Here is a 72,089-nt window from a genome sequence, read left to right on the forward strand (position 1 = left end):
GGTTTGATTCAGTTTAAAAAAATAGACAATAATGATAAGATAAAGATAAGCACTATATGAATGCACCATTTATACTACTACCTATCACGCTAGTATGTCTATATTACCATGCACTCAAGAGTGTATAATGTTAGATGTCAGGATTCAGGATTATTTTGTTGACTGTGCGCAACAGCTGAACAGAGATGTTGAGACAGGAGTCAAAGTTGGAATTCAAGTTGGTACTAACTAGCCAACGATGGGTTACTTCTGAAGCACACGTGGAGACAATACAGGCGGCTGGACCCAGCCCGCGTGCCCGCGTGGAGCCTCCCGCAGGAGCGCGCCACCTCGGACCAAGGTGGCGATCAACAGAAATAGACATGGTTATATACGTTTGGGAATCCCATTTTTAGAGAGGATGACTCACTGGTTGATAGGGATGGGTACCTTTCACATTTGAACCGATACCGGTACCGGTACCTGTGAATCGATACCGGTACCCAACGGTACCTTTTTTCGGTACTTTAGTCTCAAGAAATTTAATTTACCTACCTCAGTCGTAAAAAAAAATCCAAACTTCAAATAACTACAATTTCGACAGTTTTCGGCTCGTCATTGCTCCGACTGCTTTGTTGTTGAATCATGTCAAATCCTAGGTACGCATATATTGTGCGAGTGAACGTTGACATGAAAAGAAAAAAGTAAAAAAAGTAAAAAAAAAATATATATATATATATATATTTTTTTTTTACATTTTTTTTTCGGTTTCTCACTTGATTCGATACTCGGTAGTACCGACGTGTTTCGGTTCGGTACCTCAAAAGTACCGAATTCGGTACCCATCCCTACTGGTTGATGACTGATGGTAAACAGGCTTGTTTCCTAATATGGTCATATGTGAGCCATATGATTATCCACATGTCATCACATGCTCATATCATCAGTCCTTTGCTTTACTTCACTTGCGCGTGATATCAGGTGAGCTGACGTCATGCCTTGTTGTGCCATGCACATGAAGCTGTGCTTCTGATCGAGCGAGCCTTCAGTGACCGGTCTGTGACCTAGGGCCGAATAGGCACCAGGCACAGGGAGGTCGTTAGGTCAAGCGATATTCCGCTGACTCCAGATACATGTGTGTATGTTCGCTTACAGTGTGTCTGGCTGGCTCCAAGGGGAGAGGGAGAGATGGGAAGAGAGAGATGGTAGGGAGAGACAGAGAGAGAGACAGACATAGAGAGAGAGGGAGACAGAGAGAGAGAGATGGGGGACTTCACTTGCGCATGACACCACGTGAGCTGACGTCATGCCTTGTGCCATGCAGATGACATCATGCACACGTGATAGAGGTTCAGGAGCTGTGCTCCTGATTGAGAGAGCCTTCATTGACCGGTCTGTGACCTAGTGCCGACTAGGCACCAGGCACAGGGAGGTCGTTAGGTCAAGAGAGAGAGAGAGAGAGATGGGGGGGGACAGTGGAAGAGGGACAGAGATACTTTGGGCTTATGTGTGAGATATTAATGAAATATCCTTCAGTAACATTATGGTTGACACTATTTGACGAATAACGCCACTGACCCCTTAGCTGCCAGAGTTGTACCCTTCCTGTTGACTTGTTGTTTACAATCTGTAAATCGCTTTGGATAAAAGCGTCAGCTAAATGACTAAATATAAAATGTTAATTCAAATTCAATGTTCATTCGGTGGTGAAACCAGCAGGGTCAATAAGGCCACTAGTACCACATCGTTCCTACATCAAAACTCCCATCAAAGCTGGGTTTGAAACAGAAGCAGATTATTTTGAGCTCTGAGCATCTCATCCAAATAAAGACCTCCTTCTAGAAGATAAAACAAACAAAAACAAAGCGCTCCGGCCTCACAACACGATGCGTTTGTCATGTAAAGCCCTCCCACGTGTCCCGCGCCACACCATGTCCAGCTTTCTCAGAGGAACCAGATGCAGAGTCTGGGAGAAATCTCAAACCATATCCAACCTCTGGCCTGCTCCAGCAGCCGGCCGCCAACAACACCAACACAGCGGGCCGAGGAGCAGCCAGGAACACACTTAACGATTAAATCAGTGAGTCATCTGTGGATTCACTGAATTGTACACAACACGAATGCGTAAGAAAGTACATTTAGTGAGAGAGTTGCTCTGTTAAGAGTCACTGTTTGGCACGATGGTGTCAATCTAATTGAACACAGTTCAGGGAGACGCTGAATGGTGTCACGCTCGGGTGGGAGAACACAGGCTAAATACACAAGACGTCTGCCTATTAGAAGATTTGATTTGAAGTCTTTATTTCGAACATGCAATGAATACAACAAACAATAACAAAAAAGAAAAACAACTCAATCTGCATGTTCGAAAAGGAGTAGGAAGAAGTATACACTTATTTAATCCTACCCCTTTTCCACTACTCAAATGAGTGTACTATTTTAAACATAAAAAAGAAAAGAAAAGAAAAGAAAAAAAAAAAATATATATATATATATGCAAAACAAAAAAACAAAAACTATGTATAAAATAAAATAAAATAGAAACAAAATAAAAATGTAAACACCTGTGAATATCAAGTCCCTTCTTCATCCCTGTACCTTGTGAACATAATTTCCTTATACATCAGTTTGAATTGTCTCATGTTTGGACATTGCTTTAACACCACATTAAGACTGTTCCACAGTTTCACTCCACATATTGAGATGCAGTGTTTTCTCATGGTAGTGCGTACGTTTAGCACCTTTAAATTGTGTTCTCCCCTCAGATTATAACCCCCCTCCCTATCAAAGAACAATTCTTGAATGTTTCTTGGAAGTGCATGACTTTTTGCTTTATACATTAATTGTGCCGTTTTAAATTCCACAAGATCATTTAACTTCAATGTCTTTGACTCCAGAAACAATATGTTAGTGTGATCACGATAACCTGCAATGTGAACTATCCTTATGGCCCTTTTTTGGAGTATAAAAAGTGGTTGTAGTGTAGACTTATAATTGTTTCCCCAGACTTCAGCACAGTAATTTAAATATTAAGATGATAACAATCCTAACATACACCGGCGGCGCTGACCCCGGGGAACATGTGGAACTCGAGTCACGCTTGCCTCGATAACGTTGCAATCCTGCACGCCATCCATCTCTCGTTGACATTTCAAAAGAAAGAAACATCTGTAAAACATTTGTTCTTTCCGAATGACGGGGAGAAAAAAAAAACATTTCCTCATGATTCAACAAAGGCTGTGCTGCCCTTCCTGACGTGTAAAACACAAGTCTGTGTGTGTATCCACTATCCAGCCGCAGGCAACACTCTCAGCAACGCCGAGCGTTTGTGTGGTGTTGTACATCAAAACAATATTCCTCCCGTGGATTTAATACCTGGCAGGAAAAGTGCTTCTCTGAGGATTATGGAGACCAGACGGTTGTGTTTAACTCTGTGTGTTCTCCTGCTGGCACACTCTACCTCCCAGCAGAACCCCCCAAAGAAACGGGGTGGTAAGAAAGGTAGGATGCACGTTTTTAGATGCACTTTATAGACGAGAAATGATTGTTAGAACTTTGTGGAAAAGGTCTGAAAGCCCTCTTAAGTAATATAACCATTTGCTGTCTTCTCTCTGGTTGAATCATGGTTTCCATGTGGTTACTTTTAACTTTCAACAGATGCTGCAAACAACGCTGCCATAGAGGAGCTGAGGACACAGATTAAGGATATTGTACATGAGCTGAATTTATTGAAAGAGCAACAAGCCTTACAAACAGGTACTGTATACCAAGCAAATATACTGTATACCAAGCAAAGACATGTGGCTTAACTGCATTAGCACATTGTGTATGTATTTTCCCAGTTAGTAAGGGGTCAAGATTCATTCTTCTAAAAATAGAAGACAAAAAAAAGAAGGAATTATTAAAGGGGTATTCCACTGAAATTTACTTTCAGGTTGTAATTCTGCAACAGTAGACATTTTCCACCTAAATGTGTCAAGATTTTTTTTCCTGTTATTTTACAAGTCTGAGTCACATTGACATCATCAAGTTGCACTGCCTGAGATGGTCAAAAGAAAATATTATGGACGAATATGTTAACATACCAATATTAAACATTAAAATGATATTTAAATTCAAACACATGTTGATGTTTAATATAGGTATACCGGAAAATTACTGGTCATAAAATGTCTTTCAACTATCCCAGTCAATCCGATGATATCATAGGATTGCATTTCCTTCCCTTTAAGCACTCATAGCCTAAAACAAGAGAAAACTATCTTACCATTTGTTTTAGAGAAATGTCAAATGGTGTAGAATCACAACCTAAAAGTAAGTTTTTGTGGAATACTCCTTTAAGATTTGTGCAGTAATCCCACAATAGACAGTAATTCCACCGATGACTTGTACTGCACTACACAAACACTGTGCTGCGTGAGGGACGGAGAGCAGGCACGTGCACACATAGAGGCCAAGGGGTGCTTGAGCACCTGCCTTTTTGAGCCTCATCAAAAAAGTGCCCCCTTTTTTTTTTTTTTTTTTTTACCGTTACGCATATAGACTGCCCTTCCAACTGAAAAATGTCAGGATAGAATCAAAATATTAGGTAAAGAGAGAGAGATGCCCCATATTCCATTGCAGTTTGCACGGCCTCCTCAGCGTGCCTCTCCACGGACCTATATATTTTATGCATACTGTAGCGTGGGTGGTGATGATGATGATGATGATGATGATGATGATGATAGAAACCGCTGTGGCGCATACAGTTGAATGCTGGTATTACACTCATTGAGGGACATGAAGAAGTCAAGTCCGATGGGATTTGGGAATCTCAAATACAAATCGGGATTGGAATAAAAAATGCATTTATATTAAACAATACAGAATATACAGCACTTCTTGGGGTCTGTAGGGTAAGCACTTATTCCCTCCCCCCTGAACATTTATGGAGATGTATGGGCCTTTTAAAGGGGCTATGCGTTATAAATGTCATTTTTCAGTCTCTAGCATTGTATTATAGTAATAGGAGTTCGTATCAATGTGTTTTTGGGCCTAAATACTATATTGACGAATTCCTCAGCTACAGCCCATCCCCTGTTTGCCTCTAGTAAATCAGGTCATGTTGATTTGACGAGCTGGGCAACGTCACCGGGCGCTGTTTATAGCGCAAGGTGATGTGATTGGCTGTGTGGTTTTACCTAATGCCCGCCTCCATTCTTGGTACCTGGAGCCGATACAACCTGGAAACAGAAATTGCCGTCACTCGCCTCAATTTCACGATGAGCAGCAAACCCCGCAGATGTAATGTTCCTGGTTGTAGAGCTACCGATTTTCCGATGACTAATGACGAAATGCTGCCGGCGATCACATGGCCTGACGGTAGGATACTATTCCCCCAAATTACAGCTGGATTGGACATTGTTTTAAAACCTAACGTGATCGATCACTGACATTGGCTACCTGAACGCACACTGTATTGCTAATCAATAATACTAATCGGCGTTCCCCGCCGCCCCCATTTCATCCATAGATGCTCTGTAATAGTCCGGATGCTACGCAGTTTGTTTTATTTCATTTGTATATATACAGCAGAAATGGCGTTTGATATAACGGCGCCAACGTTTAGCCTATTATCTAGCTCCCGGGAAAAAAGACGAGACGAAAAGTGCGATAAACCATATATTCACGACGCTATAAAATGACAACCAACCGATGGATTTTTATTTTCTTTAAGCCATTATGAAGGCACGGTTTATGCACTCAAGTGACAATGAGAATGGACAGATAGCAATACTATAAATTATATATATAGCTCTTAGAAAGTACATCGGTTTGTAAACAAACCTCTGTCCTCTGGCCTATAAATCGGCGCAAGACTGGTCGCCAATGTTTTCGACGGGCCGCGCGCGACAGAAGTACACAACTATTATATAACAGTAAGTAACTAATAGTGCAATTAATCAACTTACCAATCGGAAACGATGTAACGTAAGCCTCGATCGCTGTTGTTTGGGGGTTAGTGTCAGTACAATCTAACGTTAGTGAGTGTGTGTTTTCGACGGGGCGCGCGCGACAGAAGTACACAACTATTATATAACAGTAAGTAACTAATAGTGCAATTAATCAACTTACCAATCGGAAACGATGTAATGTAAGCCTCGCTGTAGCAAATCGCCTTCTTCTTCTTCTTCGGGATCAAACTGTGGGTCGCTCTCTGGATCCCAAACATAATGTACATCCATGTTGTATTAGTTAGTAAAATCGGTATATGTTTTTGCGTGTCGAAATAAAAACCTGAAACCTAAGACCTCAGACCTCTACCTGGATGGAATGACGGGGAGATGGGCGGAGCTATTTGGTGGGTGGCTGTCACTCAAAGTGTTGGTGGAGCCAAGCCAATAATAGCCTGATTTCATGAGGCTGAAAAATGCTGGTTTTGAGTACAAGATTAGAAATATAAAACAATGATTATTTTTGGAATAAAAATTACACATGTGTTACATAGACTCACAGGAAGTGTGTAAAGTTGCCCAAATAGTGCTAGGAATAGCACTGCATGACACCTTTAAGTCAGTGATAAAAGTGTCTTTCAAGGATAAGTGAGCTCCTGCACTGATTATTATAGTTCAATATTCAATATTTGATCACCAAAACCCCCCAAAAAGCATAAAAAGGGGGCCCCCCGCCCGAAAAGGGCCCTTAAAAATCGCGCTTGCGCGCTATGCGTGCTCGGATAATATATACACACACGTATAGTGCCCTTTTCAGCCTTTGAGCACCTGCCCCTCTAAAGTCCTGTGCACGTCCCTGATGGGGAGGGACGGAGAGGGGTCCGACATGGTAAACATGACAACCATAAAGAGGAGGGGGACAGGACTACAGGGCACTGTGACACATCTTTGAGCACTGTGAAAAGAGCTATATAGATCAAATGTATTATTATTATTATTATTATTATTATTATTATTATTATTATTATTATTATTATTATTATTATTATTATTATTATTATTATTATTATTATTATGCATTGTCATTATACAGCAGAACTACAGTACAACAAAAATAAGTTTGGCACCCAACCAGAGTGCAGATGTAACAGTACAGTGCAATAGTAATATACAATGTACAGGTGATTAAACTGGGTTAGTTATGATTATTATGATTACAGTGTAGGGCAGTTGTAGACTGTGAAAGCAATAGGGAGGTATAAATTGAGTATAGACAAATAAAATAAAATGTATTTGTAAGGCCCGACAACACACGTTAATGTCCCCATGGGCCGGACACGTCTTCTCTAAAGTCAAGAAGAAACATCACAATAAATCAAGAACAAAACAAAAACACCATGAAGTCCAAACATTTTAAAATAAATAAATGCAACACTCCCAGACATACCCCACGCGAAGGTAAGGAAAAACTCACTAAAACCTAGCAATAGGAAAAAATGTGGAGGAGAGAAACCTTAGAAGGGCCGTTCAAGGGGGGGATCTCCCTTCTTAGATGTCGTGATAGTAGTGTTGCAATAAAACAGGCGAAACAGTTGGTAAGCATGTAGATACGTGTAATGAAAGTTTAGAAACACAGATAAGTGCATGCAATAGCAACTGAACATTTTGAAAGATTGAAGATGGCGGATCAGTTCAACATAGTTCAAAGTTCATACAGTATATATATAAATATACATATACAAATCTAATGTATTATTATTATTATCATTATTAATGATGGAGAGGTGGAAGGGACAGCATAACAGTGCAGTGTTTTCGTACTGTCCTGTCTGTCTTCTTTTGCACTTGCACTGCTGTTATGTGTAATGAATTGAAACAAGCTCTTTTAATTAAACCTGTATTGAAAACCAATTCCACCAATTCCAATTACTGTAGCCGTGTGCTAAGTAATTACAAACTAAACCTATAGTCGGAAGACAACATCGCCCAATGACTCCTCGTTCAATACCTTCCCCTCTAGTGTGCCTGAGAGGCACCAAGATCGTCGGCAAGTGTTTCCTGGCGGACCCGGTGAAGAAGACCTACCACGTGGCCAGCGACGACTGCATCGCCAAAGGGGGCACCCTGAGCACCCCTCTCACGGGGAGCGAGAACGACCAGCTCTACGCCTACGTGGGCCAGAGCATCGGCCCGGAGGAGCACATCTGGCTGGGCATCAACGACATGGTGACCGACGGGCTGTGGGTGGACCAATCGGGGGGCGGCGCGCGCTTCAAGAACTGGGAGACTGACATCACCCTGCAGCCCGACGGGGGGCGTGGCCAGAACTGTGCCGTCATGTCCACTACAGCCAATGGGAAATGGTTTGACGAGAGCTGCCGGGCTGAAAAGGCCTCTGTCTGTGAGTTCAACATTGTTTAAGGGGGGGGGGGCAACATAATCGCTATTTTTCATCATTACGTCCTTATCCTCCTGAGACCCAGCCCATTGAATTGTGTCCTCTACAGTTGACATTTTGTTCACATGTATCTCCCTTTAGTCTTTTGATCTACTCTACCAATTCCTGCTGTCCTATACAGAGGACATCCAGGGCTTTATGTTGGTGTATTGCATGATAGGGTGGCATGCTGGGAAGTTCCTCTTTTTTTTTCATCCAAAATGGCAGGAATAGGAAACAGCTCGTTTTATGGAAAGAGGATAATAGGTCAAATACTGTTTATTATTGTTGTATATCATATATATTCTTGTTTATTAATGTTAGGAATGATATTATTTCATTCTGAACGCAGTTAAATTATTTTAGTTTTTAGTAATAGCCCTTTTATGAATGTCAATTATAATGGACACCAAGACCATTATAATGGACACCAAGACCATCTGTATGTACTTAATGACCAACATTGTTGCATTCTTTACCAAATAATTGAGGGAGATTTGGAGTTGTCAGATGATGAGAGATGAGGACTTTGTACTTTGTGCATGACCAAACAGAGAAAAGGCTTCCAGGAGTATCACTGTTCAAATAGAAAATGCAAAAGAAGAATGAATAATTTATGTTAGCCAAATAACTAAATTAATATAATAGATATAGATCAAATATAATTGTTTTCATATTTGTTAAAGAAATTATTATTTATTTAATATTCTACAGCCATTTTTTACCTTAAGTGTGGTCATCTTTTTACACAAAGATGGTCTTGGTGTCCACTACAGTGGACAGACATGCTGTAAAATATTAACCCTAAATTGGTAGGAAATCACAAACAAATGTTATTTTCCCCAGGAGGTTATATTATTATTATTATTCCTCACAGATAATATGAATAATGAATGCTGCTTCCAAAAAATCTGAAATATAGAGCACTTATGTTATGTTATTGATTTTCATTGATTGGTTTTGTTATTGGGTACATAATATTCTACATGGAGTCATGCCATGTCATGATCGTAGACACGTCTAAAACATCATTTATGTAGTACTAATCTGTGGTTGGATTTTGAGAAAAACATTGAATGTCTTGTCTTTATTTGTTTATTTTCTAACAATGTTCTATCTAGCCTGACGTTTTGAAGCCTCTGTCGATCAGCTCAATAAAAGCTTTTTTTTTCCCCTACTGAGTAGCGATCATCATTTGTTTACTTTTTATATGTCTCTCTTTGTGACTGTTGTCTGTGTATACAAGTTATGCTGCTTGCAATATGAATTTGTCTGTCTACTTTCTTTTGTATTTTTATTTTCCAATTCTTCAATACAAAACAGATGAAAAGAAACAACTCTTTTAGTCTGAAACGAATAAATAAATATAGATAAATAAATAAAATTTTAAATAAAAAAAACTAAATAAATGAAAGTAACACGAAATAAAAAGGGGCATTTCACATTTTTCTCTCTCTCCGTATTTCAGATAAGAAGATGTAAATATAGGCAATAAATTAGATCTGAATATAGAAATATGAGAAAAATAAACAGTGTAAACAAAGGTGCAGATGAGGGTCTGTATGCCCTATCGGTTATATTTTATATTATATTTATATTATATTTCACACAGTCACACAAATTCTGGCCTCATGGGCCTCACTCATTTCCGTCATCTCCACTTTTCCTCAAACCTCTCCTTCTTCTGTCTCAGTTCCTACGTCAGTCTCTCCATCACATAGATCTCCTCTCCTCAAACCTCTCCCTCTGTCGTCTCAGTTCCTACGTCAGTCTCTCCATCACATAGATCTCCTCTCCTCAAACCTCTCCCTCTGTCGTCTCAGTTCCTACGTCAGTCTCTCCATCACATAGATCTCCTCTCCTCAAACCTCTCCCTCTGTCGTCTCAGTTCCTACGTCAGTCTTTCCATCACATAGATCTCTCTTCAAACCTCTCCTTCTGTCTCAGTTCCTACATCAGTCTTTCCATCACATAGTTCCATCACATAGTTCCATCACATAGATCTCCTGGATCATGTCCAACCGTTCTCCTTCTGTCTGCACCACCTGACTCATCCACTTCCTTGTGAGAGCCTTTCTGGCCACCCTTAAGATATACTTGTCATCAGCGTCTGGGTGGCGTAGCGGAGATTGCGCTCATCGCCAATGCAAGAGGCTGCGGTCTCGACTCCCGGAGTCAGCATTGCCTGCGGCTTGGGCCAGTCGTCATACTATCTAAATTGGCAGAGGTAGCAGGTGGAAAGTCGATGGGTGGGGATTGGAAGTTGTGGACAGCGACTCCTACAGGTCGGTTTGGTGACGTCTGTACAGCAGAGTCAGGAAGTATCAGGGGCAGCGTGAGCCTCCCACGCGTTACTCCTTGCCACTGAGAGTCCGCGCTGTCTGGTGAAAAGATGCGACAGGCTGCTGTTGTGGCTGATGGTTGTTTAACACAGCAGGAGACGATATTTCCAATTTTAACAAGTAGGTAATTTATTTAGGAAAAGAAGTTTTAACAGCAAAAGCTATGGCTCAGTAGACGGTCACCACAGTTGAAGGAAAACACTCTGACTCCCCAACCCCCCGTTCCCCCAGATAATACCTTCCCAGCCCTGCCCCGACATGACAGATATGATGACGTAACATATTATATCAGATATGACATGACGTACATTAAGATGACACATAGATTTAACATAGAAGAGAGAATAAAAACAGAAGATAAGTCTAAAGGTTTATCGTCCTGAGACAAAGCTGGAGTCTGGAGTCAAGATTAGTGAAAGAGAAAATGAGTGTGTGTGTGTGAGTGTGAAAGAGTATATGTGTGTGTGTGAATGTGAAAATGAGTGTGTGTGTGTGTGAATGTGAAAGAGTATATGTGTGTGTGTGAAAGAGAGAGTTCAGATTAGTGAGGTTTGTGTGTGTATGAAAGAGATAGAGATGAGATGTGTGCGTGTATATGTGTATGTATGAAAGAGAGAAAAGAACAAGATATGAAAGCGATATGATGTACGAGATTACAAGCACACAACGTGCCGTACTGAAATGTCCATCTGTCCAAGTTGTTTTAAGAACGTCAGCCAGACCGTCTTTCAGCACTGCTTAGTTGACCCATATTAAACTAGTTCACCTCATATACACATTTTCCCCAACATTCCCCCATTTGGGGCTATCCCTAGTCCCACCCAAATCATATAACCAAGAAAATGTGAACGTCTAACTAAACGAGAAACCTAATACATTTTAAATGTCTAACTAAACAAGAACGCTTACTTCATTCACTGGACCCCTAACGGACCAACAAAGGCTGACTACCGTTCTCACAATAAACACAAAACCGCTCAAAACAAGAGTAATAATAAAACATCAAAAAAAAAACACCCCAACTTATAATCCTAACCTGACAGACAAATCCCCCAACCTCCACCGCTTACCAAATGAGCCACAGTTCCGGCCGGAAACCGCGACTCTCATCAGGGAAAGGAGAAGTTGACCGTCAGAACTAAACATAGAACATCCCTCCCCCAAAAAAAAATGACATTGTCTCTTCCATAACATTGAGTCCTAGTGTCCATCGCTCAGCCCCCCTTCCATGCCCACGCCATAGTCTCCTCACCATATTGCCAAAAGTCACATTTTGCCAATACAGCAACCACCACGCCACACCTCCAGTCCCCGTAGAAGCATGTCCCCATGCCTGGACGGGAGGCGCTGGTACCGACCTCACCACGTGTCCCCCCATCTTCGACGGGAGGTGCCCATCTTGCCCACTGCGTTAGCCCCCCCCTTTGTCCCTTCAGTCCCCAGAACCGATCCCCAGAACACTTCTTCTCAATGCTTCCTCAGGCTCAGAACCGACACTCCGTACCATTCCATACCGATGCCCCTTCCCATTCCGGTTTGACCAGGACCATGAGTAAAATAAACAAAAATAATAAAAAAAATAAACCATCACTCAGACCATCCCCCGTCACTCTTAAAGGAAAGAACCAATACAAAATGTCTTCAAAAAACCTTTACATGTTTTTTTCCCTTTTTTTTTTTTCCTTTTTTTTTTTTTTTTTTTTTTTGAAGTAAAATGGATAAAACAAACAAAACTGAACCAAACAGAAAGAAAATGTCCCTTCCTCACCATACGCCTAGTTAAAGGAATAAAACAAACAAAACTGAACCAACAAAAAGAAAATGTCCCTACCTCACCATACCCCTAATCCTCTATCCCCTCGTCTCCCTCTAAGGCAGCATAAAGCTGAGGGCATGGCCCGATTTGTGGCTCAATCTCTTCCTGTCCCACCATCAGCATTCGGCTCGTTACGTGTGAAGTTACCAGCCTACCCAAGAGAGGCATACCACAACAGAAAAGGAGAACCAATATCAACCCTGCCACCCCAATGGATATCCCCGTCTGCATCACTATGCTTCCCCACTGTCCCAATCTTTCCAACACCCCACTCCCCCACCATTCTTCATTCCGGCCAGAATTCCCCCTCAACTCCTCCCTCAAATCCTTCAGCTTAGCCATGGCCTCGGAGAACTTTCCCCCTGGCCCCACATTCGTCGGAATGAATGTGCAGCAGTACTGTCCAAACATGGAACAGACTCCACCCTTCTCCGCCATTAACCAGTTCAGAGCCTGTCTATTCTGCCACGCCACCGTACTGGTCGCGTGCATCTGGTCCCCCATTGCATCCAACGCCTCCTCGGTGTAGTTGAGATACCGCTGCTGATTGTAAAACAAATAGTTGATCCACCCGGTGTTCTTATTGACCGATATCCATGGCAGAATAGACTCAAACCCTGCCGCAATCTCATTCTTAGCCATGAACTCGGCTGGAATGCCCCTTGGCTGTCCTATGCTGTCCAGATACACCCTTGGGTCTGCCTTGTAGCTACGCTTCGTTCGAGAGATAGGAGACTCAGAAGGTCCTTCCGTCACTGATAATGGTAGGACCACCATTGGCATGATCGCCTGAACCCGGGCACATCTACCTGACCAATCTAAAGGAAGTGTATTCCTCAACCTCCTACCGCCGCAGAGCCAGTATTGGTCCGCCAGTGCCATATCCTGGACATGAAAAGGGCAAGCTACAGGCCGTGGGTTGGTATCCACTCCCTTTAACACGACCCCGTGTCCACACTTTCCTTCTTTTGTGCAGTTAGTCGTGATGCTCCAAATAGTAGTGCACCGCCCCTCTGCCACCTCCCCTACGTCCCGGGTCCCCTCCTTTTGCAAGCACTCGAAATCCTTGGTCAGCCATAGTTTGACACCTCTGGGTATTGGCAACCCCGTCGCTACCCCCTGCACACGTACATCCAATTTCCTACAACGTTCCCGCATAGTGACATCCTTGAAATCCGTGACGTTTCCTGCCGCCTTAAAACGACTAGAGCCGAGAAACCCCAAACACTCTGCCTCGCACCAAGGGCGACTATTATGGGGCCCCTCCCATGCCTCTGCGTCCCTGTCACACTGAGCCCAACTGAACTTCGTGCCCTTCACCAGCAGCCTATCCGGACGTGCCTTGGAGCAGACATAACAATCCTCTATCTGATTCTGCGCGCTCGTGTACTGGACCCACTTAAACCACTCATTCCCTAAAGCCGCCCTATACATCGGGTCAGCCTCCGGGTCTTCCTCGTCATAGTCATAGTCGCCCCCATCTTGTTCCCCGGAAGGAAGCAAACCCCTCAACCTGGCCCAGAGTGAGCCCACTGAGTCCCTCAACGTTTCGGCTGTCCTCTGGAACATATCCTGTCCCCCCACCTCTTCCGACTCAGCGTCCTTGACCTCCCTTTTTCCCCTCACCCCTGTCCCCTGTGCCTGGTTCGGGACAGGCTCAACCCTCCTATCTACCCCCACAACCCGATCCTCGTTAGTATAATGGTAAGTATCCCCGCCTGTAACGGGGGAATGGTCAAAATCAAAAACATGCCCTTGCGGTCCTCCGGGAAACACCCCTTTTGGTTGTAGTCTTATCTTCTCCCCCCCTTCCTCGATGGGGGGCAGAGGGGGCGCCTGATTCTGAGCCTGGTCATGAAAGCCTGCCGGTACTTGAGCCTGAGCGGGACCCCGTGGGACTCCTACCCACTCAAACCCGTCATCCTCAAGGACGGGTCGACCGTGACGGTTCTCAATGACGTCGTTGCGCCCGGCCGACCGTCCGCACACTGCTGCCAACATCTGCGGGAGCATCAGCAGGCACTGCACCTTCCAGTTGCCGTCTCGGGCCCTCCATGTCGGGTTCTGCATAACTGCGATCGATTGTATCCCCCAAGAGATCGCCGCTGGCCTTTATGCAGTGATTGAAGTGGAACCAGGTCGTTGATCCTTTGACTTGGACTGCCGTTCCAGTCGATCGGATCACCTCGTATGGGCCCTCTCTCCGGGGTGATGACCACTTTCTCTTGTGGACCTTTACGAAGACCAGATCCCCAGGGATCAGCCTCGGTTTGGTGGCTTCCTTCTCCGCCTCCTTCACCCCCTTTTTCTCCTTTCTCTGCTCCTGTCGAAACACAGCTTCATGTATTTTAGTCACTTGCTGAAGATATTTTTTCAGATCTTGCTCAAAAATATCTAATGCCGGGCCCCTAGCCAGGTGTCTAAATGGCGGTGCTGGCATGCTGCGGCCTGTAAGCATTTCATGCGGTGTTAGCTGTGTTTGGCGGTTTACGCTGCTTCTAATAGCCATCAGAGCAAGTGGCAAAGCATCAATCCAGTTAAGCTTAGTTTGCATACAGATTTTCAACAGTTTGTTTTTAATGACCAGATTGGCCCTTTCCACCTTTCCCTGCGACCCGGGACTATAGACACAGGAAAGGCGCTGTTTTATACTTAATTTCTGCATCAGCCCTTTAACCACCTTGTCGATGAACTCGCGGCCATTATCGCTTTGTAATATCGTGGGAATTCCAAATCTCGGAATGACCTCGCGACACAGGAACTTGATCACTGTGTCCGCGTTCTTGTGTTTAGATGGAATGGCCTCAATCCAGCGACTAAAGCAGTCTTCTACTACCAGGAGGTATCGTTTGCCCTGCACTGGCGTTATCATATCTGTGTAGTCCATAATCAGATGTCTGAATGGTCCCTCAGGGAGGGGTGTGTAAGCCGCCACTGTCGGTACTCCTTTGCGCACATTGCCCTGTAAGCATGTTACCTGGCTAGTGTAACGTCAATTTGTGCCTGAAGCTTTGGGGACCAAAATCCCATTTTCGTGATTCGTTTCAGGGTCTCTGCTCTTCCACAGTGATCAACACCATGAGCCTCAGGTATCACCAAGGACAGAAGATCGATGGAGGCGACTATCAAACCGTTATGACTCCTCCACAGACCATCTGCCCCCCTTACAGCCCCCCTCTCCGTCCACGACTGTTTCTCGGCCTGCGTGGCTGAGTCCTGAAGATCACTCAAATTATCCTCAGTTACCTCAGTCGTCAGTTCGGCCGCAAACATCAGAACAGCCGTGGACGGCACCGCAGCCGCCGCCTTCGCGGCCTCGTCTGCCGCGTTGTTTCCCGTCGTCACAAAAGACAGGTCTTTTCTGTGTGCCTGGCACTTTACGATAGCAATGCTTTTGGGCAACTTTACAGCCTGAATAAGCGCCACAACCTGCTTGTGGTGAAGGATCGGTGAGCCGTCCGATTTCTTAAAGCCTCTTGCCTTCCAAATGGCCGCGAATAGGTGGCATACGCCATGCGCATAAGCAGAGTCTGTAAAGATGGTAACCGTGCGATCTTTAGCTATTATGCATGCTTCTGTTAGTGCTATTAGTTCTGCAAGCTGGGCCGAACATGGTTGCATGCATTGTCCGGCCTTTCTTGTTAGTGTTTCTCCGTTAGGTTTGCACTGTACGACGGCGTATCCTGACCTTAAATTTTCCCCCTCCCGATAGCAGGACCCATCCACAAAAAGTGAGAGTTCTGCTATCGCGAGTGGGTCGACTCCCAAATCAGGACGGAGTTTCACGAAAGCCTGTACCTCCACCTCGCACTCATGCGGTTGACCCTCGCTCGGGAGTGGTACCAGATCCGCCGGTTGTTTTTATCGTAACGTCCGAGTACTGCAGGAGCCTCATGTAAGCCTGTTGCCGTTGGCTGGTCAGAACAAATTTGCCTCTTTCAATCAAGTTTGCCAATTTGTGATGTGTCCAAATGCAAATGTCATATCCCATTGTCACGGCCGTTGCCTTCTCATACATCAAATGTGCTGCGGCCAGGGCCTGATAACAAGGTGGCAGACCCTGCTCTACCGGCGAAAGAGCTCTAGAGTAATATGCTATCGGTTGTTTTTTCCCACTCACCCCCTGTGTTTGAGTCAGGACAGCTGTCGCATGCTGCGCTCTATGTGAGACGAATAGGTGGAAACACTTCTCATAATCCGGCAGCGCCAGGGCAGGGGCCTGTAACAACAGACGCTTAATGTTTATGAACGCGTCCTCCCCCTCCTCGGTCCATGTCAAGGGAGCGCGAAGCTTGTCTGTACCCGCCTCTTTTATCATCATCCTCAACGGCGCTGTCGCTATCGTATAGTCCTCCACCCACTCAGAGCTGTACCCAGTCATCCCTAAAAACGTCATCATCTGTCGGACCGTCAATGGCCTAGGTGCCTTGGATACAGCTTCGAGTTGCGTGGGTGAGATGTTTTTTATGCCCTTTTGAATGACGCGAGACAAGTACTCAACTTTTGGCTGGCAGTACTGCAGTTTTGAACGGGATGCCTTGTGGCCTCCCACGGCCAATCCACTCAAAACTTTGATGGAGTCCTCATGGCACTGCTGACGTGTATCCGAGCAGATTAGAATGTCATCTGCATACAGTAAAACCGTGCTGAGTAGTGTGTCGCACACTCCTTGCAAGTCTTCCTTGAGCGCCTTCGAGAAGTAATGCGGCGAGTGCGCGAACCCTTGTGGCAACCGGGTGTAAGAGTATTGTTTCCCCCTGTGGGTAAAAGCAAACAGATACTGAGACTCTTTTTCCAATGGAACACTGAAGAATGCCTGCGTGAGATCAATGACCGTATAGTACTGCGAGCTACTCGGGATGTTTGTCAGGAGGGTGTGTGGATTAGCGACTTCCGCCTCTGGTCCAGACACCACGTCGTTCACCGCCCTCAAATCGTGTACCAGTCTGTACCTAGCCCTGTCCGCCTTTAGCACTGGGTGGATAGGTGTATTACATCTGGATTTGAAAGGGACGAGCACTCCCCCCTTTAACAGTCCCTCAATCTGATGTGATATAGCTTCCTCCGACTCTGGCTTCATTGTATACTGTCTGATAAAGGGTGGTCTACAACCCTTCTTTAACCTGACCTTCACTGGCTGTGCCGACAATATTAGACCCACATCTGTGTCGTGTTTTGACCACAACCGTTCCGGGGTGCGCGCCAACATGTCCTGTTCCAGCAAAGCATCCGCCTCTGGAATAACGCAAGGGTCTCCTGGTAATCTGATTACTTGCGGTTTTGCCAAAACTGAAAAGGAAATCATTATTTTTATGAAACTCCCATCTGCGCTGTTCCAAATTAGCGGAGATTCCGTGGAGACCCACCTTTGAGTCTCGGATTCCTGTATCATTGAACCTAGATGTTCGGATTCGTAACCAGGATTTATTCTCAGAGTGATGTGTGGGGCGGCGTCTCTTAGTCTATGTTGTTCCCGTAGATACTTACTCGTGTTAACCCTCAACGCCGCGCCCTGTCTCCCTACAATTATCGTAGATGAGTTAATCTGCACCTGCTCGGGCTGTCCCTGCAACCATGCCTTGTTCCTAACTAGGTCACTATTCGTCAAATATTGTAGTGTGCAATGTGCCTCCATGTTTGTTTGTCTAGACTGAGGCAGTTGGGTTTTCAGAAATGGCTCCCAGGGGTCACAGACCCTTTGCAGCTCTGCATCTATGTTGCCCAGCCAGAACACAGTGGCCTCTTTCTCCCCCGTCCCTTGTAGCATCATTTGGTACACGTCTTGTTCAATTTGAATCCCCTCAGGCGTACATAGGATTTTACAGCCTAGTTTACACATTGCATCTCGTCCCAAGAGATTGCGCGGGGTGCTGTCCGAAATTAATACAGGTATTGTTATGGTCTTGTTGTTATACGTCATAGAGATTGGATCTGATGTGGGTATTAATTGTGTTTTTCCCGAGAATCCGACCGTCCGAACATACTGTCCAGACTGGGGTAAGTGAGCAGCGTATTTTTGCTTTATGCAGGAAAAACCTGCTCCAGTGTCTGCCATCATCTCTGTTAATTTGCCCTCCACTAGGACCTGCAGAATAGGTTCTTGCTCAGCTCCCTTGGAAACCACAATCATTTGATTTCCCCCCGTCGCATTCTCTGGGCACCCCTAGTGATTACCCCCCTGGTTTCGGGGCCCTCCTGTCTCCCCCTGGTCGTGGGGCCCTTGTGACTCCCCCTGGCGCACGGGTCTTCCATACTCCGAGCCGGGACGGTATGGTTGCCTACATCTCATTTCCCTGTGTCCCTGCATGCCGCAGTTCCAACAGTGGAAACGGGGAAACTGTTGTTCGTTCCCCGGTCCCTGTGTAAACCGTGGGCCTGATTGCCCATTCCCTGCCTGCCGCCTGGACGCCTGGTTCTGTGAACTATAGCCATAGCTTCTCACTACCTGAGGTGCAGGCGGGGGTCCCTGGTCCTGCATGGGTGGAGAGGTAGCAGATGACACCATTACTGCCTGCAGCCTCCTTTGGGGCTGCAGTTGTTGCTGAGTTAACTTCCTTGCGTCATTTCTATCCTGATCCCTGACTTTCTGCTCCTGAGCCCTTTGCTTCTCCACACTATGTGTTACATGTGCACAGAACAAAGGATAAGTCATGTCCATTAACCCCACCACGTCTTCCAGTCTATTCTTAACCACCTCTGGAAGCCCTCTCATCACACTTTCTCTAAACATCGCTCTCTGCAACGGGTCAATTTCTGGGTTGTGTCCTAGCTCACCTCTCCACTCCTTCAGTACTTTGTTCACATAGGCGCCAGGCCCTTCCGTCTCCATTATGGGGTTGCCTGCCAGTTTTGCCGGATTAATACGTGATGGATATTGATTCCTGAGTTTGTACCACAACGCCGCTCTATGCGCGTTGAATATGTCTCCATCATGGGCCTGCGTGTCGCATGCCACTCGCATCGATGTATCACCCATGATGTCCCGGCAGGCACCAACTCCTAGCAAACGCGTCAACAGGGATTTGACGTCACCCACTGCTAGCAGAAAAGATGACGTATTTTCCTCAAACTGCGTGATCCACCTGGAGGCTCCTTCTGAAAGGTCCGGTAGTCTTACTATTAAACCATCGATGTCTAGAGGTGACCATGGCATGTGAAAGATATCGTTCCCCTTTATTAGCAGGGGAAACTGGCCTGTGCTTGTCACACTTCCCACGAATGTAGGGGCGAAAGTCAGGGTTCCTGTAATGTTTCCTTTCTCCTGTCCTGGTTTCGTGTCATCCTATCTCTCTCTCTCTCTCTCTCTCTCTCTCTCTCTCTCTCTCTCTCTCTCTCTCTCTCTCTCTCTCTCTCTCTCTCTCTCTCTCTCTCTCTCTCTCTCTCTCTCCTGGGTTTGCTGACCCCTGTTGGTAAGCCAAGGTGTAGCATACAAACTCATCACATCTCTTTCTCTCTTGGGTTTGCTGACCCCTGGTGGTAGAAAACACACACACACACACCGACATACACACATACACACACACACACACACACACACACACAGTCACACACACGCACACACACACAGTCACACACACACACACACACACACACAGTCACACACACACACACACAGTCACACACACACACACACACACACACACACACACACACAGACACACACACACACACACCGACATACACACATACACACACACACACACACACACAGTCACACACACACACACACACAGTCACACACTGATCTCTGATCCAAACAGTTTACTTTTTTCCCAACCTGGTGCGTCCTATTGGGGTGTATAATAGCTAACTTTTTAAGCAATGTATATTTCTTTGGGGGGAGAGCAGGGGCTTGCTCTTTTCCAACCCTGTTCTTTTAAGAACAGATTACCTTTTGTCGTCTTGAAGTTCGACTTTGCCGTGGTCGTGGTGCGGTCAATCCAGGTTTTGTCTTTTCAGACAAACAGAGGAGAGAGGATAGCCACGATGTTTATTTCAAGATCACATTGCATCTCTTATAACATAGCCCAAATTGGCTCAGTCTACTGTATTTGTAACAATGTACACCGGTAGTTTAAGATATGTACTAACGATCGCAAACTGCTTCTAAATAGCCCGTCTCAACAATGCATAGATATAAGATCACAGTCTGTTCTAACAGACCAAACTGCCATGTATTTAAAGTTTACAGACAATCCATGCTGACTGATCTGCCATACGCAAGTGACAACAATGATGGGGGGGGGGGGGGGGGGGATAAATGGTGCGAGAGTGTTTGTAAAGGGTCAGAGAAAAATTTGACCAGAGAGAAAAGTTTAACCAGATAGGTCGAAAACATGCAATTAAAATTGATTAGTGGCGCACTTATAGCCTGTTAAAAGAGGATTCGCCCTAGTGTCAACACCTCACCACTCGTGTTCGTTTTAGCCGTCCATCCAGACCTCGTCACACAGCCAGCTCAACTTTTTCCTCCCGCAGAATCTCTTACAGACATTCTAATAAAAAGCAAAAATGCTCACCTGTGTTATTGTTTGTCGACACCGCCAGAATTTCTACGGGAGAGGTCCGGAGCTGGCCGTGTGAGGGGCCCGGCAGGGCGGTCTACAGGTCAAGGGTCACCAAATGTTGTGGCTGATGGTTGTTTAACACAGCAGGAGACGATATTTCCAATTTTAACAAGTAGGTAATTTATTTAGGAAAAGAAGTTTTAACAGCAAAAGCTATGGCTCAGTAGACGGTCACCACAGTTGAAGGAAAACACTCTGACTCCCCAACCCCCCGTTCCCCCAGATAATACCTTCCCAGCCCTGCCCCGACATGACAGATATGATGACGTAACATATTATATCAGATATGACATGACGTACATTAAGATGACACATAGATTTAACATAGAAGAGAGAATAAAAACAGAAGATAAGTCTAAAGGTTTATCGTCCTGAGACAAAGCTGGAGTCTGGAGTCAAGATTAGTGAAAGAGAAAATGAGTGTGTGTGTGTGAGTGTGAAAGAGTATATGTGTGTGTGTGAATGTGAAAATGAGTGTGTGTGTGTGTGTGAATGTGAAAGAGCATATGTGTGTGTGTGAAAGAGAGAGTTCAGATTAGTGAGGTTTGTGTGTGTATGAAAGAGATAGAGATGAGATGTGTGCGTGTATATGTGTATGTATGAAAGAGAGAAAAGAACAAGATATGAAAGCGATATGATGTACGAGATTACAAGCACACAACGTGCCGTACTGAAATGTCCATCTGTCCAAGTTGTTTTAAGAACGTCAGCCAGACCGTCTTTCAGCACTGCTTAGTTGACCCATATTAAACTAGTTCACCTCATATACACATTTTCCCCAACACTGCCTCCTCGTGTACCGGAGGGGACACGTGATGCAAGGCTTCTATCCTCACTACAGCCGACCAGTGGGAGGCATAGTCTAGCAACGTTCAAGATAGGGGAGGGGAGAATTGAAGGGAAAAAGAATTGGCGATACGAAATTGGGATGGGAGAAAAATAGAAAAATAAGGAGATAAAGTGGATACAAAAATAAGATAAACTTGTCATCATTATCCCTATATCCTTATATCAAAATAAATGTTCCCCATGTACATGACTTCTAATTTGAATGGTATTTGTATGTGGAGTATTTCTTCCATGTACTTGTGTATGTGTGTCCAAGAAGATATGATCTGTCTATTCTATTATGTAACCAGCGTGTGTATTAGTAATACATTTGGCGAAAGTCCAAATCAAACAGCGTGACTGGGAGTCAAACCAATGATGATTGTGGTTGTGGGTGAGTGCTCTCGCCACTAGACTAAGCCACCATCCCACCTTGATACAAACACAGCCTTACTATGATGATGATTCATTTGAATGTTTAACGATTATGGATAAGATATTAAGTTAAATTAAGGTTATGGTTAGTTAGGTAACGTAAGGTTATCCTATAACCCTAGTTATATTAATACTGGCTGAGCGTCTCGCTCTGCCTACTGAGATATTACATTATCTCCAGTACCTACTGTACTCTGGGAAACAAAATCAAATGCACCCACTTGCACGTGACCACGCCACTCCCATGCGTGACTCTATATTACGCCGGAAGTGGTCAGGCCTCACCCTTCCAAGTTCGAATTCCATACGCGGAAAAACATCCAAGGGACCTCAGGGCGCTGAAGAGCGAGACGCTCAGCCAGTATTAATATAACTAGGGTTATAGGATAACCTTACGTTATATACCATACTGGCCAATCACGTCTCGCTCTGCCTACTGAGATAAAGGGCACGTGGCCACGTCAAATGCACCCCCTGAGGGCCCGTAAGCCCCTGCCAGGGAGGAGGGGAGTCCCGCCCACCCGCCCGTCCTAACGAAGGGGGGGAGGCAGTCAACTACAACCAAAGTGCGAAAAAGGGGGACCCAGGCACCCCCGAACGCACAGCGCAAGCGGGACCACGTGTGACACAGCACCCCGCGGTCGACACCCACACACTCCCGCTAGCCCACCTGATGGCGGGATGCAGGAGAGGTCCCGGACCTCAGGACTGCCTGGGAGACAGAACCCCCAGTCATGTCCATGAGGTAAAACCTAACAAAAGGACTCAGGGAGGACCAGGAGGCCGCAGCACAGATGTCCTCCACTGAGGCCCGCTACGACTTGTTCTCTTAATAAAGAGAATACCTTTGTTTTGAAGAGCAAACACTTCTCCGTCTCTTTCCTCGACCATTGGAACTCCCACTTACCTGCTATCGTAACACCAGGGGGCAAGACACTGGGTCCAGGCCCCCAACCTCACACCACTCCTGAAACATACGCCACTTCCCAGCGTAAACCGCGGTAGTGGACGGAGCGCGCGTGTTCCGGATGGTGTTAACCACAGTAGGTTAAGACACATCCCCTCCAGATTCACCCTTTCCATCAATGGCTGCCCCAGAACAGGAGGCAGAAACAGAGTTCCGCATGCCTGAGAGAGGGCCCGCGGTGACCACGGAACAGGCCACGGCGGGGCCACCAAGAGCTGAATCAGGGCCGGGAACCACACAGCCGTGCCCCGGTCCGGCGCGATCAGGATCAAAGTCCTGCGCTCCCGACGTACCCGCTCCAACAGCTGAGCTATCAGGTGTATGGGGCGGAACGCATACAGAATCCCGGGCGGCCATGGATACATCGAGAAGGCATCCACCCCCAGAGAGGGGTTGTCCCTCCGACTGACCGAGAACCACAAGGGGCACTGCTGGGACTGTCTGCTCCACTGTGGCCTCCCCGAATCGGTCCCAGACCTGTCTGACTATGTCTGGACGTAGTCCCCACTCGTCGGGGTGAGGACCGCCCCGCGACATCACATCTGCACCCACATTCTCCCTGCCAGGGATGTGGAGAGCCCACAGGCTGCGCAGATTGAGAGACGCCCATAGCCAGAGCTTGACCGCCGCCCGGTGCAGACGGGGGGAGCGTACTCCTCCCTGTCTGTTGATATACGACGCTGTCGTCGTGTTGTCCGTCCTGATCAAAACATGCTTGCCCACCACAAGGTGGCCGAGCTGCTTGAGGACCAGAAGGACTGCCTTCAATTCCAACACATTGATATGTAGTGCAGACCGGGCAACATGGTCCGGCCAGCTGCCCCCTACTGTGTCGGTCCGACACGTCCCCCCCCATCCTGTGAGGGAGGCGTCGGTGAAGACCGTGACGTGTGATAGCCTGCTGCCCATGGGGACCTCACTGGTGAGGGCCCCAGGCCCCCCCCAGTGGCTGAGATCCCCCAGTACTGACATGGGAACATTCAGCCGCTTCCACTTGTCTCTCACCAGGTCTATTTTCATACTGGAAAACCACCTCTGTATCCTCCTCATGAAGAGGAGGCCAAGAGGGACCACAGAGTGAGCAGATGCCATCATACCGAGCAGGCGCATCACGGATAGCGCCGTAACCGGCCTGCCAGGACGGAACCTCCTGAGCGCGCCGAGGATATCCTCCCGCCGCCGCTCTGAGAGGGTTGCCCTCATGGGCCTTGAGCTTAGAACCAAGCCCAAGTACTCCACCTGTTGACTGGGAAGAGGAGTACTCTTCTTCCAGTTCACAGCAAAACCGAGACTGGTGAGGAATTCCACCACCAGCCTGGTATGAGACCTGGCGATCTCCTCTGACCGGCTGAGGACCAGAATGTCATCGAGGTAGAATAAAATGTGTATCCCCTGACGACGCAGAGGGCCCAGCGCGGTCTCCACGCACTTGGTGAATGTGCGAGGAGCCAGAGAGTAGCCGAACGGCAGCCTCTGGTACTCGTACGCTATGCCCTGAAACAGGAAGCATAGGAATTTCCTGTGAGGAGGGAAGATCAGGATGTGAAAATACGCATCCTTCAGGTCTATGTCTCGCAGAGCCGGGATATCGCACCCTGACTCTACCAACGAGGCAATCTCACCCAAGGGGGGACCCCGACAGAAAGGGCCGGCCTGATACGGGGAGAGCGGCCATCACCCCTGGTGACATAGGCTCCCCCACTGAGCATCTTCCCGGCATAGACTGCTGAGGACAGCCTGCTTTGCAGCTGGACATGCAAGGTGTGTGGTCCCCACGCTGCCCGATAGGGTGAGTCCCTACACACCGTAGCCCTGTAGTGATATTACTACCACCCAAATCACGCATGCCTGACTGACCACCGCCGGTCTTCCGGTCGGGGGAGGCACTAACGTGATACCCGGCCTGGCGAGGGCGGGGCTGGGGGAACCCACGCTGCGACCTCATCTGCGACCCCATCTGACCAAATGTTTTAGATACAGGGAACCCTGCTTTGTCGACAGACACAACACCAGGCTCACCAAACACAGACGCAGGACGTGTGGTGTGGGAGCCGCTTGACAGCACAGCATTCTCATAGACAGACTCAGGCCTAGCTAGCAACTGGGTGTCAGCCCCTGTCTCCATGAGAAGCGAAATGTGGGTCCGCTTGCGCTTCACTGGAAGAACGCGGCCCGCAGCCAAAGGGAACAAATCAGAGCCCTGTGTCCCGTAGTGTAGCGGGGGGGAGTAACCGGAGAGCGTGCTAGACACAGCTAGATGGCGACGTTTTTTTAGGGCGTGCTCATCTAATGTAGCCGATCCCTCGGCCGCCAAGGCTGTCGGCCTTGTGATCACCTGTTTTCCTTGTGTCCAGGGTATCTCAGGCGGGGGAAACATGGCCGCTGGCCGGGGGCCTCGCCGCAGCCGCTGGCGAGGCCGTGCTCTCACCTCTGGCTGCGTGGTGTGGGGCGGTGTGGGGCCCACGTCAAATACCGCCCGCGCCCCTGCGGACAGACCAAAAAGTCCATCTGCGGAGAGGGGAGCCCTGAGGAGGGGAAGTCTCCTCCCCACCTCAAGGGGAGACTGCTCAAACCAAAGATGCCTGTGAACAAGTGTTGACAGCATCCTAGCCCTCCCTGCGGTTATAGCTTGCGGCTAGGTCAAAAGCTGAATAACCTCAAAAATCCGTGCAATATTTTTGACGTCGGCTGGCCCTAAAAGGCCCCACCACCCGACACCATTTTGGACAGAAAAGCAGCCAATTGAGCAATGTTATTGGTTGCTGCTAAATTCCATCCCGCGGCGGTATAAGCTTCATCAGCCCACTCAGCCACCTGCCGGGCCGACTCGCCCTCCGCCGTCGGCTTCCGGGTGGGATACCGTTCAACCATGTCAGGGCAAAAGACCGATGCCACCTGCTCCTCTAAGCACGGCACACCTGTCCTGGGCCCTGTCGTCAGCCCATCCACCCGTATAAAGGGTAAAAAAGCCTCAGCAATACCCTCAACATTAGACACCGATTGACCTTCAGCAATGAAACGGTTAAGAGGAGGGAAGACCACGCCACGTCAAATGCACCCCCTGAGGGCCCGTAAGCCCCTGCCAGGGAGGAGGGGAGTCCCGCCCACCCGCCCGTCCTAACGAAGGGGGGGAGGCAGTCAACTACAACCAAAGTGCGAAAAATGGGGACCCAGGCACCCCCGAACGCACAGCGCAAGCGGGACCACGTGTGACACAGCACACCCGGCGGGGCACATGGGAATGGCGCCTCAAGCATCTTAGCATTAGCATTAGCTGCGCGCTAGGATATTTGGAAAGACATCCAAAAGTGAGTCATCGCGTTTATCCAAATATCCCGCCCCCGCGCCAATACATCACCCGGCTGTCTCACGAGACAACGAGCAGTATTACATATACTGTACCAATGCCTGCTAGTGCAGGCCCTACCTGGGCGCGACGTGGCTCGACTGCTGTCATGCGACGAGGAAAAAACAGGATAGGGCCGTCGTGCTGTCAGGACATGGCGAGAAGGTTCACAGGGGCTGGTGACAGGGGCGTCATTTTGGTATGGCAAGGTATGGCACTCGCCATACCTTGGCAAATAAAAAAAAATATATATATATATTTTTTTTTGTTACAATTTTTTTATGTTGATTTAGAATTCGAATGTCAACATTATGGACGAAGCTTCGAACTATTCGGATGGTATTCCTCCCTGCGGGACCAATATTATTCTATGACAGCCCCGCCCCCATTCGCTAACCAACCAATCACTGCTACGCAACATCAACGCAAGGTTGTTCAGATTAGATTTTGGGGAGAGGTTACGCAACATCCTCACAACACACTCTAGTCTACAACATCCTCTGCAACATGTTGCGTTGAAGTCGTGCTGATGTTGTGTTGCAGTTGCTTTGCAGTTTCTGTAGCATGCAGACACACACACACACACACACACAAACAATTCGAAGACTTTTTAGTAGTAGGCATACACAATAGAGATAAATGTGGAATAGTTGTGAAACTAAATGAGATAGAATGAACAAAGCAGGATATAATACAAATAAATAATAATAAATACATCTGAAACTGAGAGAGGCTACTGTAGGCCCATAGATATTAGGGCAGGCAATAGGGGGGGGGGGGGCATCTACACAGTAAATTTCGCAGAGTAAACTTTACTCAAACTGAGTACATTTTTGAGTCATATTGTTTGTACAGTTGTAAGTGGTGTTTCACAATGCCTGGTTTGCTCTCTTCCCATAACCTGCACTTGACAGCCTGTTGCTTTTATTGTCTGGGAATGTTTCATACAAATGCTGTCGTACCATTGAGTGCCACCATTCAGGCTATACCATTAGGCCAGTTCATGTCAACCGAAACATATATGCAATTAAACAAATATTAGATTAAGCGATAATATGACTGTTTGCTGCTGGGTCATATAAAAGGGGGGCAGGGAGAAACGATCAAGTCAAACTTCAACTCAAGTTTCTCGATTCCTATTTATAAACAGAGCAGCAACGTAAAGATCGCTAGGATTAAATTCAAATTAAAGATCCTGAGAATCAAGATGGCATTTGAGAAACACCAGGTCATCTTGATCCTGTGCCTCGTCCCTGTAGGAATCCTGGGGCTTGTAGATGAAGAGACAGATCTTGCTTTGGCCTTTGCCTTGGATTCCTACAATCGGGGGTCCAGTGAAGAATGTATCTACAAGGCTGTTTCCTTTGAGTACAAAGTGGTACAGGTAAGCAGGCCAGCTTTTGATTCCTCCATGGGTTATTCGTGCAAGGAAGGCATAATATTATTGGGACATTACGATTAGATTAGATTCAAATGTATTGTCATCACACAGCACAAGTACAGTATAACAAAAATAAGTTTAGCATCCAACCAGAGTACAAATGTAACAATAAAGTGCGATAGTAATATACAATGTACAGGTGATTAAACTGAGTATGAAATATATAAATGAGTACTACTGAGTGTAGTGCTAATCAGATGTATGTACAGAGTTGTAGTATTAATGTGTACAGTGATACAGGTATAAAGACACTATGGTAGTGCAACGTAACAGATATGTAAAACGGATTATATGCAGGTATGTACCTGACAGATGTGGATAGATATGATAAGAATACATCTATATATACGGTATATACAGCATTATTGTACATGCTATCAGACAGAGTTATATGGGTAGACTATAGTATGAGGTAGGTAGTTATACTTATTATGATTACTATTATTACAGTGTAGGGCATTAAATGACTGAGGTTGTAATTACGAACGGTTATTACCAGTGTCAGATGGAGACTGTGTTCAACTGCGGAATTGTGTGTTTTCTCTTTCAAACAGGTGGTGCTTGGGAAGGAATTTCTGTTTGACGCATTGATTGGACTAACCAATTGCAAGAAGGGAGAGGCACAAGACGATTATTCACTGCTCGAACACAAGGTACTAGCTAGCAAGTCAATTAGTTACATGGTTTGACTTTAAAACAGAGTAACAGAGTAGAAATTGAATAAAGGCAAATTCTCTCTCTTCCTCCGCAACGCCCCCCCTCCCCTCCCCCCCCCCACACACACTTCATTTAATTTCAAACCTTTATTTAAACTCGAAAGGAAACTGAGGTTTCCCTCATTTACAGTCATGTTGAGTATACATACAGAAATAAGCAAAGAAAAGCATATAAAATCACACAGCGTATAAAATCATAACAATGATTTTAGGTGAGGCAAAAAGTAAGGATAACAAATCAATTAAAACACGTACAACTTGGAGATCAAGGTTTTAAACTCTGCAACAGAGGGGATAATCTAAAGCTTTAAGGACTGTTGGAGTTAATTCCATGAGAGGCATCATAGCAAAATGCAGATTTACCCTGTTCAGAGCAAACAGGGGACCTTAAGGACCAGCCAGTCAAACACACACACAGTCACACGCACACACGCACGCACGCACGTGTGCACGCGCACACACACACACACACACACACACACACACACACACACACACACACACACACACACACACACACACACACACACACAGTCACACACACACACACACACACACACACACACACACACACACACACACACACACACACACACACACACACACACACACACACACACACACACACACACACACACACAGTCACACACACACGCTTAATCACTCACTCACACTGCACAGGTGCAAAACCAACAATGATGCCATAATGTTTGATGATGAATGGAATGAGTGAATTGTTTCTGAAAAGATCTGTGAAGCCAGGCATTTCTTTTCTTTATTTCAGAGGCTGAGCTGTCGTTTTGCTGTCATGCAACTTCGACACACAGACAGAAGGATCTTGGTCCAGAGTATATGTAGATGTAGATGACCCACCCATTGCTCATCCATAGCAACACTATCACCAACATCTAAGATCCCCCCTTGAACGGCCCTTCTAAGGTTTCCCCCCCTCCACTTTTGATTTTTCCTATTGCTAGGAGTTTTTCCTATGGTATGTCTGGGAGTGTTGCATTTATTTATTTTACATTTTATTTTGGATTTCATGGTGTTTTTTGTTTTGTTTTTGATTTATTGTGATGTTTCTGATTGTGACTTGTTTAAAGAAGACTTGTCCGGCCCATGGGGACATTAACTTGTGTTGCCGGGCCTTACAAATACATTTGATTTGATTTGATTTAATTTATGACACCAGTGGATGCACAGTGACATTTGGGACAGTGGTTGTCATCCTTCTTGCTCCCAAGGCCCCCCCACTGGCCCCCCCAGCCCGTGTCCAAGGAATGATTCCTGGGCCGCACACAGGAGACATAACCTTTCTCATTCCTAGAATTTTTTTTTAGTATATCATTCATAGCTAACATTATTATATTTATATAATATTAACTGCTATGTGTCATTTGTGTAGTTGAATAATTACTCATCTATTGATCTGTTTTGGGGTTGAAACTGTTTTTAGTAAAAGGTAGAATCTGCCAACCTGCTCATCGGGAACAGTGTAGGGTTTAGGTGTCTTGCTCAAGGACACTTCAACAGACTGCCGGGTGAAGCTGGAATCGAACTGAGAACCTTCCGATTACCAGACGACCGCTCTACCTCCTGAGCCACTGTTGCACCACAGCAATGCTGCCAAACAGCGACCTCTAGGCAAAAGAGCCCCACTTGCTATTGCACTTTGTTTATTTTTTATTTGTCTGTGGGTTGGAGTTTAGTCACTTATTATACTGTGAATGTCTTCAGACCTCTCTTGGCTGATCTGGTGTAGCCAACAATAGCAACCCCTTCCCCTATCCCCACTCAACTCCAAATGATGTAAACAAAGCACAGTATGTAAGCCCCCCTTGGCAGGTCTCTGGGGCCCCCTTGTGGGCCTTGCCCCCCCGCTGTTGACAACCACTGGATTCATACAGGGGTGTCAAACTCATTTTCACAGAGGGCCACATCAGCATTATGGTTGCCCTCAAAGGGCCAAAGACCGTATAAATGTTAATGTCATGTAAAATAAATGTAGCTACTCATTTACATATTGTTAAACATGTTGTTTCTGTATTTATTACTTATTCAAGTTACACATATTGCATATTCATTTGCATAAATGTAAAAATATATGTTAGCTTATGTTATTTTAACAAATAATTTTAGTTAATCAGAACCCCATATTACTCCATCAATCAATGATCAAACCATTCAAGTAAATAACAAAGAAGAATATCATCAAATACAAGCTATGACATTAAGTTTGTTCAAAACCTTTTTGTCACAGTCAAGAGGGGCAGAACTAACAACTGTGAGCTGCAAAGAACACGTGGGACAGATGTAGCAGATGTTACTGTCGTATATTTCTAAATGAAAACATGAAACATAGCTACTGAAATGTACAAAGTAATGATTAGATAGAGAAGTTGATTTGATAGAAAGGGTCATTTGAAAACCCCATGTGAGTTATTTCTGTGGCCCTAGGCTAAAGAGGTTGAGAGACAGTCACCCCTCACCCAGCCAACTGGAGACGGATCTGCCGTCAGGGCTAAGCACAGATGATGGTTTGCTGATAAAGCAAAGGACTGTTTATGACGTTTAGGGCACATTCCACTGGTTCAGAATAGCACCTTATCGGATGAGGTTAGCAGCTGTGTTTAGGAAAGGCCATCTCAAACAGACGAGGAAGGATATAATTATCTTTGAAGAACAGGAACCGAACTGAAAATAACAGTTGAGATCAAAAGGTCATATTTACACTAAGCTAAAGTAATTTCAGGTTACAACGGCAGCTGCATGCTGACTAAAGGTACAGAGGTCAGAAAGGTGACACCAAACGGTTGGAATCTCCCTTTCACATCCAAGTAGCCTGCCACCAGTTAAGACAGTGCAAATCAATAATGTACTAAAAAGTTATCTGTCATACCAAATTACCTTTGATCAAGGCTTAGCAAGCATGAAAAATAGACAACAAGTGAACCAAATAATAAAACAGAGGTAGTAAATTAAGGTTAAAGTTAAAATAAGGTTAAAGAAAAGGTTACTACTAAGAGAACAGACAAACCATCAGTAGGATGTAACATTAAATAGACCAATACATGAGTTAAAATGTGGACATAACTTAAAACTATTAGAATAACGGAAGGCACAATAAAGAATAACTCTTGAATAATAGGGATAAAAGAAACCATAACACAGGCCTCCTTATTGGTTTAATCAAGAGACAAAGTATTCTATTTTCTGTTGCTATTATCTGAACGGAGAGAAGAACTGTAAGGATCCCCAAATACGGTAATGGAATAGAACTCCCCATTATACACTGTGTAGTGTCAGCAGACCAAGGCTGTGTAACATGTTGTCGCAAGACCTAGGATGACGTGGCACTCACAATTTGGAATTCCTGCTAGAAGGAATTTGGCCAATGGGAACAGGCCGATCTGTGGGAGTGACGTCACTAGACAGGCAGCGGAGAAGTCTTCTTCTCTCTCATTAAAAGGGCAGGGGAAGCAGACAGAAGGAGACTGGAGCGCGGGAGACTGGAGACCCGGAGACAGGAGGAGCGAGGAGACGGAGAAGAATCCTGGAGGGCGAGCCACACAGAGGGAACCTGGGGACCGAGAGACAGACCTGGAGCGCTGAAACCTCCACCGACAGAGGGAGACTCACCAAGCCGGCTACTGGAGAGCCGAGCCGGAGACACAGTGAGAGGGAGACGCCCGATGACAGTATCGCCTCGCAGCAGGAGAGCCTACCACCGAGGAGAGACGAAAACAAGCGCTCTCTCTGCCTGAGCGCTGATACTCACGGAGACCCAAGGTTGCTTTGGCAACCATACCACCCCAGCACGAGAGAAGAACGCTCTGACGGCCGCAGCTGATCCGAGCATGGACCAAACTGCCACATCAAAGAGACAATTAGATATACCAAAGAGACGATGTACTTGTTTTGATTCCTAAGCTGTGGTTTATTAAGAAATAGTAATAAACACTGCAGTTCGTTTGATTGAACCACCTCGTCAGCTTCTTTCCTTACTTGAACCGAACATCTGAAATATCAAACAATGCAGGAGAAGGGTAATAAAAGACTATACGATCACAGAACTTAGATATAGGTATAAATGAAGATAGAGATACTTCAATTGGTCCGTGACCCGTGCTGTATTCGACCACAGCCGGTTGAAGACGACGGCAGCCACTTCTCAAGGACACAGAGAGGTTCTCTCCCCATCATCGATGCTTCTGCGACTGAATGAATCGTCACCACTTCGGCCGAGGCCAGCGGGACTAGGTAAGTAGTAATGGTGCGTTTAAGATTGGTAGTGGTCGAAGCATTCTCGCCGTTGGGGTTGCTATTGCTTTAGGTAGGAATGTGATGTAAATGGACCAGGATAATGTTGGTGTTGGAGGAGTACCGGGGTCCAGGGTTCACGACCTGGCTCTGGTCTCAGCCACACACCGGCGCTGCACTTAGGAAGCGTAGGGGATAGAGGATGTTCGGTTAGAATGCCTATGATTGGTACAATGCCAGGTGTGGTAAGATTAGTCTGGGTAGCAGTATGGTGACTACCAGTGAGGGGAGGATATAGATGTCTGTATTTAGTTATAATAGTTTAGGGGGATAGGTTGGGATAGGTAATTAACTAGAAGGCGTAGGCGTGGAGCGGTAGAACGGGGAATAGTCACAGATATGCGGGAAGAGGGACTGTGAAGTGGCTATGGTTCATTAATGGGTAATGCGGAGTAGTCAGATCTTAGAGGGTAGATTATAGGGTAAGGTAAAGAGTTTAATGAGAGAACCGTGATTGTAGTACAGGAGATCCTGGTTCCACGGTGAGAACAGAGTACGGAGGACAGAGTGCAGGGAACGGAGTATAGAGTACTGAGAACAGAGTACAGGGTGCAGATAACATAGAAACAGAGAACAGAGTGATGAGGGTTCGGGCCAGGTTGCTTAACGAGATAGAGACCCGCTTATAATCGGTACGACTGAGCAATGGACTTTGGAAGACGTTCCATAAGCGCATTGCCGAGACAAATCCGACGTCATTTAGGCTCAGATTGGCTAGGGTCCAAATCTGAAGAACATCAAACTCGTGGAGGAATGAGGGAAGTAGAAAATATGGAAATTGTGGTAATAACAGCCACATGAAACTCCGATTCAAGCCGACAAGGGGCTCTACGGGTAGGAAATGGAAAGTAGGGTCGAACACACGATTTGGCCATATAAAACTCCGATTCAAGCCGACAAGGGGCGCTACTAAAACTCTCCACGAGCTACTATACATGGATGGAGTGGGTTTCTCGGGGTATAGCAAGTCGAACTCAGTAGATATATGAAGCACTTTAAGGGAAGATACTGCGTATGTGATTAGAACATAGGAGAGTATTGTGTGAAATGGGCGAGGTAGGAAATGCGTTTAGGATGAATGTGGCCAAATGGATAGTATGCTTATGAATGGGACATTGTTTTGCTAAGTATATGTGTTTGAATGGATGAATGTTAGGAGCTATGAGAGAGTGCCAGTGTATTTTTTGTATTATTGTATAACACTGGTGGCCAAAGCGGCAGCGGAGAAACCGCAACACTGTCCGTGGGAAGAGGCATTTATTTAGCTGCTGGCATTAGCCGAGAGCGACGGGACTAACGTGTGGACGCTGTGTTGCGTTATCGAGTGAATTGAATGAATGGCAAGTGTGATGGAACTAAAATGATGTGTAAAGTTCGTTGAAATTTTGTTTTGGGGTCTGAATTTGATGTAGAAGCGATCAAAATAAACAGGGTTTTTGGAGCTGATGACGTCACTGGAAGCGTCTGGGCTTGGGGAGCGTTGGATTTAATATATTGTGTATTTCGGCCAGGCGGGGCCAAACGGGCGAGCATACTAGGATAAAGATAATGATATATGTTCTGTAAACAGGGGCTAAATAGGATTAAGGTTATGTTGCGGGGTATAACAGGGGTTGTGTAAACGTCGCGATGTGTTGTGCCGCTCGGATCAACAGGATAATGGGCCGTTTAGGAGAAGTGATGTTGGATGCTAAGCTAAGCTAATGGAGCTAGCAGTACTGAGCTAACGAGGCTAAAATGCTAAGCTACCTGTGCTAACAAATGCAGCATGATTGAACTCTCGGGGAATATCGCGTGATGCTACTCTTGGTGGCTGAGACGTGACCTTAGAGAGGCGTGGACAGGGACTTCCGGTGTAGGGGGTTCTGGGAATTGTGGTTTTATTATTAGGATGGGACGTCAGGTTGGCGTCGAGGTATGGTGCTGCGTGATGACGCACTTGCGGGGGAGGGCGTGGGCGCCTCCTGCAGGACGTTGTGAATACTGTAGTGCAATGGTGGTGATGGACAAACGTTCCAGCGGAGGGCGGTGTTGCCTCTTTGATAGTTACACCTCTCCTTCACAGGTGAACGGGGTGCAGTAGGCGATAGCGAACATTTGGTGGTTATTATAGGTTTTAAGTAGCGACCATCTTTGGGAATTTGTAAATTCTTTTTATCAGTTTTTTCCAGTTGTTGATGACGAATGTGTATGCTTGTTTTGTTATCGATCTGTATTTGTTATGGGCCAAGTATAATGGCGATAGTGGGTTGGAAATGTGTTAGGTGTGTGGGTTTGTTTGTGACTTTGGTTAGAGTAGTTTGTTCAAATGGTGGGCTGCTGATGTGAGAGACGGGTTGGGACATGTGGACGGTATGTGTCTGTCTGCGCATGCGCGCCACGGTCGGTCGGCGCAAGGAGGATGGACTATGGGCTTTTGGTGAGGCAGTGGACAGTGAAGGGCTATAGGGGGCGATGTTGGACAAGACTAGTTGGAGTGAGACGTGTGTGCTGTGCGGGACTTGCGTGAAACCCCCCCCCCCCCCTTTTTTCCTCCGTGTCTCTTCCTCCCTCTCTCACTCTCCCCTCCCTCTCTCCCTCCCTCCCTGCCTTCCTCCCTCCCTCCCTCCCTCCCTGCCTTCCTTCCTCCCTCCCTCCCTCCCTCCCTCCCTCCCTCCCTCCCTCCCTCCCTCCCTCCCTCCCTCCCTCCCTCCCTCCCTCCCTCCCTCCGCTCCATCCCTCTCTCCCAGCTTGACTTTGTTGAAATGACAGGTGCGCAGAGGAAGTTTTGTGAGTATAGTGTTAGGGGTTAGGTGCTCCATGCAGACTCTTTTAGTCTGATTAGGGTTAAGGTTTGATTTAAGTTAGAGTTGGCAGCAGATGATGATGATAGTGTTTGAAGTCCTGTGGGTTAACTGGACCAGGCAATACGGGGTAGTCTGCTGATTTAAGTATAGACGGTTTTGGTTATAGTTAATGTTGCATTGTGAGCCCCCCCCCTTCCTCCCCTTAGTCCCTGTATCCCTGTATCGCTCCCTCCTTTTTCTTTTCCCTCCGCCCCCCCCTGTCTCTCCTTGTATTTCTCCCTGTGATTCTCCGTCCCTAGCTTTGCGGCATGTTGTGGGTTGTTGGGTTGTAGGTTTATTTGAACTGCGTTGTTATTGTGTATGTGAAGTAGGTACCGGATGGGCGCTGGCCTGTCTGGGTGCGGGTGATGGTAGGTTGAGTTGTGATATTCCTTGGTAGGGAGCTTGGGGTGTTTCTGTTCAGGTTCGAAACTGAAGGGAGGACGCTTTGGGCTGTGAGTTGACGGTTATTTGTGTATTCAAGGATCTGGGTGAATATTGCAGTGGGGATAGTGCGGGTGTCCATGAGTTTAATAACATGGACAGCTGTGCTATGTGACGGTCGGGGTTTTAGTGATCTGAGTTGCTAAAAGTTTATTGTTTTCCCTGATTGGTAGTTGGGAGCAGTGACAACACTAATGGATTTTTAGTGTTGTGAGGGGGTAGTGGTTGTGTGTAAGAATGGAAGTGTGTGTGTGAAGCGGAATGAAATTGATGTTGTATGAGGAGTGTGAAGCAAAAGCGAATAATACATTTAGTCGATACGCTAATCGGGCATTTAAAGTAAGAGATAAGATCAGGATGAACGGATTCATCAAAGCAAAAAGAAATTGGGACGGATGAAGGACCAAGTTTACAAAGATTATTAGACAATTGATAGGCGTGGGACTAATGATTATTTTTCCCAGAGAATCAGGTGAAGAGAACACACAGGGGATTGGAAACCTCCAGTTGTTCCTGTTGGAGGAACAGACAAAAACAAGATAAGCTGTATCGTTATTTTCAAACAGATCGCACCATATCTCTCTGAAAATATTAGAATAGTGTTGCCCGACATTTCCAATGCATAACGAATAGTGGAAATAACAGGGAAATGCCACTGTGTTAAGTTTGGATGTTTTTGCTTTCTTTCTGCACAGGTGCTCGGCTGGACAGGAGCTCTAACGATTTCGATAACCAACTGGGGGAACGGCTGTAATAAGCCTTGGTATAAGTATGAATGATAAGCCAGTTATCAATCCTTGTCTGCACAGTAAAAATTTGACAGTGTGAGTGTTTTAACTCAAGTAAGTAGAAATAGGTTTAGAGACGGAGAAACTTGTTTTTTCAAACGGTTATTGCAGGAGTGTTTGAAAGTGGAGTGAATGACTGTAACATAGGAAGTTCACCTTAGTGGAACATTGATAGGAACAACTGAAGCGTTAGATGCAATAACAATAGAATAACAAAAACAAGAGTAAACAATCAGTCTGTTTAAATAACCCGTGGTATAAAAAAAAAAAAAAAAAAAACCAACAACAATATGGAAAAGGGCCTTAGTAGTCTGGCCATTGGTGGGAGAAGGCCGAGAGCCTCTGCAGACATTTCCCAGATAGACTTTACCAGTGATGATAATCTGATTGATTGGAATAGGATGGACTTCTCTCATGTGACCAGTGCGATAGAAGAACTTGAAATGTTGACTTTGGTTCCAATACAGGGGAGAGAACCAGTGGCAACGGTATTACTCCAACCAGAACCGATCCATGCTGGAGTGTCCATTGCAGGCGACTGCAGTTTAACCAAGGGACAGAAAAAGAGACTGAGAAGAGCGGCGTTGTTACAGCAGTCCCACGGAGTCCACTCTGGCCGGATGGCTGGAACTGAGACCGACAGCAGGTATGGAACTATACACAAACAGTTTCTACAGCCCACCCGTTTCCCATGTCCAGTCGTCCCTCGAGACCAAAGCCGGGATGAGAGGCGTGGGCCGGTGACGAGGGGCCAGCCAGCGGGGGCCAGGGTGGAGGAAGAGGAGAGGATGACGTGCCTCTCTCCAGAAAGACAGAGAGCGTTTGTAGAAGCGTTCGAACGACATGAGGCGGTTCATCGAGACTTGAGGAAGACAGAGCGGGCGTTTGGTCAAGCCGCGCACGAGATGCGGGGACTGGAGAAAGAACTGGCTGAAAAGAATGTACTGTTGAGTGGTACAGTTCGTGATGTCATGCTTCGGGCGTCTGACCTAGGCCGCCGTGATCAAAGAGTGCCCTGTGCTCCGTTGCCCGGACAGGGAACTGGGCCGCGACAGGGTGAACAGAACCGCAGGAGGGGTGAGTTTCCAGGCCCCTCCCAACAAGAAAAGGCCCGAGGAGAGGCAGCAGAAAAGGACAGGTATGCCCCTCTCTCCTCCAGGCAACAGGACATGCGACCAGAGGACAGGAGAGGGGTTGACCTGGCGAGGACTGTGGGATGCCAGCCGAGAGACTGCGGGAGTCGTGGTAAACTGGGACCGCCTGGGTGGCCGGCGTCGACTGTGTGCTGGCATTGTGGGGAGATCGGCCATCTCGCTCGGTCATGTGACAAAGGGTGGCGGGCTCGGCAAGAGTCCAATAGAAAGCAAGAGTCCATCAGAAATCAGAGTTGCTGGAAATGTGGAGAGTTGGGACATTTTCAGAGGGGGTGTAAATAGGTTTTGTCTGCATAGGTCATAGGTTGAATAAGAGCGAAGCGGAAATGCACAAACAAAGTCTTTTGAGTGCTCGAGTAAATAGAGTTATTGATAAATTAAAATGGAAAATGAGACTGATTAGAATAAGGATAGAGACGAAGATACATAGATAAGGTTTGATTAAGTGTGCAAGTTACTAAAATGGTTTGGAAGACTAACCAGGGAAAGTTGGGGCTGTAGATGGGGTGAAGTAACTGAAAATTGCATGGGCTAATCGTACTCACAAAATTGAGGGTTTTAGACAGGAACAATGGAACATTTAATATTAGACAGAGTTAAAAACAAAGGACTATTTATAGTAGTGATTACATACTTGATCCAAGGGTGGTCAAGGAGACTAAAAAAAAAAAAAAAAAAAAAAATATTATTTCATTACTTATTTTATTTCTTTTTGGATTTTTAATTTAGTTGTCTTAGTTTTTGCGGGGGTATTTATGCCTCTAGATGATAGTTAAATTCTGTTGGATGGGTGTGTAGCATGTAGGCACTCACGATTTTTTGTTTATTTGCAATTTTGTTTGTTTTTGTTTGACTATATTTTTTTAGGAACTGGCTGGCTGGGAGGGATCTCTCGCCGGTCAGGGATAGCAGGTGGTGGTGACACAGCGAGACTGGTAGGAAGTCTGATATAATGGGCTGGAAACTGAGGATGGACGGGAGCTGGTTCATGGTTTGTTTTCCACTCATTAAGAGTCCAGATGTAGAATCTGGGAGGTTGTGTCACGTTTTGGGATATGGTAAGTGTTGGGGAAACGTGTTTCTCTGTCTATAGGTAAGCTCTGTAGGTATTTGGTCGCCATTGGCCAGATAGTGTTCATGTAGGGTGCGGACCTGTGAATTTGATGGTTGGCTTATGGGAGACTCTGCACCGGCTTGTTGAAGGCTGGCGGAGTGTGTGGGATGTGTGTTTAAAGGGACTGTGGTTTGTTGCCATGCACATAGGTTCTGTTGGTGATTGGCCTCGTCTAGAGCTGACTGTCCGGACCGAGGGAGCTGTCTGGAAATGAGGTATTGATAGTGAAATAATGGTTATTCCACTTTCAAGGGTGGAGGTAGTATTGTGTTGATCTTGAGATATTTGATCTAGTAAAATAGTACAGCACAAAAAGAAATGAGACAAAGGTGATTTGATTGAATGCTAACTTAAGAAGCTGTGAAAAATATAGATAATTAATTTGGAGAAGAATGTATTGTCAAAATGCAGAACAGTAGAGATGTATCTGCGAAAATAAAAGTTTCCAATCTATTGTGTGTTTGTAAATAACAACCCAAAATGCAAAAAGGACAGAGGGAAAATCGTTTCCTTCTGTGGAAAATCGGAGCAGTACAGAGACCTGCATACAACAAAGAAGAGGCGGTGGTTAGCAAAAAATACAACAAGAAGAAAAACGGTCAAAAACGAGTTAGCAGTAAAGACCTCAGGAGGTTGAAATAGGGATAAAAGTGAAGAATAATTGAGGCCTCAGTGGTTTTTTCAAGGAAGAAGGAATGATTTATGTTGCTTGTTTGAATTTCCCTCAAATGTTTAGAGTGTTAATCTTTTAGTGGTGTGATGTATTAATCTTTTCTTGCAGAGTCAATTACACAAAACAGACACATTGAAGCTAATTACACGGATAATGGATAGTCATAATTGAAATAAGCTGAGAATGGTACGATGATTCTTTTTGTATAAAGACACGGACCTAGACTGGATGTCGTATTTATAACTGATAATGTGTATAACTGTGTAAGGAGTAAAAGGTAGGTGAAATGATGATTTTGTAACTGTACAGATGGAAAATGGGTTTGGTAGTTCGATTGGTGTAAATTTAGGATTTTTTTGAAATTTTAGAAAATATTAGCAAAAATGATAATTATGATATTAATGTTTAATTTAGAACATATTGGTGCTGTATAGGGGGTTATTAAACCCCCTAAGGGTGGATTGTCGTATATTTCTAAATGAAAACATGAAACATAGCAACTGAAATGTACAAAGTAATGATTAGCTAGAGAAGTTGATTTGATAGAAAGGGTCATTTGAAAACCCCATGTGAGTTATTTCTGTGGCCCTAGGCTAAAGAGGTTGAGAGACAGTCACCCGTCACCCAGCCAACTGGAGACGGATCTGCCGTCAGGGCTAAGCACAGATGATGGTTTGCTGATAAAGCAAAGGACTGTTTATGACGTTTAGGGCACATTCCACTGGTTCAGAATAGCACCTTATCGGATGAGGTTAGCAGCTGTGTTTAGGAAAGGCCATCTCAAACAGACGAGGAAGGATATAATTATCTTTGAAGAACAGGAACCGAACTGAAAATAACAGTTGAGATCAAAAGGTCATATTTACACTAAGCTAAAGTAATTTCAGGTTACAACGGCAGCTGCATGCTGACTAAAGGTACAGAGGTCAGAAAGGTGACACCAAACGGTTGGAATCTCCCTTTCACATCCAAGTAGCCTGCCACCAGTTAAGACAGTGCAAATCAATAATGTACTAAAAAGTTATCTGTCATACCAAATTACCTTTGATCAAGGCTTAGCAAGCATGAAAAATAGACAACAAGTGAACCAAATAATAAAACAGAGGTAGTAAATTAAGGTTAAAGTTAAAATAAGGTTAAAGAAAAGGTTACTACTAAGAGAACAGACAAACCATCAGTAGGATGTAACATTAAATAGACCAATACATGAGTTAAAATGTGGACATAACTTAAAACTAGGGATGCTCGATATTGGCTTTTTTACCGATACCGATATTCCGATATTGTCCAACTCTTAATTTCGATACCGATACCGATACCGATATCAACCGATACCGATATATGCAGGGTTTCCCCCCCAAAAAACGGAATAATTTCAGGTAACTAATAATTTCACTGGATGCATTCAAAAGGCTTTCTAAATGTAAGCATTATCTGTGCAAAATATGATAATTAAAAAAGTAAAAATTAACATTACATATCTCTTGTTGTTGAATTAAACCAAAATGCATACTTTTGACAATAAATAAAATAAGAATTGGTTCTTACTTGCTTGCCTGGGTAAATAAAGGTTAAATTTTTTTTTTTTTTTTTACCGATATCGATATTTTCCGATATCACATTTTACTGCCGATATCGGCCGATAATATCGGTCGGCCGATAATATCGGACATCCCTACTTAAAACTATTAGAATAACGGAAGGCACAATAAAGAATAACTCTTGAATAATAGGGATAAAAGAAACCATAACACAGGCCTCCTTATTGGTTTAATCAAGAGACAAAGTATTCTATTTTCTGTTGCTATTATCTGAACGGAGAGAAGAACTGTAAGGATCCCCAAATACGGTAATGGAATAGAACTCCCCATTATACACTGTGTAGTGTCAGCAGACCAAGGCTGTGTAACATGTTGTCGCAAGACCTAGGATGACGTGGCACTCACAATTTGGAATTCCTGCTAGAAGGAATTTGGCCAATGGGAACAGGCCGATCTGTGGGAGTGACGTCACTAGACAGGCAGGGGAGAGGTCTTCTTCTCTCTCATTAAAAGGGCAGGGGAAGCAGACAGAAGGAGACTGGAGCGCGGGAGACTGGAGACCCGGAGACAGGAGGAGCGAGGAGACGGAGAAGAATCCTGGAGGGCGAGCCACACAGAGGGAACCTGGGGACCGAGAGACAGACCTGGAGCGCTGAAACCTCCACCGACAGAGGGAGACTCACCAAGCCGGCTACTGGAGAGCCGAGCCGGAGACACAGTGAGAGGGAGACGCCCGATGACAGTATCGCCTCGCAGCAGGAGAGCCTACCACCGAGGAGAGACGAAAACAAGCGCTCTCTCTGCCTGAGCGCTGATACTCACGGAGACCCAAGGTTGCTTTGGCAACCATACCACCCCAGCACGAGAGAAGAACGCTCTGACGGCCGCAGCTGATCCGAGCATGGACCAAACTGCCACATCAAAGAGACAATTAGATATACCAAAGAGACGATGTACTTGTTTTGATTCCTAAGCTGTGGTTTATTAAGAAATAGTAATAAACACCGCAGTTAGTTTGATTGAACCACCTCGTCAGCTTCTTTCCTTACTTGAACCGAACATCTGAAATATCAAACAATGCAGGAGAAGGGTAATAAAAGACTATACGATCACAGAACTTAGATATAGGTATAAATGAAGATAGAGATACTTCATTACAAAAACAAATGGCTGCACACAACCTTGCAGAGGCCATACATCCAACTAATGGTAGATAGTTTAATTAACTTTAATTAACAGATTGCAGAATGGGTACAGTACAGTACAGCTCAATACACACAATTGTTAAGGGAATGCAGACCAGAGAAAGACTTTCATCTTGTTTACATCAGGGTCCCCCATTTTCAATTCGTAATGAAATTGCTATTATGTGTCTGCATGAATTGAACACACAACTGTAACTGTACTCAATAATAACAAAATAAGGGTTGTCTCAGTTCACAACTATATTGGTCAAGTTTTGGGTGGGACTTGTTTGCGTCCCTACAGCTTCTTATTCAATTGAGCTAGATGCTCGGTTATGTCACACAGCCAGTTTGCATCTGACAATATTTCTTCAACCCTTTGTTACCTATTCCGCCTGGATCTTTTTTGTATTTTTGGCTGTAAAATTGTCAAAGAATGTCTGAGGAGTAAGTGCTTTTGGCTTTTTCCTTTGTTACTTCATCAATACCTCAGATGTTCAACATACATGTATGTGTAAGAATGTGTAATTGTGTGCTCTTGGGGGCCACATCAAATGACGTGGCGGCACACATTTGGCACGCGGGCCTTGAATTTGACACCTATTAGAACATACTCTGGTCTAAGCTGTAAAGGAATGTGAATCACTACCCACTTTCAAAAACACTCTCAAAAAACACCTACGTGAGACTGCAATTCGAAACTGGCCCCTACAAATGTCCTAACCTAGTTGTACAGTAAATGACCAAGTAAGGCTTTGTCAGTATTCCAATGTACAGTGTAAAATGTGTGTGTGTCCCCTACCCAACCCCCCCCCCCCCCACCTCCAATGTACAGCCCTCACCCAACCCACCCAATGGTATTGTCCCCAGAAAAACGGTGCGGATTTTCCCAAACCAGAAACCGTGGGTGGATAGCACTATTAGAGCAGCTCTGAACTCTCGTACCACCGCCTACAACCTGGGTAGAGAGTCAGGAAACATGGAGGAGTATAAGGCTTCAGTCTATACTCTACGCAAGGCTGTCAAACTTGCTAAGAGGACATATGCTGATAAACTGGAGACACAAATGGCACAAAACGACACAAGAGGATTATGGCAGGGACTGAAGACAATAACTGACTATAAAGTCAGCGCCCCCTCAATGTGGAGCGACGACGCCTCCCTCGCGGACAAGCTCAACATCTTCTACGCTCGGTTTGGTGTAGACAGTGGCGCTGCTGGCTCTCCGGCTAGTGATGTCACTGGCACGCCGGCTGTTGTGGAGGGGGGGGGGGCAACCGCGGGGGGGCGGGGACGCTCTCTCGTTGTCGGAACACAGTGTGAGAAGAGCATTTATGCAGGTGAACACCAGGAAGCGGCTGGCCCAGATGGTATAACAGGACGCATACTTAAGTCCTGTGCCAACCAGCTAGCCCCTGTGTTCACCGCAATATTTAATCAATCCCTGGCGGAGTCAGTGGTCCCTGCCTGCTTCAAGATGTCTACCATCATCCCTGTACCGAAGAAACCCTCCCCAACATGTCTCAATGACTACAGACCGGTGGCACTCACCTCTGTGGTCATGAAATGTTTCGAGAGGCTGGTCAAGGATCACATTTGTGCCTCCCTCCCCAGTGATATGGACCCTATGCAATTTGCATACAGGACAAACAGGTCCACTGACAACGCGGTCTCCCAGGTACTGCACAGCACCCTCTCTCACCTTGACCGCCAGAAGGGGGGCTATGTGAGACTGTTGTTCATTGACTACAGCTCAGCGTTCAACACCATAGTCCCCACCAGACTGGTGGACAAGCTGATCGAGCTGGGTCTGAGCTCCACTCTGAGCGCCTGGGTACTGGACTTTCTGAGTGAAAGACCCCAGGCGGTCAGGGTGGGGGGTCAGACCTCCAACACCATCACCCTGAGCATCGGGTCCCCCCAGGGCTGTGTTCTGAGCCCCCTGCTGTACTCACTCTACACACACGATTGTGTGGCCAAGTTCAGCTCCAACTCCATAGTGAAGTTTTTCAGACGACACAGTGGTGGTGGGGCTGATCTCGGACAACGACGAGAAGGCCTACTGGGAGGAGGTTGAGGTACTGGAACGCTGGTGCCAGGACAACAGCCTGCTCCTGAACATTGGTAAAACCAAGGAGCTGATCGTGGATTATAGGAGAGGACAGCAGGAGACACACACACCACTGAGGATAAACGGGGCTACCGTGGACAGGGTGAGCAGCTTTAAGTACCTGGGGGTCCACATCTCAGAGGATCTGACATGGTCAACACACATAGACACAGTCGTAAAAAAGGCGAAGCAGCGCCTCTACCACCTGAGACAGTTAAGGAAGTTCAGAGTATCTGGGAAAATACTCCAGTCCTTCTACTCCGGAGCTGTAGAGAGCATCTTGACTGGAGACATCACTGCCTGGTATGGAAACAGCACGGCACAGGACAAGAAAGCCCTACAGAGAGTAGTGCGCTCAGCCGAGCGTACCACGGGTATTGCACTACCTCCCCTGCAGGTTCTATACAACAAGAGGTGCAAATCCAGAGCCTGCAGGATAATGAAAGACCCTCACCACCCCAATAACAGCCTGTTCCAGCTGCTGAGGTCAGGCAGTCGCCTGCGAACCCCAGCTACTAGGACAGAGAGGCTTCGGCTCAGCTTCTTCCCCCAGGCCATCAGAGCCTTGAACACTGAACACTGAGTGCCACACAACACTGAACTCTCCACACACAAGCACACATGAGCACACACACGACACGCACGCTGTACACGCTCGCACACTAGCAGCCACTTTAACATGAGCAAGCACACACTCATGCTGCACACGCCCACACTTATGGCCACAAAGGAAAGGTCACTTTAAAAATAGTATAGCAACAGTAACAGTGTATTGCACTACCAAAGGACCTAGCATGTCCTCCATGCTCTGTAAATAACTTATGTACAAATACCGAGATGCCCCACTATGTTACCTGTTTATTGCACAATGTTGTTTTTATTTTAATTTTATTCTATTATATGTTGTACTACTGTATTGCACATTGTCGCGGGCAAGACCACCCGCATTTCATTGTATACTTGTATGCCGTGACAAATAAAACTCTTGACTTGACTTGACTTGACTAACAATGCAGGCTTACCTGTAGCTATGCCTGATATGTGGTGTGAAATTTGCGAACAACGATTACTGTCATTTTGATTACTGTAGTTTGCCTGGTATGTAGCCTTGGTTAGTGGCTGCCCCACCACTGTTTTACATATAAAAACGCCACTGTGCATGCGTGCATGCACGTGTATGTGTGTGTGGGGGCCTCCACAAGAGTCTGGCCCAGAGGCCTCTGAATTCTTAATCTGGCCTTGGTCTTCCCAGAGGGGTGGGTACCAGTACATTACAAACCAATTATAACCAAACAATTAAAGTGAAACCAGCTTATCAACTATACAAAGAGGTAATACTGATGAGTAAATAATATCATATTTTTATTTATTAACCGAATATTCTGTTATTGGCTTGTCTTGCCACATGGTGGAGTTTAGAGAAAGTCCATCTTTTTCCTCTCCATTTTCCTCTGTTATGAAGAGACAGCTGCGCTGCTTACTTGTTACTTCTCGAAGTACAGGAAGTCCTGTGAGGTGAAAAGGAAAAAGGAAAACAAAGTGTCAAACATTCTCAATTTCTTTCTCTTTATTTCTAACCCTAACCCTTGATTTCTAACCCTGACCCTTGATTTCTAACCCTGACCCTTGATTTCTAACCCTGAACCTTGATTTCTAACCCTGAACCTTGATTTCTAACCCTAATAAGGGTTGTCCTCCAATTGTTTCTCACATGTTGTTGAGATGTTGATGTTCTGCTTTAATAAAAGGATACATCCAATGTCAATAGAAATATATACATTTGACTCAGAGGTGTCTGTTTTATTTAAATCTGCACAGCTGCAGTTTGTTTATACAGTACTTCAGAAGGATGGCAGGGATAGCAGTGGTTGCTATCTTATTTGTAAATTATTTTTTACAGTTTCTACTAAAGTGAAATATCCCTTACGTTTTCACTTTCAATTGACTGGTATATGTTTCCCCCGATCATGCCAGTTAATTGTATGTTATATGTTATCAATGTATTATGTTATAAATGTATACATTGCAGTTGTCACTTTTTTATACAAAGTTGTACTTAGTAACTTCAACCAAATTGTATTTCTCTTGAGGGTCCTGCAGTTTTGCTGCAGTTAAACTTCTTCCAGTGTAAAACAATCAGAGTTGCTTCCCCATCACTGTAGAAATGAAACTGGCAGTCAGGCTTCACTGTGTTTCATGCATCACTGTAGAGATGAAACTGGCAGTCAGGCTTCACTGTGTTTCATGCATCACTGTAGAGATGAAACTGGCAGTCAGGCTTCACTGTGTTTCATGCATCACTGTAGAAATGAAACTGGCAGTCAGGCTTCACTGTGTTTCATGCATCACTGTAGAAATGAAACTGGCAGTCAGGCTTCACTGTGTTTCATGCATCACTGTAGAAATGAAACTGGCAGTCAGGCTTCACTGTGTTTCATGCATCACTGTAGAAATGAAACTGGCAGTCAGGCTTCACTGTGTTTCATGCATCACTGTAGAAATGAAACTGGCAGTCAGGCTTCACTGTGTTTCATGCATCACTGTAGAAATGAAACTGGCAGTCAGGCTTCACTGTGTTTCATGCATCACTGTAGAGATGAAACTGGCAGTCAGGCTTCACTGTGTTTCATGCATCACTGTAGAAATGAAACTGGCAGTCAGGCTTCATTGTGTTTCATGCATCACTGTAGAAATGAAACTGGCAGTCAGGCTTCACTGTGTTTCATGCATCACTGTAGAGATGAAACTGGCAGTCAGGCTTCACTGTGTTTCATGCATCACTGTAGAAATGAAACTGGCAGTCAGGCTTCACTGTGTTTCATGCATCACTGTAGAGATGAAACTGGCAGTCAGGCTTCACTGTGTTTCATGCATCACTGTAGAAATGAAACTGGCAGTCAGGCTTCACTGTGTTTCATGCATCACTGTAGAAATGAAACTGGCAGTCAGGCTTCACTGTGTTTCATGCATCACTGTAGAAATGAAACTGGCAGTCAGGCTTCACTGTGTTTCATGCATCACTGTAGAAATGAAACTGGCAGTCAGGCTTCACTGTGTTTCATGCATCACTGTAGAAATGAAACTGGCAGTCAGGCTTCACTGTGTTTCATGCATCACTGTAGAGATGAAACTGGCAGTCAGGCTTCACTGTGTTTCATGCATCACTGTAGAAATTAAACTGGCAGTCAGGCTTCACTGTGTTTCATGCATCACTGTAGAAATGAAACTGGCAGTCAGGCTTCACTGTGTTTCATGCATCACTGTAGAGATGAAACTGGCAGTCAGGCTTCACTGTGTTTCATGCATCACTGTAGAAATGAAACTGGCAGTCAGGCTTCACTGTGTTTCATGCATCACTGTAGAGATGAAACTGGCAGTCAGGCTTCACTGTGTTTCATGCATCACTGTAGAAATGAAACTGGCAGTCAGGCTTCACTGTGTTTCATGCATCACTGTAGAGATGAAACTGGCAGTCAGGCTTCACTGTGTTTCATGCATCACTGTAGAAATGAAACTGGCAGTCAGGCTTTACTGTGTTTCATGCATCACTGTAGAAATGAAACTGGCAGTCAGGCTTCACTGTGTTTCATGCATCACTGTAGAAATGAAACTGGCAGTCAGGCTTTACTGTGTTTCATGCATCACTGTATAAATGAAACTGGCAGTCAGGCTTCACTGTGTTTCATGCATCACTGTAGAGATGAAACTGGCAGTCAGGCTTCACTGTGTTTCATGCATCACTGTAGAAATGAAACTGGCAGTCAGGCTTCACTGTGTTTCATGCATCACTGTTGGGAGGATTTCTTCTTGCTTGCTAAAGAAGCAACATTGTTTTCATGGAAAAACTGCATAGTGAAGGTTTAAGCAAAACAAGTAAGTAAAGTGGGTGAATGAGCTCATTAATGTAGGGGGGGGGGGGCTTGCCCATGGAGGACTCTGTAGGCGAACACCAGGACCTTAACCCGTTCACTGGTGCACAGCTGCGACCGTCGGTTGTGTGATAGTAAAGGGTTAACCTTCTGTCGTGTGGCAGTGAAGGGGTTCAAATGTATCCTGGTGTTTACCGGGAGCCAGTGCAGGGAAGCAAGGATGGGGGTGATGTGGCATGATTTTTTTGACCTAGTGAGTAGCCTGGCAGCTGCGTTTTGGACCAACTGAAGTTGAACAATGGATTTCTTATTTAGACAGATGAAGAGTTAATTACAATAATCGAGTCTGGAAGAGATAAAGGCGCGTACAGCCGTCTCCAGCTCGTTGTGCGATATGATGGACCGGAGTTTTGAAATGTTTCTTAAGTGAAAGAGACAATTGCGAGTCAGATTTTTGACATATTTGTCCAGATTGAAGATGACCCAGAGGTCTTAAGTGGGGGCGCACATTGCTTTTAAGGGAACCCATGTGCGAGGCTACTTTTGAGGCAATGCTATCTGGTGCTATGATCAGTACCTCTATTTTTGCCGCATTGAGCTGCAGGAAATTGCTACCCATCCAACTTTCGACTCGTGCAGGATATTTAATTTGTCTACGTTTTCAGGTTTGAAGGAGAAATATAATTGGATGTCATCCGCGTAGCAGTGGTAGGAGATGCCCTTAAATGAGCTGATGAGAAGGCCTAGGGGGAGCATGTAGAGCGCACAAAGGATTGGCACAAGCACAGATCCCTGTGGTATGCCGCACGAGAGGGGTGAAGGGTCTGATTTAAAGGGGCCAACAGCCACGGCAAAACTTCTCTCCTGAAGGTAGGAGGTAAACTAACTTAAGGTGCTCCCGGTGAGGCCCACCCACTCCCTGAGCCTGTCTAACAGGATGCCGTGGTCTACCGTGTCGAACGCTGCGCATTGTAAAGACTTACAATGAGGAAGCAGGTTCCCATTAACACAGCCTTCATCTTTACGTCCATATCCAGGGGAAACTGGATGCCAAAGTTGTCTGTGTCTGTGAAGGCCTCTTTCAGAAGGCCGCTCCACTGCTTGGTGATGCGACCAATGCTGCCACCATCTTTCCCCTTCAGCTACAGAGGGTTAAAGTACAAAACCATGTTGTTACCAGTGATATATAATGAAGATGTAGATAGTATACAGTACACACTATACAGTATATAATAGATCAGGTTGTTATTTGGTTTATTTATTAAATACAATAAACTTTAGTTTACGTGAAGCTTTATTTTTTTTTATCCACTTTTTCTCCCATTTTCAATTTTTTACATTTCTTCACATGTACACACCCATCCGCCTGGCCACACCCACATCCGCTCCTCTACATAAGCGGGGATGTGGCCATACTAACAGCTCCTTCCCTATTTTCACCACCGACAAGTGTCTGTATACACCACTTGAGTTTAGTGCTGAAATAGTTGTTGGAAAGGAGCTACGTGGACATTGTATCTTATTTTTCTCTCTCTCGCCAATTTACGAGAAAAGCTAAGACATAATGTTTGCACCTTCGGAGGGTTTGGACGCTCACAACGTCACCCTTCACCAGCGCTTCTCCATTGCGGCGTCCTCCGTGCGTCCTGGGGCGTCTCTGGCTCCACGGTCGTGGCGGTCAGATATGCCCAGGCGGCGCCCGGTGGTGAGTTTGCCTCTCCGAGGGGCCGTTGAGCCTCCATCTCCCGTGAGATGGCCTGGTTCCGGCCCTGTTTCCCCCGCCAGTGGACAGTCAGACGATAGGCCGACAGCTCCTCTGGTGGCAGGGGATTTGCGACGCAGACTCTTCGCCTCTGCTCGCTCTCGTCGTAAGGCGGCGAGCAGCAGGGGCAAACGGCCAGGCTTTGATGTTGTGCTGGAGCCGGACGAGAGTTCTCTTGCCTCGTCTCCATTTCCGATGGAGACTGAGGATCATATGGAGGGGGCGAGAGCTCTCTTGTTCGAAGCCCCAGTGGAGGTATTTTTGACCCTCTCTTTAAACGTCTGTGTTTCTCTTTAGTTGGTGAAGTATATAAAGACGATGACGTGTTCGCACATGAGCCTAAAGCCTTGTATAAAAACCAGTTTTTTCGCAAACGAGTTTATCGTCTGTGGCTGGCGTGCAGATGGTTGAGCTTATCCTAGTGGATATACGCTTTTCATGTAGCATGTTAGGTAAACTGGTATCATCGCTGCTTGTTTGTTTTCATCGTATCCGGGGTATGGGGTCATAAGGGGGTGAACTGATAAACCCCTCCCCCCCGTTTTCTGATTGGCCAGGGGGTTGGACCTCCTGTTCTTCGGTCTTCCTGTCACGTTGTCGGGTCAGCGCGTCACATGGTGGGGAGAGGGGGGGGGGGGGGAGTGACCTGGTCCAACGCCATATTTGGGCAGGTGGGTCACGGAATTTCCCCGGCCATAGAATACGTCACTGGGCGGGTTTCTATTGGTCGTGAGGCTTCCGTGAGTTTTTTTCAGGCTCCATGTTGTGGACCTGCTGTCATTGTCAAGATCGAGTTATGCGGTGCGTGGAAACTTTGTTTTCTGCTCTGCTCTCTATTGCATATGTGTTGAGCTTTTGGTCACGTAGCTCAATGTTTACATATATCTTTTCAATTATTACTCACGTGGGAGGTCTCTCTGGGGGTTCCTGTCCCCTCTCTTTATACAGAGCAGTGTTGACAGGGTTTCTTTCCCTCAGACGCGTCATATGGGGCCCATATCTGTGTCTTTTGGCCAGCTTCCTACCGCTCGTCCCAGGCGGCATGGAGGGAACGTTATATGGGTTCTTGTTAGAATTGCCATTGATGTGTTTTGGGTCTCGACGTGTGTACATAGCGCTGGCCCTGGGTGCTTCAGTGTGGAACCACGCATGGGCTGGCACGCCTTGGTTGCTCATTATAGAAACTGCGTTTTTTGTAGAGCAACAGGAATGGAGATTTGATCTCTTCCGAGCGCCAGTGTACTAGGTTAGTCTCGACGAATTCTCGCTCATCTCTGGGGGGAGATGACGGAGTAGATCGAAACATTGGCGGAGGGGTCTCATGCCCATGGGGTGGGCCGCCGGGCGCGGTGCGTTCATGTTCTGACCATCTTGGTGGCGCCCTCTGTGATGTTTTAGATCGACACGCGTACCTACCCCCCTCTTAGGACTGGGGATGGTGCCGTGATTAGGACACAGGACTGGTTCTGGTCGCGCCGGACCAGGTCAGTTAACCCGTTGTCCGCCGGGGCGCAGATCTGCTGTTCTGGTACCCTGAAGGACTTTGTGCTTTTTTCGGGGGGGAAATGCCGGGTTGGCCCGGGCGTCGCCGGGTTTGATGTTATGGAGGTGTGTTCGTGATTACGTCACTACGAGTTATCCTTTGCAGTTGCTTGGTCCATATTGTGTTGTACCTTGCGCTGTCCTAAGGAGCCTGGTCCTTCTCCATTCTTTTTCGCCCCTCCCAGCTTGGCGGGGCTGGGAGGGGGCTGTCGAGGTGGTTCTATTGTACCCTTCTGGTGTCCCTGTGTACGTCCCGGTCCGCCGGGCCCAGGTCCGGACTCGTTCTCGTCGACCTGTTGGCCTGGGTTAAACCCTTCTTGAAAACTGAAACGCTTGTACTGCCTGTATAGCCGGTGTATACGCGCAGTTGTGTTTCGGAGTTTTTCTTGGGGGGGTTAAGGGAACAACTGCCTCGTGTTAAACTAAACATAGGGGGGTGGTTGGTTCCCTGGTGTGTTGGTAGCAGAGTCGACTCTCGGGTTTAGGCCGGGCTTGACCCCGTCTGCCTGCGAGTGTGCCCCCGCACTTTTCATGACATCTGCCAATCGTGTCAGCCTTCTCTGCCTCAGCCTCTATAGGGGGTCGGGTTTTGTGGAGGCTGCGACATGGTGCACAGCATACCGAACGCCCCTTCCGCCGGGGTGCTGTTCTCAGTAGACCCCTTAGGCGCCTGTCTAGTCCGCAGTGCTCCGGGCACAGGTCGAGTTACGCTCTTGACCTGTTGCCAGGTTTGAGGGATCAACCTCTTTGGGGGTTGTCTCCCCGGTTGTCTCCCCCGTCCACCTCTAGGGTGGTCCGGAGCTCGGGTCCTGGTTGTTGGTGGGTTTGTAATCTGTGATGGCCTGGATGCCCTGCCACCTGCATCAGGGGTCAGAGTTGGTGAAGTGCTCTTCAACCCTTAGCTTGTGGCTGTGCTTGGCCCACTTGATTCCCCTATTCAGGTTAGTCCTGGCTGAACAGTATAGGCCTGCGCATCACCAGATCTAAAAGCAGTGTCACGTGCCTTTAGTAGTGAATTGACCTCTTTGTTCATCCACGGCTTCTGTTTGGGGAATGTAGTGATCTGTTTTAGGGTGGTGACACTGTCAATGTAGTTGATGTGGTCAACAATAGAGGAGGTTTAGGAGTCAATGTATGTTTAGGAGTCCATGGAGGCCTGAGTGGCAAACATACTCCAGTCTGTGTGTTAGAACCACTGTCTGCCCCCTCAGGCTATATTATGACTGTTCTAACTGAGGGCTTCACATGTTTGATGAGTGGGGTGTATTTTGGGAGCATAAACAAAGAGAGGTGGTCAGATTGTCCCAGGTGGGAGATTTATATGCATCAGCTATATTGGTGTAAACATGGTCTAATGTCTTGTCTCCTCTTGTGGGACAAGAGCAGTGATGTACCTGAACGCGTTCATGAACTCGTTCATATTTTGGGCGACGTGAACTGAACATACTGTATTTCCGCTAGATGGACGTAATTGTGAACGCGTTCATTCTCGGCGCTCTATCACAGTATAACTTCGTTCAAAAGTGTGCCAGATTTGGGACGGGCACACACACACAGGTTTTGGTGTGTGCGTGTTGTGTGCAGAGAGAGAGACTCGTTACGCGGGACTGTGTCGCCCCTTCAAGGCAATGGTAGGGGAAACACTGATAAATAATCACAGTGTGATGGAAATGCCAGTATTCTGATTGCTGTCTGTGGTTCTATATGGGTTGTGGCAATCATTTTGACAAATAATAGCTTGCAGCAACATATTGAAAAAATAACTATAAACTAGTTAATTGTTTAAACCATGAACTTTAGTTAAACATTTTGAATTATGAACTATGAACTGAGCCAGTTCATTTAAAAATTTGTGAACTGTGAACTGAACTAGTTAATGTAGAAAGTGAACTTTCCCAACACTGGACAAGAGACATGCTGGTGAAATATGGGGAGAACAGACTTTAGGTTGGAGTGATTAAAATCTGCAACAATAAAGGCTGCCTCTGGGCGTGCGTTCTGTTGTTTTCTTATGACGCTCCTTGGCTACAACAGTGGTCAATCATTTTCGCCATCAGCAGTGACTGGTCAGTTCAGGACCGTTCACAACTGGAGTGGACGTGGTCACTCATCCGAACGGCTTATCAAATGACGCTCGCCGCATGTTTCGTCTTGTAACTCGAGAATGGAATCACGCAATACGTTGAGTGGGGTGACGATCGAAAGGCAGCAAATTCAACTTTCCAACAATGTATTGGTTGATTGGCGAAAACGCAGCCCAGAGCCGACAGACGAGGGAAAAGTGCTGCGATGTGCACATGAGTGTGTGGCGGCCCGCATTCGGGCCGTCCGATCTTTATTAACAGGTGGAGCTACACTATGCTTGCTGATTATGCTTGGTAGCAGTAATGTTAACAGGTGAAGCTACGCTATGCTTGCTGATTATGCTTGGTAGCAGTAATGTTAACAGAGATTGTCTGAAGGAGCCGTCTGCCAACAAAGATATTGTTACATCAGAACAAATGTATTCATGAAAGTTATTGAAGACTCCTGGGCCCCATGATTACCTTCTTTAACCATTTTGTCATGTATTTATTTTTGACTGCAGCCCCTACAGATGCATTTAGCTTCTGTACACAATTAACACAAGCAAGTCATGCGATTAATGCATTCAAAAAAACATTTTCCGATCAACAGCCCATTGTTTCTTCCAACATGGAGGACAAACGGGCATTCTTTTTTTTATCCACTTTTTCTCCCATTTTCTATATTTTCTCCCATCCCAATTTCGTATCATCCAATTCAACCCTGCCCTGTCACGGACGCTGTTTCTTGCCTCCCACAAGCCGGCTGCAATGTGGACTAAGTCATACATAGCACAAGTCCCCTCCGGTACTTGAGGTAACAGCAGTCGCATCTTTTCACCTGCGCAGCTCGATCTCTCAGTGGCGAGGAGTAACGCGTGGGAGGCTCACGCTGCCCCCGACACTTCCTGATTCTACTGCGCAGGCGCACCAACCGACCTGTAGGAGTCGCTGTCCACAACGCCCGATCCCCACCCTTCAGTTTCCCTCCCCGTAATACGGCCAATGTGTATTACTGTGGACGACCAGCTAAACTGAAAGCAAATGTCGAGCGCTGGGCTCGAACAGGCGAGCCCAGCGTCTCCAGATTTTGTGGCGAGCGCCTTGCCCACTACGCCACGTAGCCGCCCTGACAAACGGGCATTCTAAACATTCCGTGAATGGTCTCTATTATTTAAATGTGCCCCGTGACTTGAATATGCTTCACTAACTGCTGCAAAACCTTAACAATTCCTACACTTAGTCCTTTCTCACCTCAAAGTGGACGTCCCCACAGCAAAGGTTGAAGGTGCAGAAGGGTCCCTCCAGTTTCATGACTGTCTCCTCGTCGGCCCCCTGGATGGAGAAACGTGGAAGACAGGGGTGCCAGTTCTGCTTCACGTAACCGATGGTGGTGCCCGGTGGCGCTTGGATCTCCATCTGTGGTTGACAGACACATCTAGCTTTATTTGAATCTGCAGACCAATTCACACAACACATATAGGATTCAAATGTCTCTTGTGTTTGTCGACTTTGATGACGGAAACCACATATTATGGCTCAAACTGCAAGCAGCAAAGTTTCAACTTGCCAGGGAGTAGGGTATTTTCTATGCTCTCAAGATCTATGATTGTGTCCTCCTACCTCAGCTGTTCAATATGGTCAGAGGTAGAATCTGTAATGTAGGCAAAAGAACCCTTCTCGGTATTGAACTTTGTTTAAATGTTTTGTTTTTGTCTGATGTGTGGGTTGGATTTCAGTGGGTATAGGGGAGGTGTTGCTCTGGACACACCTCAGGCTCTACCAAGAGAGATCTGGAGAGATTCACATGTTGCTAAACTCACGCCCACATATCAAACCAAAACAAAAAAGTAAAGAAAGCACAATTCCCAGAAGAGCTCTTTTGCCTAGAGCCGCGGTTCTCAAACTACGGGTCGCGACCCAAAGTGGGGTTGTGGGTAGGTGACAGCGCATTGGCAAGTAAATTTCTTTTTTAAATGTTTTTTTCTATTTTGTTTTTATGTTCTGGCAAACATATTGTGGCAGATATCATCCCCCATCCCATGGCTACGCGTGGAGTTTAGTTTAGTTTATTCGGATCCCCATTAGCCATTGCCACAGGCATAGGCTACTATTACTGGGGTCCACACAAATCAATACAATACAATAAAATCAATACAATACAATCAATAACACATACAAATATTATAATAAAATATCTAAGTTCACCAATCACACATACCCATCTTCTCAATCACCCACTATGTTTACTTAACTGACAGTACCATTCTTTCTTATATGATTTTTAAGGTGTTTTTTAAATGTCTGTTTTTCTTCAACCCTAGTTAACACTTTAACTGCCACACACGAGATATCTCAGGTTTATTTTTATGTGGTTGAAAGCCACTCATGAGATTTCTCGGAATTATTATTATTATTTTTTTTAGCGATCTGAAATCATATTGCATCACGCGAGCCTACCCGAGTATACACGAGCACCGCCGGAGATTCTATGTGGAAAAAAGCGCCCCCTATCGTCTTTCAGATGACATAAGGGATTTTGGAATGGACTCAATGAAAATGGATGGGGAAAAAAATCCGGTACTCCACATTTTCCAGTCCACTGATCCAGCCGGGGTTACCAGAGTTCATTCTGGATCCTCTGAGCCCCGCTGATCATGGAGTTCTACTGTATCGCGTTGGATCTATACACTTATCGATTTTTTCGAATGGTGATCAGGAATTGGAATATACCAGTTGGATACCATCTGATGTCAGGTAAGGACTCTATGTTATCAGTGTTAGGATAATCAGACTAATTTTGATGAAGTTATAAGCTGTTTTGTGAAATGGGCTCTTTCGGTTTCACTGTAAAAGTCAGAGAGGAAATCAACGCGGCGATTATCCGTGCGCGGCCCGAATGTGCTTGCGTGCACGTATAATATTGATCATCTAGCGTTTATTTGAAAACTATTCATAAAAAGGCCGACAAATATCAACGTTGTGGAATATTCCAGTAAAAGACGATTTTCATAGAATGGTCCAGAATGGGCTGTTTTTTATCTGAAAACGGGTGCTTTTCTAAATGCTCTGAAACGGAAATGACGCGATAAAAAACCAATCTGCCTTGACAGCACTGACTGGAAAATAGTCTTTGATAATGCGATGGGCAGATTAGACACATAGCCATAATTTAAAACATAGATTAGGCGATATTAACGTTAACATTGGCGCCGATGGTGGCATTCAGGGGGTAAAAAGGAAAACCCGGCGTGGCACTCAAAGTGTTAATGCAGGTGGTAAGGAATTCCATGCAGTCATGGCTCTATACATCACAGTCCTTTTCATTGCATTTGTTCTTGGCATCCTTACAGTACATCTTTCCATGGACACATGCCTGGTGGAGTAACTGTGTCTGTTTATTGTGAATTGTATCTCGTCATATAGATAAGCAGGTTTTTTGTTCTTATATATATTTCTAAAAAACATTATGATATTTACATTTAGTCTTTGTTCTACCATTAACCATGACAGTTTTTCATGCATACTTACTATGTTTGACCTTTTCCTACACTTCAGAGCAAGGCGCGCTGCTTTGTTCTGTGTCATTTGTAGTTTTCCCAGTTTCTCTCTTCCAGCACTTCCCCAGATCACCGGACAGTAGGGCTGTCCCCGACTAAGGATTTGGATGGTCGACTATGATTGGCCAAAATTTGCTGTTAGTCGACTGTTGGTATATTTTTTATATTTTTTTAAAATTTTGTATCCCACAAAGACGATATTTATGGGCAATTTGGCGAGTTCAGACCTCAACCAAACAAGCATGTTGAGTCTCACGGCTCAGTGGATGAAAACTTCTAGATGAAGCCACGTTACAAGCCCAAGACTTCCCTGGCTCGCATTAGGCCTGGCAATTGTTTAGCCATTGCTATGTCTATACATTGGTTTCTTGTTCGAATGCATTTATTTCTATAGACCAGTGGTGCCCAACCAGTCGGCCGTGATCGACCGGTAGATTGCAGGCTGATTTTCAAGTAGACCGCAAGATAATTTTTATATAACATCGAGTATGTTGTCACGTCGCGGCTGAGATGAGACTTGCTTTAGCGCAGAGCTTTCCTCTCATTTCATTATAGACACAGACCAGCTTGGACCTTCAATGACATGCAATTGTAATTTCATTAGACACAGACCAGCACGGACCTTCAATGACATGCAATATAATTGACGCGAGCAATGGGCTAACGTTAGCTGTTAACTAGTTATCCAATAACTAGGCTAAGCTAACTAGCGTTAGCCGCTAACCCTGGAAAATGTTCAAAGCGGACTCCACGACACCAGTTCCATTTGTGAGAAAAGGGGGTGGGTTATATTGACAAGGCTTGACAACAGAGGTTCAAAGATAACTTCATATTTATTGGTTATTCGTTTCTTTATATCGGGCATCCAGTTTCCATCTCCGTATGTTCAACTGTTCCATGTGTTGACGTTAGAGTGTGACATCATCGCCTACGGCAGCTTACACGCTCAAAACGCAAACCGTAAACAAAACCCAGAGTGAACCAAGACTGCAGTGTGTGTACACAAACCAGAGGGGGGAGAGGGAGGGGGGGAGTTCGCACTCAAAGACGGAGCGAGGACGGAGCGGAGCACCCGTTCCTAATGAGAAAGCCCCCTAAAGTATACACTCAGACACACATACACTCAGACACACATACACTCAGACACATATACACTCAGACACACAGACACTCAGACACACACACATACACTCAGACACACATACACTCAGAAACGCATACACTACACCAGGGGTGGCCAACTAGTCAAAGACTAAGGGCCCTTTCTCACTCACCATTCGGGGTTGAATCAGCGGCAGGTCGAACCAGAAAAGGGTGTGTCCGTCTGAGTGAGAACGCTCCCCCCCGCCCCCGTCCCCCGCTGATTCGTCCCCGGGGGCGCTGAACCTGGACCGATGAAATAGGTGGTCTCTGGTGCGGGCCAGTGGGAGCGGGGGGCGTGACACACACAACGTCGTTACTGTAATGCTTTCATGCTTGCTTGAATTTTGGGCAGATAAAACCACACAGCAACAACTGGACAATACCCACAAAAATGATATTTATGGGCAATTTGCGAGTTCAGACCTCAACAACAAGCATGTGGAGCCTCACAGATCAGTGGATGAAAACATGAAGCCACGTTACAAAGCACAGCTCTTCCCTGGCTCACATTAGGCCTGGCAATTTTTTTGCCATTGCTATGTCTATACATTGGTTTCTTGTTCGAATGCATTTATTTCTATTAGACCAGCTGTGTCTCTAATGTTATCTAGCTACTGATAGCTCCCGATATCATCAGTTTGGTGCTGGCTGGCTAACTACGTGAGCTAAAGTTAGATGCTAGCCACAATGCTATACTGTTATACTGGCATATTCCATTCACGTTAGCATGTAAGCTAACAAAATTGGCGCCGATGAGACTAAACTCCGCTTTTGGTGTTCAATTGTGTTGATGTTAGTTTTGTTTCATCAACAAATGAGAGGCAGAACACACAGTGAATGTATCCGTTTTGTTTATTGCACGTTCTTTGCTGAAAAATAAGTGCTACAGTGGCTATACTAGACTAGTAATAGGCTAAGCTAACTAGCGTTAGCCGTTAGCTTAGCGTTAGCTCTGGGAAACGCTCAAAAAGCGGACTCTACAACACCATCCATTCGTGAGAAAAGGGGGTGAGTTATATTGACACGGCTTGACAACAGAGGTTCAAATATAACTTCATATTTATTGGATATTTGTTTATTTTATTTCAGCATCCAGTCTCCGCCGCCGTGTTAACACTCTTCCTGTTTACATTTTTGAGCGTGACATCATCGCCTACGGCAAGCGTACACGCTCAAAACGCAAACCGTAAACAGAACCCGGAGCGAACCAAGACTTAAGTGTGTACACAAACTAGAGGGGGGAGAGGGAGGGGGGAAGTTCGCACCCAACCCGGAATGAGGACGGTACGGACCGGAACGGACCGGAATGGTGAGTGAGAAAGCACTCTAAGAGCCACAAAAATGACTGTGGTACCGTACCACAAAGAGCCACACCATATACCAGCGTTTCTCAACCTTTTTTTTCAGTCACGGCACCCTTCATGTGTTTATAGGTCTCACCCTCTGGCCTCTGAAGTTGCTAATGTCTTTTTTATTTGGGCCTCACAGGGTTAAAAGTACCCTGTGAGACCCACGGTTGCAAAATTACAAAATCACTTTTAGCCATTTAAAAAATAATGTTTATTTAAAAAAATGTAACCACATAATCAATTGGTCCTGTTGTTCAGCCTCACAATGCTATTTGATAGTAATGTGTTTATATGTCCCACCCTCTGGCCTCTGAAGTTGCTAATGTCTTTTTAATTTGGGCCTCACAGGGTTAACCTCTTAAGCCCGAGATTACGCATTACGTTTGTTTACCAATTATTTTAACTGTTATTAGTGAAATATAAGATTATAGAAATCTCAGGGCATTGAGTCGGAAACCGGCGCATATTGACAGGAGGAAGTGACACAGCCAAAAGTGAGTGTAGTCTTTTGAAGGAAGAGACTCAGGGCTTTCGAATTTCGAAAAACGACCCTACCCAGCTCACACCAGCCCCTGTCAATCATCTGACTTCTGGATTTACTTTTTTATTTCTCTTATTTTTTGGGATTATCTCCCACAAACCTGAACGTTATTGCCATAAAACAGAACGCAGTTAGTTTCTCTACCTTTCTGTGAACGTCTTGCAAAAAACGGTGTTGCAATACGATGAAAATTGTGGAGAAATTTACATTATAAAAAAGATGGCAGAATTCAGTACTGTATCTACAAAACCTTCTGTTTAATCATCTTCCCTTTATTCATTTGCTTAGATTTTTCAGGTCTGGTCAATTTTAGCATGGTGTTATTCACAGTCAAAGCTATTTTATTTTTTTTTTTAAATAGAATTGATATTCTCCTTTGGTTCATTACAATTTACTCAAGCCTTGTAACATACATGTCGCGGGTGGGGGTCTAGGGGTATCTGTATGGGGGGTGTCTATACCTGCGGGAGCCAAAGAGGAGGACGTGTCCCGGGATGGTCTGGAAGAGGACCTAAAGGCATACCTGGCTGATGGAAAAGGCAAGTAAATATCAGCTGATAATGATATGTGAAGTACCGTCGCTGTACTGCACCATGCTGTCCCTGTTGTGTGTTTAGAGTGGAGTCCAGGAGGTCCTGACGGGAGCGGAGAGAGCCATCTTGGGAGGATGGTGATTTTGTGCAGACGACAGCTACAGCAGGCGAGTGCAGGACCACCAGGGGGGGGTAGCGTATGTAAACGTTATACAGGCTACACATGTGTGCCCTCTTCTTCTTACGCAGCTGGGAAGCATCGTTGGAGGGAGCGCGAGGTGATTGGCTGGCTGGCGTGACGGGGGCGGTGCCCGGAAGTGCTGGCGCTACTGAAAGGAGAATCAATGACGAACAATGGCAGAACGAAAACGGGAGTCGAGAGGACGCTAGCAGAGGACGCAGGGCTGCAAGGATACACGGCTCTTTTTGTGTTTTACCTTTCCTCCAGTGGAACCAGTTCATAGCGGCGACTGCGGTGTTTCCTCCAGAGTGGAAACGAGTGGAGCTTCAGACCGGAGGGACATTATCGCCACACCGGGCGCCGTGAGTAAAGAACACAAGACAGTGGAATACGTGCCTAAACAAACGAACTATTTTCCCGAGTGGTAAATGAAGACATAGACGAACAGTGACTGCATTTGAATTAGGAATATTATTAGTGGCGTAAAGCTGAAGATTATCGGAACGGCATACAGTAAAGCCAGTAATACTGTCGAAGATTGGAACCTAGTATTGTGGATTCTCCATCCTCTGTGAACTACCTTTTTCTCTCTCTTTTCTCAATCATATGGAGGATATCTAATCAAGTGTGCATTGTGACGAACCCGTGAACGGGGGGGGGGAACCGTGCTCTTACTGACTGTGCCTTTCATTGCAGGCGGAAGGACATTATTGCACGCCTGGTGCTTGGAGGGCCTAAAACACCCCAGTACAGACCGAACAGTTTTTAGCCCGAAGCCGAGAGGGGCTACGGGAGCGGAAGGAGGTGACGTCCTTCCGGCCCTCAGCTTCGGGCCCCGGTTATTAATAACCTTTCTTTTTGTATTGTTTGTAACTCAGCGCTTCCACTGCCCCAGACCTAGGTTAGGATATGGGAGGAATATTCTAGGCCCGGTCATAACCCCTAGTGGTGAACAACACCCACTATCCTATCCAAACCCCCTTAATTTACCGTGTGAACACTTAGTGTGTATTTATCTACCTATATTCTCCCTAAAGCATTTGCCGTGGCTCCCCGAGGGATAGTGTGATATCGATGCTTATTGCAGGACGTTTTGCAGTGAACCGTGTGGTATAGTGTGATTCTTTGTTTGATTGACGTTTGATAAGTCATAGACCCGTGTGCAGGGTAGACTCTTTTTGCCTTCACGTGTGTAGTGTCTCAGGGGTGGGGATATGTGACGTGGGTGGGAGTAACCGTCTGGGGGTGGGTTTACGGGGCATGGAGCACTTCCTCTTTTTAGACTACCCTAGGCTTAAGAGGCGTGGGTCTTTTAAATAGGCTAACCGACCAGTTATTTATATTAACATCTAACCTTGTATTAAACGATCTATTTTTATGCAATAAAAGCTTTCTTACTGTTTCTCGGCGCATTCTCCCGTGTCTGTTTGTGGTCCTGGGGAAATTCATGGTGGTGGGTCGGCTGGCCCCTGTGGGAAGAGTATCCGTGCATGTGCACACCTTAGCCTTAGACCTGGATGCTTCCCGTGGGGGTCAGGTGACATATTTTGGCGTAGTCGGTAGGATTTCCCCATAGTCCACAGCAAACATGGTCGACGAGAATGTTAGAGAAGCGGGGATGCGAGCAGTCATGATGCCCTGGTACTTGGGGTCGCATTGGGTCCCTAAGTTTAGTGGAGAACCGGGGACCACTAAATATAGTCAATGGCTAACCCAGGTCGAGGCCTTTTTGCGAGCACAGACATTGCCCTCCCCACAGGGAATAGATTTCCTGTTTAGCTCCCTTGATGGCCCTGCACATAGAGAAGCCATGCTCCTCTCAGCCACTATTAAAGCTTCCCCTAAGGAAGTAATCAGGGCGTTAACCCTAAAGTACGGAGACCATAGGTCTTCTGATACCCTTCAAGAAGGTTTTTTTTTTGTTGTAAGCAGGCGGAGAAGGAAGGGATAGAGGAGTTCACCCTGCGCCTTAGAGAGTGCCTGTACCTATGGAGGGTTAGTGACCCAGATGGGGCAGGGGAGGAAAATAAGAGGCTGAGGGCGCAGTTCACTAAAGGCCTCCGGGAAGGCCCTATCAAGCGCGAACTCCTGCGCCACCTGAGACGGAACCCAGAGGCAACTTTTGAGGAGGTTCGGCAGGAAGCGAGCTCCATTGAGCGGGAGGAACGAGCATCCACTGAGGTGGCGGCGGCTTGCCAGACCCGAGCTGCCCCAGCTATCCCACCTCCCGGCGTCGAAGCAGTATCCCAGAGCGGCCTACAACAGCTGAAAGACTTGCTACGGGTGGAGCTACAGAGGGAACTACGTGACCAGGTGACACTGCTGGGGAGCACCCTTGCAGAGGAAATACGGAGCCAGATGTGGGGTTCTGGACCTGGACCCAAGTCAGCCCAGAGGTGGGAACAGCCAGGCCCTTCAGCTAGACCCTCTGCACGGCCGCGCCGACGCCCTGACAACCGGGAGCCGCGAAACTACCAGTGGGATGAACAGGGTCGGCCGATCTGCAAGAACTGTGGGGAGGCGGGACATATTGAGAGGTACTGCATGCGTAGGCCCACTCTTCCCCCGGATTTTCAACAGTCCCGGTCACTACAGGGCAAGTGACCGGTTCAGAAGGTACGACAGAGGCCCTACAGAGACCAACCATGGTGGGTCGCTGTCCCGAGGTAGAGGTCCTGATTAGGGGTAAGAAGATACCCTGTGTGCTGGACACGGGTTCACAGGTGACTATGTTTGGCAAATCATTCTTTCAGTGCCATTTCGGGGGCGAAGGGTTCCAAGGGCCTGGAGGACTACCCTGGCTGACCCTGCGAGCGGCTAATGGGCTACAAATTCCATTTGTGGGCTACGTGGTTCTGGACTTTACCATCGGCGGTATTGAGGTACTGGGTCGGGGAGTGGTGATTGTAAGCGATGATTGTATTAGTACGGAGTATGGGTTGTTGGGCATGAACGTTATCTCAGAATGTTGGGAGGGCATATTTCAGGGGGGACACCCGGGGCGGGAAGCTTTCACCTCCACGGTTCCTCCAACGGCCCGGAGGGTGTGGGAAAAGGTGTTTAACCTCTGTCAGCAGGTACAGAGCACCCCCCCAGCTGATGTGGCCAGCGGCACAGCTAGACTGCGGCAGCAGGCCCCTGTCCTGGTGCCTCCCGAGTCGGAGATTGTGGTATGGGCAGAGGTTAGTCCAAGGATGAGTCGCCTGGACTGCCCGGTGTTAGTAGAAGACTACACTGACCTGGTGGTAGGAGAGCGTGGCTGGCAAGTGGCTCGATCCATCAGCTGGGTACGGGGGGGTAAGGTGCCATTGCGTATTTGTAACCCCCACCTCTCCTCTGTGCTGATCCCCCAGCGGTGCTCCCTGGCCACAGTGTCCTTGGTCCCCCTGCAGGATATCCATGGGACCAACCAGCTGATTCTGAGGGACACCGGCCCTGGGGTGGTAGAAGTGGATGTGCGTCGAGTGGCTGAATCCCCCCTTGCCGACCATCCGGCCCTAGATCTGAGAGGAGAGGGACTGACCGGAGACCAAGAGGCTAAGCTCGCGGCCCTGCTGCACCGATGGACCCATGTATTCGCTGCACATGAGGAGGACTTCGGACGTACCAAGGTGATTCAACATAATATCCCCACTGGAACCGCACCACCGATTCGGGAGAGGTACCGTCCGATTCCACCCAAGCTATACGCGGAGCTGAGGACGCTGCTGCAGGGGATGGTCGACAGCAAGGTGGTATGCGAGAGCTCCAGTCCATGGGCGGCCCCAGTGGTGTTGGTCTGCAAGAAGGATGGATTCTGGCGCTTCTGCGTAGACTACCGGAAGCTGAACGCTGTGACCCACAAGGATGCATACCCGCTGCCCCGGATAGAGGAATCGTTGACCAATCTGACCCAGGCGACCTGGTACAGCACCCTGGATCTGGCCAGTGGGTATTGGCAAGTGGAAGTGGCGCCAGAGGACCAGGAGAAGACAGCCTTCGCCACACCACTGCGGTTGTACCAGTTCGAGCGGATGCCCTTTGGTCTGTGCAATGCCCCCGCCACCTTTCAACGATTGATGCAGCGTTGCCTGGGTGGTCAGGTGAATGATCATCTCCTCATATACCTGGATGACGTGATCGTCTATTCCCCCGACTTTCAGAGCCACCTGGATCATCTCGAGATGGTGTTCCATCGCCTGCAGGAGTATGGTCTCAAACTCCAGCCAGGGAAGTGCAGGTTGTTCCACCGGGAGGTGAGGTACCTGGGACATATCGTCAGCGGCCAGGGGGTGGCAACTGACCCAGAGAAGACCCATGCCGTCCGCAGCTGGCCTGTGCCCACCACGGCCAAACAGGTGAAGTCATTCCTGGGATTCGTGGGGTACTACAGGCGGTTCGTCCCTGGCTTTGCCCGGATCGCCGCCCCTCTTAACCGACTGCTCCAAGGCACTGCTGGACGACCATCTGCACCAGTGACCTGGGCGCTGCCCTGTCAGCAGGCATTTGAGGAGCTGAAGATGAACCTGTTGGAGGCCCCCATCTTGGCCTTCGCTGATTACGGCCAGCCGTTCAGGCTCTATACGGATGCCAGCTTGGAGGGGCTGGGAGCAGTCCTGTCCCAGGTGCAGGGGGGCCAGGAGCGGGTCATCGCCTACGCCAGCCGTGGCCTGTCCCAGACTGAGCGCAATGACCAAAATTACAGCTCCTTCAAATTGGAACTGCTGGCGTTGAAGTGGGCAGTGACCGAAAAATTCAAAGATTACCTCTGGGGGGCCCAGTTTACTATCTTCACGGACAACAATCCGCTGGTGCATCTGGAAACGGCCCGGCTGGGGGCACACGAGCAGCGCTGGGCAGCCCAGCTCGCGAACTACTCCTACGTAATCAAGTACCGGCCAGGGGCTGTCAATCAGAATGCCGATCTATTGTCTCGGTTGCCAGAGACGGGGAACACGGCGGTCCAGGCAGTGGAAGGACGGGACCCGCTGGAGAAGGAGGCGGAGGAAGCTGCGGACACGGAGGCGGCAGCCACGGAGGCACGGGACTGGAAACAGAGCCAGCAGGGGGACCCGGACCTGCGACAAGTCCATCAGTGGCTGACCCAGGGGGCACCGCCACCTCCAGACCGCCGCCATCCCTTGTGTCCGGGCCTACGAGGTCTGCTGGCCGAGTGGGAGTGCCTGAACCTCCACAGAGGGCTGATTGTGAGGAGAGGGGTGGAGCCTGATACCCATCTGACCACTGACCAGCTGGTTGTACCTCTCAGTCTGGCCAAGGGTCTCTGGAACGACTATCATCAGGCCGCTGGCCATTCTAGTGCCGAGAAGGTACTCTCCTTGCTGCGGCGACGGTTCTTCTGGACAGGCATGAGCAAGACAGTGCAGCTCTGGACCAAGGAGTGCCCCACGTGTGCAGTCAGCAAGGCCGGACCAGAACAACGGGCACCTCTGTGCTCTATCCGGAGTAGCTACCCGTTTGAGGTGGTGGGTTTGGACTATTTATCCTTGGACCGGCCGGCCGATGTCTATCCCTACATCCTGGTGATGACTGCCGTTCCCACCAAAGATCAGACGGCGTCCAGCACAGTCAAGGTGCTATGGACCACGCTGATCCAATCCTTTGGGTGTCCGGAACGGTTTTTGACGGATCAGGGGGCTGCGTTTGAGTCCCGGCTGATGCAGCAGTTGTGTGACATATATGGGTGCGTGAAGAGCCGCACGACTCCATACCACCCTCAGGGCAATGGGGCCTGTGAGCGCTTTAACCAAACGCTGCTCTCTCTACTGGGCTCCCTCGACCCCGACATCCAACCAAACTGGCACCATCAGCTTCCATACCTCGTCCAGGCCTACAATAATGCCATACACGCAAGTACCGGTATGACTCCTCATTTTGTAGTGTTTGGGCGCCATGCCAGGTTGCCAGTGGACTTGATACACGATGTCTCACCCCCGCAACGGAGAGCCACCCTGGAGGGATGGGTTCAGGGCCATCACCAGACACTGACGGAGGCCTACGAGCGGGTACAGGCGAATGTGACCAAGAGGCAGCGGTGGGACCAGGCTCGTTATGACCGAGGGGCGCGAGCAATACCCTTGCTGCCGGGAGAACGGGTCTTGATAAGGAACTTTCGTCGGCGGGCCCAGGGGAAGTTGGCACCCCGGTGGGTACCCAGACCCCATGTGATTATCGGACAGCCCCGACCCGACCAACCCGTGTATCTGGTTCGGCCGGAGGGTCAGGAAGGGCCTGGTCGCACCCTGCATCGGAACAATCTCTGGCCCTGTCCAACGGGGGTGCCCTCATACCCTGATGAAGTGCTGGAGGGACCGGCAGAAGGTAGGGCCCCCCTTGAAACCCAGGGTCTCCACTTCCCCTTCCTGCCGCTCCCAGCGACCGGCCAGGGCGGTTACATCCTCCCGGTCCCAGAGCTTCACTTTGGCCCCGCTGTACCGAGACCTGCGGAGGAACCCCCGTTACCTGTGCAGCTGGAGGCAGCCGAGGCTGCAGTAGTCCCCCTGGAGGTGATACCACCTCGACGATCCCGGCGCAGCAACTTGGGCAAACCCCCCATCCGCTTGGTCCAGCTGTGATGGCCGGGACAGCCATTGAAATAGGGGGGGGGAAATGTCGCGGTGGGGGTCTAGGGGTATCTGTATGGGGGGTGTCTATACCTGCGGGAGCCAAAGAGGAGGACGTGTCCCGGGATGGTCTGGAAGAGGACCTAAAGGCATACCTGGCTGATGGAAAAGGCAAGTAAATATCAGCTGATAATGATATGTGAAGTACCGTCGCTGTACTGCACCATGCTGTCCCTGTTGTGTGTTTAGAGTGGAGTCCAGGAGGTCCTGACGGGAGCGGAGAGAGCCATCTTGGGAGGATGGTGATTTTGTGCAGACGACAGCTACAGCAGGCGAGTGCAGGACCACCAGGGGGGGGTAGCGTATGTAAACGTTATACAGGCTACACATGTGTGCCCTCTTCTTCTTACGCAGCTGGGGAGCATCGTTGGAGGGAGCGCGAGGTGATTGGCTGGCTGGCGTGACGGGGGCGGTGCCCGGAAGTGCTGGCGCTACTGAAAGGAGAATCAATGACGAACAATGGCAGAACGAAAACGGGAGTCGAGAGGACGCTAGCAGAGGACGCAGGGCTGCGAGGATACACGGCTCTTTTTGTGTTTTACCTTTCCTCCAGTGGAACCAGTTCATAGCGGCGACTGCGGTGTTTCCTCCAGAGTGGAAACAAGTGGAGCTTCAGACCGGAGGGACATTATCGCCACACCGGGCGCCGTGAGTAAAGAACACAAGACAGTGGAATACGTGCCTAAACAAACGAACTATTTTCCTGAGTGGTAAATGAAGACATAGACGAACAGTGACTGCATTTGAATTAGGAATATTATTAGTGGCGTAAAGCTGAAGATTATCAGAACGGCATACAGTAAAGCCAGTAATACTGTCGAAGATTGGAACCTAGTATTGTGGATTCTCCATCCTCTGTGAACTACCTTTTTCTCTCTCTTTTCTCAATCATATGGAGGATATCTAATCAAGTGTGCATTGTGACGAACCCGTGAACGGGGGGGGGGAACCGTGCTCTTACTGACTGTGCCTTTCATTGCAGGCGGAAGGACATTATTGCACGCCTGGTGCTTGGAGGGCCTAAAACACCCCAGTACAGACCGAACAGTTTTTAGCCCGAAGCCGAGAGGGGCTACGGGAGCGGAAGGAGGTGACGTCCTTCCGGCCCTCAGCTTCGGGCCCCGGTTATTAATAACCTTTCTTTTTGTATTGTTTGTAACTCAGCGCTTCCACTGCCCCAGACCTAGGTTAGGATATGGGAGGAATATTCTAGGCCCGGTCATAACCCCTAGTGGTGAACAACACCCACTATCCTATCCAAACCCCCTTAATTTACCGTGTGAACACTTAGTGTGTATTTATCTAGCTATATTCTCCCTAAAGCATTTGCCGTGGCTCCCCGAGGGATAGTGTGATATCGATGCTTATTTCAGGACGTTTTGCAGTGAACCGTGTGGTATAGTGTGATTCTAAGTTGACGTTTGAAGTCATAGACCCGTGTGCAGGGTAGACTCTTTTTGCCTTCACGTGTGTAGTGTCTCAGGGGTGGGGATAGGTGACGTGGGTGGGAGTAACCGTCTGGGGGTGGGTTTACGGGGCATGGAGCACTTCCTCTTTTTAGACTACCCTAGGCTTAAGAGGCGTGGGTCTTTTAAATAGGCTAACCGACCAGTTATTTATATCAACATCTAACCTTGTATTAAACGATCTATTTTTATGCAATAAAAGCTTTCTTACTGTTTCTCGGCGCATTCTCCCGTGTCTGTTTGTGGTCCTGGGGAAATTCATGGTGGTGGGTCGGCTGGCCCCTGTGGGAAGAGTATCCGTGCATGTGCACACCTTAGCCTTAGACCTGGATGCTTCCCGTGGGGGTCAGGTGACAGACACACTATTTCTGACACTGATCCATATATGTCCCTAGATTCAGATACCAAGAACATGCAAATGGACCATTTAAAAAAAAATTGTAAATGTTTAGTCTACGTCCTTATGGAATGAGTGACAAAAAAAAATTATATACATATATTTTTTTATGGATGGAATAGCCGCACATTGACGGGCAAAGAGCCACATGCGGCTCGCGAGCCGCGGGTTGGCCACCCCTGCACTAGACACACATACACTCAGACACACATACACTCAGACACACAGACACTCACACACACATACACTCAGACACACATACACTCAGACACACATACACTCAGACTCTGACACACAGACACTCAGACACACATACACTCAGACACATACACTCAGACACACATACACTCAGACACACATACACTCAGACACCCAGACACACATACACTCAGACACACATACACTCAGACACATATACACTCAGACACATATACACTCAGACACACACACATAAACTCAGACACACATACACTCAGAAACACATACACTCAGACACGCATACTGTACAGTCAGACACACATACACTCAGACACACAGACACACATACACTTAGACACACATACAGACACACAGACACACATACACTCAAACACACATATACTCAGACACACATACACACATACACACATACGTGCAGACACGCAGATGTAACGGTTGTGACAACGTTACCTCAAACTTCGATGCCCCGAGTGGGAGTCGAACCCCGTTCTCCCACGTCGCAGGCAACAACACAGACCGCTATACCAAGAGGTGAATTCACTTCTAAGTGCTGGGTCTATGCGTCTTTTGAGGATGTGAGAGTGAGTTTAACCCATAGCGCCGCTACTCACCCCAGCCCTTCTTGACTGCGCTTCACGATACCATCCGTTACACAGACACGCAGACACTCAGACACACAGACACACAGACACACATACACTCAGACACTCAGACACGCAGACACGCAGACACTCAGACACGCAGACACGCAGACACGCAGACACGCAGACACACAGACACAAACCTACCTCTTGCAGGCAGCAGCAGCAGCCGGACCAGCAGCAGCGGAAGGGTCGTATTAGGCGGATGACTTCTCTGTCCATGTTGTCCTTGATCTTCATATCGAAACTGCGCACCGAGCCACAGAGGTTCCTGGTGCAGCAGTTGCTCTGCTCTTTGGCCTTGTAGATGTTCTGGCCGAGGCTGTTCTTGATCTCGTACTGGTTCTGGGTCTCGAAGCTGATGAAGGCTGAGGAAGTAGAAGTAACAGACTCATAGTTATAACAGGCTGATTATCATTGAATGTCAACCATGGCCAATAAGTTAATTGTGTTTGTGGCATTGCTCCACATTTTTAGGAAATGCATGCATATGGATAGCTTATGCCATTTTGTGAAAACCTTTATCAAAAGTGCCTTATGCCCAACAATGACCAACTGAAATGAATATGACGGGTTATGTTTGTGTACTTACAATGTTGAATCATGTGTGTTATGTTTTCACCTCAGTATACAGTAAGGAAAGGGTTCATCTTAATCAGTCTCTCTCTCTCTCTCTCTCTCTCTCTCTCTCTCTCTCTCTCTCTCTCTCTCTCTCTCTCTCTCTCTCTCTCGCTCTCTCTCTCTCTCGTATTCTCCTTTGCACAAATGCTTTTGCATAAAGAGTTATTAACAGTTGTAGATAAATATATATATGGTAGAAACAGTATTATAGTATTATACTGTACATGGATATCATACAGGTATGTAAACAGTAATATATGGGTATACTATATGAGGTTATAGTTATGATACAAGACAGTTGTAGAATAATGATTGATTATGATGAGCGAGGAGGCTTAATGCCAGGGGCCACTTTTATCATATGATTTATTATTCTGTTCACCAGAAACCAGCTTTACCTCCTAGAAACTCCACTTTTTGTTGAATTAAGATCTGGTCAATCTAAAAACACGGGAGAAAAAGCTAAAGTGGGATGTTATGCCAAACAACACCCTGTATTTACATCAAGTCAAGAGTTTTATTTGTCACGGCATACAAGTATACAATGAAATGCGGGTGGTCTTGCCCGCAACGATGTGCATTACAGTGGTACAACATATAGAATCCAATAAAAAAAAAA

At 46.8% G+C, this 72,089-nt stretch overlaps 2 protein-coding genes across 4 annotated transcripts in view; one reads left to right on the plus strand and one right to left on the minus strand.

The window, feature by feature from the left end:
* Positions 1-3,243: 3,243 nt before the first annotated feature.
* Positions 3,244-9,526, plus strand: clec3ba (C-type lectin domain family 3, member Ba). The gene is made up of 3 exons (XM_084307607.1): positions 3,244-3,480; positions 3,637-3,735; positions 7,933-9,526. Exons 1-3 carry the CDS (start codon positions 3,384-3,386, stop codon positions 8,331-8,333), a joined length of 597 nt encoding a protein of 198 aa, XP_084163733.1. The 5' UTR covers positions 3,244-3,383; the 3' UTR covers positions 8,334-9,526.
* A 36,779-nt stretch (positions 9,527-46,305) lies between these two features.
* LOC311224215 (phospholipid scramblase 1-like) overlaps positions 46,306-72,089 on the minus strand; it is a 63,989-nt gene continuing 38,205 nt past the window's right edge. For all 3 annotated transcript variants that reach the window (XM_084309108.1, XM_084309109.1, XM_084309110.1), the window contains exons 4-8: positions 71,869-71,911; positions 70,997-71,217; positions 55,451-55,615; positions 49,813-49,971; positions 46,306-46,468 (exon numbers count right to left, since the gene is read on the minus strand). In XM_084309108.1, the coding sequence (XP_084165234.1) occupies positions 46,445-46,468; positions 49,813-49,971; positions 55,451-55,615; positions 70,997-71,217; positions 71,869-71,911 (612 nt within the window). In that variant the 3' untranslated portion in view covers positions 46,306-46,444. The remainder of the gene's footprint in view (positions 46,469-49,812; positions 49,972-55,450; positions 55,616-70,996; positions 71,218-71,868; positions 71,912-72,089) is intronic.

The sequence above is a fragment of the Notolepis coatsorum genome (assembly GCF_963971535.1).
Source record: "Notolepis coatsorum genome assembly, chromosome: 2".
Lineage (NCBI taxonomy): Eukaryota > Metazoa > Chordata > Actinopteri > Aulopiformes > Paralepididae > Notolepis > Notolepis coatsorum.

Coding starts and splice junctions, on each gene's coding strand:
- clec3ba (XM_084307607.1), top strand. CDS start 3,384: ATGGAGACCAGACGGTTGTGTTTAACTCTGTGTGTTCTCCTGCTGGCA. Junction 3,481..3,636: donor GAAACGGGGTGGTAAGAAAG/GTAGGATGCACG, acceptor AACTTTCAACAG/ATGCTGCAAACAACGCTGCC. Junction 3,736..7,932: donor GCAACAAGCCTTACAAACAG/GTACTGTATACC, acceptor CTTCCCCTCTAG/TGTGCCTGAGAGGCACCAAG.